Consider the following 72,089-nt stretch of genomic DNA (forward strand, 5'->3'; position numbering starts at 1 on the left):
CGAATAGGCCGAAGGCAATACAACGCGCCAAGATCCGGATGGCACCGAGGTGGTGTCCAGCAAGTTGCAGCACTGGTGTGGCCATCCTACAATGCTGAAAGTCGGCGTGGGGCGCCCCGTTGGCCTGTGAGTTTGCGTCAGTAGCGGACCGATGTGCGAATAGGCCGAAGGCAGCACAACGCGCCAAGATCCGGATGGCACCGAGGTGGTGTCTAGTAAGTTGTCGCACTTCTGTGGCCATCCTACAATGTTGAAAGTCGGCGTGGGGCGCCCCGTTGGCCTGTGAGATGGCGTCAGTAGCGGACCGATGTGCGAATGGGGCCAAAGGCAGCGCAACAATATTTTCTGACTGACACCACAAGGCGCTGAGATGCCAAGATCCGGATGGCACCGAGGTGATGTCTAAGTTGCGGACTGATGTGCGAATGGGGCCAAAGGCAGCGTAACAATATTTTTTGTATGGAAGATACCACTAGGCGTTGAGATGCCAAGATTCGGATGGCACTGAGGTGATGTCTAGCAAGTTGGTGTGGTCATCCTACAATGCTGAAACTCGGCGTGGGTCGCCCCATTAGCCTGTGAGATGGCGTCAGTAGCGGACCGATGTGCGAATAGGCCGAAGGCAGCACAACGCGCCAAGATCCGGATGTCACCGTGGTGGTTTCATAGTTGAGAGGCACTTCATCTGCAGTGGGGCGCCGAGATCCGGATGGCACCGAGGTGATGTCTAGCAAGTTGCTGTACTGGTGTGGTTATTCTACAATGCTGAAACTCGGCGTGGGGCGCCCCATTAGCCTGTGAGATGGCGTCAGTAGCGGACCGATGTGCGAATGGGGCCAAAGGCAGCGCAACAATATTTTCTGAAGAGAAGACACCAAAAGGTGCTGACATTCCAAGATCCGGATGGCACCGAGGTGGTGTCTAGCAAGCTATGCAGTTGAGTTGTGTGCGCACTTGCGGCGAATAGGTCGAAGGCAGCATAACAATGTTTTCTGAATAGGAGACACCATAAGGCGTTGAGATTCGGTTACCACCGAGGTGATGTCTAGCAAGTTGCCGCACTGGTGTGGCCATCCTACAATACTGCTCCGAATAACGGCGTGGGGTGCCCGAAGGGGGGGGGAGCCGGCGTGAATGGGCCTTCCTAGGTGGAGGCTCGTCTGCTGTAGTGGGGCGCCCCTTTACCGTTTCAGTTGCCATTCAGCTGAGTTTCGGCTGCTCTTGATGCTACAGCGACAGGCGGCTGCAAGAGGACTCTCAAAATGGCGGCCTGTTCTTTGGATTTGGGCCTGGTCCACTAAAATGACACCTTAGAACTCGGACGCTCGATTTTTTTTTCCTTTCCTGTACATGCAAAAAAAGGTAAATGCCCGGTACGTTACACGCTTCATCTGCCACGATGAACTCTCCAGAGGAACCGAAAAAAAATATAGTTGTGGTAACTATACCATGCATCGTCATATGGAGAGGTGGCACCAATTAATTATAGTGCTGCATAAAAGAGAGATTTGGAGGAGAACCCCTGACCTGCTAGTACATTCATCAAAGAAGTGGCACTGAGAGCTTCAGAGGCAAGGGAAACGGTCCCAAATATTTAGAAGAACTTTGGAAAGATTAAAATGACATGTTTAGATTGTGGCAAATTAATTTCATGTGGACAGATGAGTGTTACTCTAATAAATACAGCATATGAACATCATCATAGTCGATGGTTGGTAGAGACATTTTGACTATATCCTGGACCTGCCCGTCCTCGCCCAAAATGGCGCCGGAATAAATGGGACTCGTAACTCCTTGTTGTGTACTGGTTGCAGAACCTTGAAATCACGAGATACGTATGCAGTTTTGAAGCACATGGCGGGCGGGGACGAGAATTGATTGAATATTTTGACATCCCTATTGATATTAAGTTCTGATGTGTTATTGATTACTGTACTATTGAAAGTTCGAATTAACATCACCCATGGTACTTGCCCGCAAATGTATATCTAGATAATTTTATTGTAACTGGCCCTGTCATATTTTAATTATAAAATGTACGTCCACTGATTCCGTAACTGTTAGACACCTTAGTTCTTGCAACCTAATGGCCCGCCCGTTACGTTCCTCTACAGTGTAAATGTCTATTCATCATATACGATTACAGTTTGCTCTGTGGCAGGCCCACGTGGTTATAGGCTCGTATTTGTATAATGAAATTTTCACAATAAAGGTTTTTAAAAGAAAACATGGTAGTAGTATATACATTGGTAAAGTTTTTAATAATAGTGACTGTTTTAGAATCATTAAAAGGCAAGTGAAATAAAGCAGACCAATTACATGAAGGGTAAAAGGTATAATACGAAGGAACGCAGTAAAGATAAATGGTCAAGGGCTGTTGTGTTTTCTATTCCTGCAACATAAAGTGATCGATAAGAATCTCATATTCAGGCGTATCGGCGACTAAGACAGCAGGTCGACCCTCTTTTGCTCAACGGCTCCGTCATGGGACGAAGAAACGCTCTTTTTCTCGAAAAAAGAATATATTTTACTTGCAGGACAGTTGTAAAATTTCCGGGAAAGTACATTAGCCTGGAACATTATAACATATATTTAAGAAAAAATAATGTTCGGAAGTAATGAAAAGCGTAATTTTTAGGTCATATGACCAAGCCTTTCATCATTACAATAAGAAAAGTAAAATGAACCAATGAAAAGTTTTATTAACAAGTCACATGACTTGTTATGCTTACGTTACGCGCTGCGCGCCCCGGATGACTTCCGGATGCGCTAACGCGGCGCGTCATATGACGCATTACGCGACAACGCAGGTACAGAATATAGTCAAAATGTCTCCACCAACCAGCGGTCGGAACACAACCCCTTTCAGCAGGCTAAATAGTTCTGTTAAATGACAACAGAAGGGACAGGCAACAAGAACCATCAGTCAAAGAGGGGAGGGCTAGTTCTTCTCTACCGGGTTACATTGGGGCGCTACCGGAACTGATCGAATTGGTAGTCTACAGTGTTTCTGGATGTTTCAGACTGAAGCTGGGGTTAGCATGAGAGCAGCACCATTTCGTAGCTCCGTCGTGGTCATTCCGCAACCAATCATGGCAGCCGTTCTTTATCGTTATTTTGGGCGGGGTGGGTGGCGGAGCCGAGCTGTTTTGCAGCCATCATTGTGTGGAGTTCAGTTCATCTCACTAGTTTTGTATTTGTCATGAGGGGTTGTTCCTAATGTTTCTATTTTAGCGAGGTCAAAAAGAGATCCCATTAGTGGCCTACTGATTTTGCTCGATTCCTTTTCTTTTTTTTTTACACGATTTTTCGTTATCTGCAAAGACTAAACAGAGTATTGCGACTCTGTGTTTGTTTGTAAATAGAGAATGAACCAAAGAGAACTAATTCTAAAACAGTAAATACTTGGATAACAATCAATCAAATGGAGAGAGAAGCAGGCACGACGGATTACAATGGGGGCAAAGGCCTGCGTTAACTACCTTTCACTATCTGCAAAGAGAGAGTACTCCTAATAGAAATGAGGGGGGGGGCACCATTCAAAGCAGATCAGTGTGCATAAACACGAAAATGTTTTCACTTACCACGTACTTGACATTCGACAGCTTATGATATTTGCTATTAAAAAACATTGAAATTCACTGAAAAAACCATAGGTTATAGACCATATATAGTTAGGAATTAGCATTTACAAAACCTTGAAAATTCACTGAAAAAACCATAGGTTATAGACCATATATAGTTAGGAATTAGCATTTAAAAAACCTTATTTTACTCACACAAAACCATTGAAATTCCATATATAGTTAGTTGCACTAACTATATATCGCGCACCCGCAATCCACTGCTGATCATGTCACATATTACATCATTCATGACATGGTCAGTGACATCACTGATGACATCACTGATGACATCTCAAATGACATCACTGATGACATCACTGATGACATCTCATTTGACATCATTCTTGTGCTAATACGATAAACCTCTTCAGACTCTAATATAACCTTAGATACACTCAGTGTATACAGACACTCACACACTGCCACTCATCCATGGAGTTACTCACACACCCAGTCAGTCATGCAAAGAAACAATCTCACCTCCATTTCTTCAACTATACAGTTAAACACACCTTACTTATTGAAACATATACTAACACATATTTACTCTCTTATACAATCCCTGATACAAGTTCACAATGATCGATACAACTACTCACTCATTCAGTGGCTCTCATGCACAGTTATTTATATATGCCAACTCTCACATTTACTGTGTTTTACATATGTACTTACTATGACATGTAGCATTGAGATATCCATTCACTCATCAATACACTCATGCACACAGTCAACTGCCCATGTAGCTGTTTCCACATGCACTCTTGAACTCATACACCTAGTGAATAAACTGCTCACACATCTATGCATAGAGTCACACACCTTCCAGCGACCCCTACACAAACTCAATCTCCCATAGAAATACTTGGGCAACCAATTAATAACACATATAGCCTCTCGTATAGCTAATGATCAACACATGCAGCAGTTTACAGAACAACAGACATAATGATGCACAAATTAAGACAGTTTAGTCACTAACCCATGCATTCAGTGAGACACATTTAATCACTCACTCATACAGTCAGTCACGCACCTACTAAATCCTTCATCCAGACACTTATACATCCACTCATTCTTCAATATGTAAAACATATTTAAACTTTACAAAAACACACAGACACTAGATGATGTCATCAGTGATGTCATTTGAGATTTCATCAGTGATGTCATTTGAGATGTCATCAGTGATGTCATCAGTGATGTCACTGACCATGTCATGAATGATGTAATATGTGACATGATCAGCAGTGGATTGCGGGTGCGCGATATATAGTTAGTGCAACTAACTATATATGGAATTTCAATGGTTTTGTGTGAGTAAAATAAGGTTTTTTAAATGCTAATTCCTAACTATATATGGTCTATAACCTATGGTTTTTTCAGTGAATATATATATATATATATATATATTTTTATATATATATATATATATATATATATATTGCTTACTCTCCGCAGCTCGTTTCAGGGGGAACCGCCCGTAGTCTGGTGGTGCGTCGTGCTGGCAGAGCCCCGCCAGATATTCAATTTTCAATAGCATCCAAGTTATAACGCACTCTCAGAAGCCAGGATTGTACACAGTGTTGCTTTATTGCTGTTACGCGTTTCGGAAGTCTTTGCTCCCTTGCTCACACAATAATACCTCTGCTCTCCACCAGTTACATACACAATTCGTGCTGGCTATAGAAACAGGACTGCACATTTCATTATGGCTGACATCTTAGAGTGTGTCCATTTCACATGATTTCTTTTCTCATGATGTCTTACTTTTCTTACAAGAAAATCCTAATCCTTCTCTAAGTTAAGTACACTTTTCATTTATCGCTCTCATTCCTTCGCCACAGTGGCTGAATGCGCTAGTATGTTTCATTACCCCTATTCTTCCGCCCAGTGGCTTTATAAGGGTCCAATGTCTCTGGGGAGTGCTGATAAAAACATTAAGTGAAACAAACGTGAACTATAGTGAATAAATCATTACATTACTGGGTGACATGATCTTATATTCTATCTTGTCATAAGTTCTTCCAGGTGACAGGTTCAATTGCTCGTGAAGTGCACGTGATATCTACTCTGAGCTCCTTGATTTCTACCTGTTAGAATAAAACAAACGTATAATTACAATTGCGCTACCATCACAGTTAAAAAACATATATACATGTTCAAGCATTTCTTATTACCATTAGATGAGAAAACTCTTAAACATGATAGCCCTAAGTCATTTCAAATACCGATGAGTCACACATTCATAGTACTTTTCAATTGATACAGTATTTCACACTTGAAGAAATATTATTATTTTCGGCTTCAGGAATCATACAGGTGTACTGCTAACTCTTCGTGGTCATTATGCCCATTAGGCTGTCTCGTTTCTAATTCTAGGATCCATTTGGATTCCTTCTTTCTCAGCTGTAGCTCTCTGTTGCCCCCTCTCGGGTTCAAGTTCACTTGTTCTATTGCAAAGTATCTTAATAAGTTGCAATTGGATTTGTGATATTGGGCAAAGTGTCTCGCAACAGGGTATTGGGAGTCCCTGTTCGTGATTGCCCTCAGGTGCTGCATAACTCTATTTTTCGCCATTACTGTTGTGCTGCCCACATACCTCTTTTGACAGGGACACTGAAATTGACCAATAGTCTTTCTCTTATTCGTTCCATGAGGGATCTCAAAATCTTTTCGCATCGAACTGTATCTGCAGGCTCTACAGTGCCCGCACGGGAAAAATCCCACAAGGTTATGTTGGTTCCTATCCTTGTAATCTGTGATATCTCCCTTCGTAATTATGTCCCTCAAGCTCCAACTTTTTCTGTATGTGATTGCTGGTCTTGCACTCAGTTTAGGGCCAACAATGGGGTCGCTTTTCAAAATATTCCAATTCCTTGAAATTATTTTCTTCACATTTTGGGACCCCCTGTTATAAGTAAGGATTACTCTGGTGGTATCATTCTCCTTATCCTCACATTCCTTTGGTGTCAGAGTACTCTCTCTTGTTATACTTTCCATTTTAGATAAGGCCCTATTCAGGACCCATTTAGGGTAGCCCCTTTCCCTAAATCTCTGTATCATGTTGTTACTCTCTTGTCTGTACTCCTCGGTATTGGAGCAGTTTCTCCTTGCTCTTAGAAGCTCCCCATATGGAATGTTCCATTTTAGGGTATCAGGGTGGCTACTAAGAGCATGGAGGACACTGTTGCCCGCAGTTTCCTTCCTGAACAATTTAGTTGCCAATCGGTCTCCTTCCGCCCTGACCTCAACATCTAAATATTCAACCTTATGTCTGTCCTTACAGTGAGTCAACTTTATGTTATAGTTGTTAGCATTAAGTTGTTCCACAAAGTTTTCAGCTTCCACATCACTCCCACTCCATACCACAAACAGGTCATCTATGTACCTATGCCATACTTTGACTTTTTTAAATGCCTGCATGTATTGGGGGTCTGTTTGGATTTCCTCTTCCCATCTTCCTAGGAACAAGTTCGCGAAACTCGGCGCGAAGCTCGTACCCATACAAGTACCCGTGGTCTGCTTGTATAGCTCACCATTGAACATAAACACATTGTTCTCTAGGCATATTCTTATCATGTCCCCTATCATTCTCCTGTGCTCCAGGTACATTATATTACGCTCATTTAAATAGTGCATGCATGCATCAATGCCGTGTTTGTGTTCAATTATGGTGTACAATGCGTTAACATCCATTGTCATCAATAGATATTCTGGTTTCCAGTCTATGTTGTTAACTTTTTTCAGGAAATCTTGAGTGTCCTTTACATACGACGGGAGCTTTCCTACATATTCCTGCAGAAAATGTTCGACATATTTGGAGACATTTTCGTAGACACTTCCTATAGATGACACTATAGGTCTCCCTGGCGGTGCTAGTGGGTTCTTATGGATCTTCGGGAGAAAGTAGATTATCGGAAGTTTTGGATAATCTTTCTTTAGGAACACATATTCCTCCCATGATAAGAGGCCCTCCTCCTGCCATTTGGCTAGGTTTGACCACATCGTCAAGATGTTGTTTCTATACACTCCACCATTACTCATACAGTAGAATGTTTCATTTTCCAACTGCCTCATGGCCTCTTCAATGTACATATCTCTGTCTTGTATGACCACATTTCCCCCCTTGTCTGCTGGTCGTATTACAATAGAGCCACTGTGGCGAAGGAATGAGTGCGATAAATGAAAAGTGTACTTAACTTAGAGAAGGATTAGGATTTTCTTGTAAGAAAAGTAAGACATCATGAGAAAAGAAATCATGTGAACTGGACACACTCTAAGATGTCAGCCATAATGAAATGTGCAGTCCTGTTTCTATAGCCAGCACGAATTGTGTATGTAACTGGTGGAGAGCAGAGGTATTGTTGTGTGAGCAAGGGAGCAAAGACTTCCGAAACGCGTAACAGCAATAAAGCAACACTGTGTACAATCCTGGCTTCTGAGAGTGCGTTATAACTTGGATGCTATTGAAAATATATATATATCTGGTGAGCAAGGAGACAGGATCGCCGAAACGCGTCGGATCGCGGCACCCTTGACACTGCATTTATGAAAAAATAAAAAATAAAATCTGCTGCAGAACCTACCGGAGTTGTGTCCGTTTTTTCTGCCTGGTAGTGCTGTTTTGCTATGGTGCATCTGGGGAGCGTCATACGCATATATATATATATATATATTTATATATATATATATATATAGTTCCCCCTCCCAGCACATAAACAATCATTTAAAAAATGCATTATAATGCACTATGGTGCAAGGGTGCCTGCTTTAACACTAGGCTGCTTAGTTTAACGCCAGCGCTGGGGGAAATGCAGGGCTTTACCATATTCTTTTAAATATGGTGCAGCCCTGCATTTCTGAAGTGGCGGAGTGAGGCATTAGGTCAGGAAGGCTAACACTTCACTCTGCCACTTCCCTTGTAAAAATGCCCCTATATGTCTATATGAAAGACAAACAGGAAAAATTAACAACTTAAGTGCGGACGATCCCATAGCATCTTTTGTCACCAAGGGAGGCATCCCAGATAGAGAAGAGAGACCAGTTTTCTTCTGAGTCTTGAGGATTCTGCCTTTGTTATTCAATATCTCTGTCATGAGCTTCAATTTCATTGTGCATGTAAAATTGAAATGACTGCACATAGACCTCTATACTTCCAATATAATTTTAGGTAGCTCTATAACTTTCTGTTCTTGTGGCAAAGATGGAAGACGCTAGCACATGTACAGGAGAACTGCTTCATGTTTGATCTTGCTGAGAAAGATCTCAGCAACCCTTTCAACATTACTCAAAAATCCATACCTTAAACTAGATTTGGGGAAGCTCTAAGTTCATTTTGAATTTCTCTTAGAACATATGCTTATACCACAGTCAAGGAAGCCCCATGTGCAGTGACTTCAATGTGAGCAAATACTCTTCCCCACATAGTACATTCTTAGGCATCAGTGATCGTGCATGTCGGAAGCATATGGTCAATAATCTAAGCTTCTACTAAGGCGTGATCTGAGGATATATTGTAAAAAATGAATGAATATTGAAGATGATCTGGAAGGGAAATCTATTATGCTTTGTTGGACATTTTCCTACTCTGCCTTAATACTCAGCAGATTAAAAGTGGGTGTAGGTGCACCTTGTGAAACAATGTTCTTGCTAAGGCAGACAAGATGTAGCTATTGTAGCAAATATGTCGTGTTATGTTAATTTTTATAGCGCAGCGTATATCCGAGGGTGTCTTGGCACTAATCTGGGTTTGAGCAGATATGACAAAGGAGGAATTACCTGGTAAAGAGGTTTTAAGGAGCTGTCTAAACCTTTGAAGAGAGTATATAACCATCTTTTGCATAGTGAGCCACTAGGATTTTTTGCCCTATCTGTATGTGCTGACTGTCGAACTCTGTGCACTTTACCTTTGCTCACCAATAGTAAAGTGCTGTGCTCCCCCTTTCAAAATGATCGATTTCACATAACTTACCTATAAATACCTAGGGGCAGATTTACAAGCCCGTTGCGCCACTTTTGCATCACTTTTCCCATGTTAAAAGTGACGCAAAAGTGGTGCATGGGGCTTGTAAATCTGCCCCCTAGTATATTGTACAATGTGTACACATGTCCTGTAAGTTAAATGACACTAGTAGACTGCAACACTTACTGTGCCACCGACTACTGTGGCAGATTCAAAATGAAGTCATCCCTACCATTGTATCCTGACTGGAGCAGTCTTGAAAATGCAATTTGCCCTGGTGAATTAAACCCTTTTGAAAGGTCTTAAACTTCATTTTAGATATTAATAAGTCACCCCTAAATAGGTATTGTAGTTAAATGTATGACATGTAGAAAGTTAATATTCAAAATGTGCTTACACAATAATGCTATCGTAAGCTAAGAAACACATCAAATCATCATTGCAGAACTCTTTGTCATATTTATTAAAAAGTCTAATTCATGGTTGAAGTTGGATTTTAGAAAGTTACTATAAGAATGTAAATTAGTAGTATTAAGGCATGTGAGTCCTCACCAATTACTAATGTCACAATTCTGTACGAGATCCTGTTAGGTCTCAATAATGTTAACCTGAGCCCAACCCGTGGTATATGTAGCACTGAGCATACAGGCTTAGCATAGGACAAATGTTTAAAGCATTTTTCAGTATAAAAATTGTTAAAAAGTTGAAAAACAACACAATAAAAATACTAGTCCATTTGATAAAAATTAAGAAATTTATAATGAAGTAATAGACACCAAAACAACAGAAATTCAATAAGGGAAGCAGAGATCATAAATTGTTAAAGTTTAATTGAAGTTTTAGCGCCAAAAGTCACCAAGTACTCATCATAGGCAACTGTTTGCACTAGCCTAAATCTAAGTCAAAGCTTAAGATTGACCACATTGGACTGCAAGCCATATAATGAGACCAGGTTTGCCCTAGTAAGAAGTTTACCTTCTGAGTTAGTCAAAAATCCTCAGCATGGCCCGCTGGTAGGCTGTGGCTGAGACGGGTTCGACAAGGTCGTACATCCATCGGGCGAAGTCCTGGTAATGCCATTGACTTTTGGCAGTAAAGCTCACAGTGGTAGGAATTCATGCCCAAGGAAGGTCCCTCGCCAGTCAAATACTTTTGACTCCTTCGCCCAGTAAAGATTTCTACCTTTAGACTAGGTCACTTTTCTGGACCTTGGATTCCTTTAGCGGGGCATGGCTACAAGCTATAGTCGAACAGGGAATCATGAGATGGATATGTTCTCCGTGACATTCTCTTGGAATTAATTTTCTGCTTGTGAAATGATCCGAACTGGAGCAACCTGAATTCTCCAGCTCATTGGCAACATACCTTTATAAAATGGACTTGGCAGGTTGATCCTGATCTTCGTCTGTTCTCCAAGCAAGGATCCCTGAAAACGTTTCTACATTCCTGTTTTTAGGGTTAGGCAGGAAGAGTACACTCTGGCATTTATCCAAGGGCCCCAGAACATCAGGAACTCCGCTTAGAGGTCAGGACTCACTCAAGGGAAAGCCACCTGCAGGGTCCAGAACAGGTCCAGCTGGAGCTGGTCACTTGGGTTCTTCAAGAAAGTGGGTTTCATGTAGCTTTTGTGTTCCTGAAGCTTACTGAGAAGTCAGCTAACTGACCCAGGGAGTCTACATTTCTGTCCTGGGTACAAGTGGGATCAAATCCAGCCCTTGGAGCTTCTCTCCATAGGTTTCACAATAGGAGCAGTCCTTCTTCTGTCTACCACAGGTCCAAATGTGTTCTGAAGAGTCTACTGAGGGTGAAGTAAATCCTGGCCACTCCCTAACCAAAGGGTTAACAGTTCTCAGGGGTGCTCCTACTCACTTTCAAAGCACTTTCTATCCCACAACAACACTCCTCAGCACACGTCAAGTATTGGTAATATTATTCAATTAAGTAATGTACCTAGTTAATAAAGACTTTTATGTGTAATAAACACGCTTCTTTTCTCTTTCTTCTTCGTTGTTTTTAATTTCGTAGGTCTTCAAATAGCTGCCAACACGTGCTGTGTCGGAAACAGGGAGGATATCCCACAGCTTTCCCAAGGCTGTATAAGTACAAACGCATAAGAAACCATTGTATTTACTGGGGAACACACTCCCACTGGTTATCAAACTAAAACAGTAAAATTCCAAGAGAAAAGCTACATACACAAGGTGAGAATGCAAATAAAAAGCAACTTAATACTTGCATCAAAAATGAAATAACATGAGGAAATCTCAGTTTGTCTATAACCCAAGGCAGATGGCAGGACAGATCTAATAACAGTGCGAAAAACCTCTGTGCGACACCCCTCACCAGAATGTAGGATCAGATAACGGTGAATATTTGGAAGTGAGTGGGTGTGGCAAAATTAAACGTTACACCCCAATCAATTGAGCAAGATTAGGCCATGCGGCCAAATAGGTATTAGGTAAGGGAAATGAAAGTGAAAACCAACGATGTATCAACCCTAATATCAGGGTGCCATCAAACGCCATAAATACCTATGTCTCCTCTGTAAAGTCCTCTGTAAATCAAGAGAAATATACATCACATACCGTGTGCAATCAAAATCTACCGACTCGATTTGTGGTGATACTTCCAACCCACAAAGGGTTCCTGTTCAGGCCACGTCAAATCAATATCTCTCTCAATATCTCAGGTTTTCAATATATCCAGTCTTCAAACCGCTGTAATATGTCATATGTACACAGTCTGAGTCACTAGTGTCAACCTCACCGTTATCTAGCAAGCAGCCTGGGTATCACATCATTAATTAAAGAACTTACAGATGACAACTCATTATTAGGTATAGCGCGCACTTCAACCTCAACCACATCTTAATATCTAGACGCTATCATCGCAAATCACTAATGTGTGCCGAGTTTAATTCATACTCAACTTGGTGCCCGGTACGAGCACCAATGACCCTTTCCTTGCATCGACATAGAACCATTCTAGTACTTAAATTCCTCTGTTTGAAATCTATTGCCATGCGTTCTAACGCTTCTAATCAAATGGTGATAAAATTACATCTCTGCCCCCCTTTAAACCAGACTTCAAGCCTACGTATTGAGCAGGGGTGAAAGGCATCTATAGTCGCACTAAGCTGTCTCAGAAAGAGAGTACCGATCTCATGCCGTTTAAGTGAGGCGCACTCATACTATGAAAAACTAACACTACTGGTCAAAACAAACCATACTTCCCTTTAACCTAGATTGTTAACCACGCGCTTGTCGTGTCTTATTAGAGTTTAGGTTCCTTTTTGTACATGCGACGCCGCCAACTCCATGTGTAGCCGAGTACACTAACACCAAGCGTCCCCTAAACTGGCTGTATATGTACAGGAAACGTCATTCATTCAAACGCCTTCCATTCAGCCAATCACGCCCCCACAGTGACATGTAAACAATGTAGAGGCACTACATATTAGCCTTTAAAACAGCAGCCATCTTAAAAAGTGGAAAACACTGCTCGAGTCCGAATAAAAAGATAATATAGTGTTCGTGATATTGAAGTCATATGTTAAAACGCCATCATGAATCTCAATAAAGCCTGTGATTTTTAAAATGACAAAATATCATTACCGGTGCTCTCACAAGCCGGAGTCAAATGTTAATATTCAAATAAAAAAATACTCATTAAGTGTAGTTCAAGGGCCCTTGACGTGAGGCTATTTAACAATTCTCTCCATCCATTTAGGTTAGTACACAATAATTCAATGATAATTCTAAAGGCAAACAAACTTGCGCTGAAAACTGTGAATCGTGTAAACACATGTAATTGGAAGGTAATACAAGGTAATACATTTAGCAATCTGGCTCATTAAAAAAAAAAATAAAGAGGAAAATCTTGTTGAGAATAGATTTACTGAGGTACAGTTTAACAATAGTAACCATCTAGTCTTTCTCATACATGCCCATTTGCATGTGCTACAATCTCCACAGCTAAAGAAACCCAATGTGTGTCTGCTCATCCAATTTTCTTTAACCTCCACTTTAGGGTAACTAGGACTCAATACATTGCTAAGAGACACCCCCGTCTGTATGTGATGTTGGGTTTGTCTGTGATGAAATCTTTGAGGGACTTGACAGCTATAAGTAAGTGCCAATATTTATTTAGACTCTGTCTCAATACTTTTGAACAGTTATTATACCCTGTGATCATTCATATTTTGTCATCAGTCTTGGTTGGTTTAGTTTGTTCCCTCAGTGTGTCCACCCGCTTGATTTTGTCAATTTTTAGTTCTGCTTTTGTCCGTGTCTTCTTGTTGTCCCCTCGGTTCTTAAACCTCGTCAAAACACCTTTCTTGCATTCTTCAAATTCAGGTCAAAGCTGCAGTTGCGTCTCACTCTGATGAATTCACCATAGGGGATTGTGTTGAAATTTTTTATTAAAAAGTTTTAGATGAAAATACAAATACACATACTAATGCAAGGAGAGAGCATAATAAGATATTGATAAATGAAACATAGTACAAATGAGAGGGAGCAAAGATAGCAAATATTCTGTAATCCATAAAGCAATGACAATAGGAAGATACGAGGAGAAGTGTAATAGAAGAGAGGAAAATAGAGAAAAGAAAAGAAAAAACAAGATATAAAAGAAAGAAATGAAAAAAGAGAACGAAAAAGAAAAAGAAAGAAAGAAAAAGAAAAAGAAAAGAAAGAAGAACCCCAGAGTAACAAAAACAAATAGTAAGGGAGATGGGACCAAGAAAGATGAGAAGAGTTGAAGAGCAGAGTAACAGGAAAAGGGGACCATAAAAAGAATAGAATGAAGAAGGGATAGCAGTCGGAGGAGAGGAAGGAGTGGAGACAGAATCACTATCCACCGTGGTTGCCAGGAATGGGGACCATGATTGGAGAAAAATGGAAGCCTGATCCTGTAAATTATAGATTATACGTTCATGAGAAGCTGTTTTGTACCATTGCCACCAGCCATTCTTCCTGAGAAGGAGACGAGGAAGATTTCCAATGACGTAATATACAAATTTTGGCCGTAGCCAAAGCAGTATGGAGAAGACAAGTCTTTGGTTTAGAAAGCTTCAGAAGGCCACGAAAATCATGTAAAATAATATTTGCAGGAGTAAAGGGTAGAGGTAATGACATGGTATTAGCCAAAGTCGTTCTTATATATAGCCAAAATGATCTAGTACGGGGACATTCACAAATAATGTGCGTAATATCACAACCGGGAGCAGAACATCTCCAATACAAAGTATGTGATAGCAACTTAGCATGATGCAATTTAACTGGAGACCGGTGTCATTCATGGATAATTTTAAAAATGCAAAATTTGAGGCGAGCTTCTCGTACACCCTTATGCAATCCTTCCAGAAATTGATCCCATTGAGTATTGGAATATGTAATTGATAAGCACGATTGCCATTTCAGTCGAAGAGCTTTTGAGAGGGGTTGCGAAAATAGAGGATGCAAGAAAGTCTTATAAAGACCAGAGGTTATACCTTTAAGATTTCCCCACAAATGCAGATAAGACAAAATGGGAGATACAGATAACAATTCAGGTGGGGAACCTAAATGTTTTGTGATAGCTTGTTGAAGTTGAATAAATTTACAGGATTGTGTGGGTGGTAAGTGGAATTCCTCACTAAGGGGTCCATTACGATGTCGGGCGGATTGCCCTGAGAGACGCGGCAGCCAATAACCGGCCAGCCTTTTCCCCCTGTTCATAGTGATGACCTTTCAGCTTTTGTAAGGCATATTCAGCCTTAGAAGTAAAAATACTATTTAGAGACATGCGCGCCTGCTCCAATAATTTACGGTTTTGGTGGGTTGGTTTCGAAATATATAGTTGAGAAAGCCGGCGAATGTCTTTCTCCAGATGAACTTGTTTGGCAACATTTTTCTTGTTATAAAGAGCGGCGTCTCGCATAAGTTGACCTCTTATGGTTGCCTTAGCAGCTGCCCAGACCATTCTCTTAGAGGAGATTGAGTCCTTATTATTTATAAGATAATCACGCAGGTGTGACTGTAAAAGAAGTTTACCTGTTGGTGTTTTATATTTGTTTATGTTTAAACGCCATGACTTGCGCCCCGGATCTGAAAGACCCAAATCGAGAGATAAGAAAACAGGAGAGTGATCAGATATGGCCGCTTCTAAAATCTTCGACTCTGTAACCAACCGGACTGTGTGTTGCGAAAGAAGAAAGTAGTCGAGACGTGAAAATGTACCGTGAGTAGAGGAAAAGAACGTGTATTCTTTATCGAGTGGGTGACTAAGTCTCCAATGATCAACAAGCTCAGTGTCAGTAAGAATGTCACGTAAACTGGCTCTATCTGAGGCATTGACGATATCAAGGCAACCTGTTCTGTCAAGGGCAGGGTCTGGAGCCAAATTCCAAACACCTCCAATGAGAAATTGAGAAGCATTTATTTCTGTGAAAATGCGATTTAGTCGAAGGGAAAATTGTTTTTGGGACCTAGCGGAGCGTATACAGAACCAAGACAAATGAAAGAGTTCCCAAGTTTCAGCTTAACAAATACATACCGACCTTCCGGGTCAGACCATGTCTTGGAAATTGTAAAAGGGAGTGACTTCCGAAAAAGGATGGCTACCCCACATTTACTAACAGGGTTAGGGTTGGTGGGATCAGGCTTACAAACACTACTATGAATGACTTTACCAAACCAATCTCTGCTGAGTTTACTAGATTCAAAAACAACAATTGATGGACAGAATGCAGAACAATGTCATACATTCACCCCAGGACAGAGATCTGGGCCTAAATCCATCGTTTTTTTACACTCCACACCACCCCAGTTCAGACATGGCCATATGCAAATCAGCCTTGACCCTGTGCCTCATGGGAACAGTCCAGCCCGAACTGCCAAGCCATGTCTTCCCTGGACCGGAATTAAGCATCCAAGGACCGGTTTCTGGCTATCAGCCGTCTTCAGCCAGGATAGCTTGACTCCAGTGGTGTGGAGAGCACGGGACTCACGTCTGAGCATACCCGTCCCACTCGGGGTGACAAATGCAAAAACAATTGATGGACAGAATGCAGAACAATGTCATACATTCACCCCAGTACAGAGATCTGGGCCTAAATCCATCGTTTTTTTGTACTCCACACCACCCCAGTTCAGACATGGCCATATGCAAATCAGCCTTGACCCTGTGCCTCATGGGAACAGTCCAGCCCGAACTGCCAAGCCATGTCTTCCCTGGACTGGAATCAAGCATCCAAGGACCGGTTTCTGGCTATCAGCCGTCTTCAGCCAGGATAGCTTGCCTCCAGTAGTGTGGAGAGCACGGGACTCACATCTGAGCATACCCGTCCCACTCGAGGTGACAATGCAAAAACAACAATTGATGGACAGAATGCAGAACAATGTCATACATTCACCCCAGTACAGAGATCTGGGCCTAAATCCATAGTTTTTTTGCACTCCACACCACCCCAGTTCAGACATGGCCATATGCAAATCAGCCTTGACCCTGTGCCTCATGGGAACAGTCCAGCCCGAACTGCCAAGCCATGTCTTCCCTGGACCGGAATCAAGCATCCAAGGACCGGTTTCTGGCTATCAGCCGTCTTCAGCCAGGATATCTTGACTCCAGTGGTGTGGAGAGCACAGAACTCACGTCTGAGCATACCTGTCCCACTCTAGTTTACTAGATTCAACATCGTCCAAATAAGTTTCCTGCAATAAAGCAACGTCTACATTTTTAGAGTGCAAATAGGAAAGAACTTTCTTGCGTTTTATATAATGGGTGAGGCCATGAACATTCCAGGAAATCACCGATAACGGATGCGTAGAAGACATGACAATAGGATTCAACAAAAAAATAAAAAGGAAAAAAAAAGAAATAAATAGAGAGAAAAGAAGAAATATGTTACTCTGGGAAGCAGAAGAGAAAGTGTGTATTGTAGTTGGGGAGAAAAAAAAGAAGAGGGAAAAGGAAAGAGGAAAAGAAAAAGAAATGTAGGTTAGAAAAGCAGAGTGAAGATCTGGAATAGACAAAGTAAGTAGTAATAGAAGGAAAGAAGTATTAGAGATGGAGATAAGGGAGAAAGATAAAAGAAAAGAAAACTAGACTGTTAACTACGGGTCTGGGCGCACTGAAAGCAGCGCCAAGGGAGGCCGGACCCCCTCCGAGTAAAGAAGAATGGGGATCTAGGGAACAAAGGATAACATGGAATATGTGAAACGCAATGGAATAAAATTACATCATCAAAATCGTAATAAACCATAAGATATTTTCGCAAAATATAGTCAGGAAAATAGAAAAAATCATTAAAAACGTGATATGAGAACCATACGATAAGAGAATAACATGAGGAGAAGAAATGAAAGCAAGGGAAGTAAAATAAAAGAGAAACATGGTACATAACAGAAGAGGTGTGAAAGATAAAGTTAAAGAAATATGAAAGATAAAAGCGGAAGAAATAAATCTAATATCGCCATAAAAAGGAGGGAAAGAAATAGAAAGTAGAAAAAGAAGGGAGAGGAAGCACATATGATAATGCGTGGGAGGAGAAATATAGGAAAATATCAGAACCTATTTTAAAATATATGAAACAACGAAATAAATATATATCATACAAGAGCGGAATATCCAGTGAAGTAAATATATAGTGTCAAGCTTAACAGTAACATCACCATAGGGAGAGGTTTGAATAGGAAAAAGAACACCCATGTGAGAGGTAACATCAATTTAGAGCAAGACCTGAAAATGGATAAATACTCTTAGGAGGCTGAAAATAGTGCCCAGTTTAAAAATATAAAATAACAATAAGACATAGACCACAATATGAAACAGGAAACAAAAGTGACCATATCACAAAAACGCGACATGATAACAATACGAGACGAGAATAACAGGACAAGAAGAAAAGAATGCAAAGGAGGTGGAATAAAAGAAAAACATGATACATAACAGAAGAGGTGTGAAAAATAGAGTTAAGGAAATATGAAAGATAGAGCACGAAAAGAAACAAATCCAAAAATGCCATATAAAAGGAAGAAAAGAAATAGAAAATAGAAGAAGAAGGGGAAACACATAAAGTGATGCAGGAGAAGAGAAACAAAAGAAAGTGACAGAGCTTAATCTAAACACATGAAACAATGAAACAAATAGACATCATACAAGAGCGGAATAGCTAATGAATGAAATATATAACGACAAGATTAACAACAATAAAATCACCATAGGAAGGGGATTGAACAGGAAGAAAAAAAAAACATGAAAGAGGCAATATCTAAGTAGTATATAATAAGCAGAACCTGAAAGTGGATAAATATCTTCAAAACTGAAAACAGTGTACAATTAGAAAATATAAAATAACAGTAAAGCATAGAGCACAATATAAAACATGAAGTAGAAGTGACCATATTATACAATGCATTGAATTCTCAGCTGGCGAATCAAGCAGCAAAAGCATTACCAACAACAAGGACTACTATAAGCTTATAAAATATGAAAAAGAAAACATTAGAGCATAAAAAAGGATTCAGTCAGCATCAGAAGGCTTCTTGAGAGGCGATCCAGACTTGTCTCTTTGCTGTGTGTTAGTGAGGGAGGAGACGGAATGTAGAGCTGAATCTCTATCATCTTGAGAGCGAGGCAGACGGGTAAGATCCCTACTACGTTGCCTGGAATCAGTAGAGGCGTTCAAATGAGACGTTGGCAGATTTGTAGTGGAGGTCTTGGATTGAGGAGGTTGAGCATAGGAAGAAGATTGAGTTTCCATATCATCGGACTTGATATCATCCAGAAACTGCTGGAGAAGTGCAGGATCGTAAAAGTCTTTTGATTCTCCATTTCTGGTAATACGAAAATGTGCAGGCTCAAATAATCCATATTTGATGTCCATTTGACGTAGCTGGGGCCGTGGGGAAAGAAACGCCTTCCGCCGTTCATTTGTTTCTTTAGAGAAGTCTGCAGCCATATGGATGGTATGACCTTGAAATGGAAAGGAGCCACATGAACGAGCCATTGCTAAGATCTGCCGGGTTTGCTCATGCCGAAGAAAACAGGCAATAATTGGTCTGGGTCTTGCAGAGGCACCAGAACGCGGAGGACCCAGTCTATGAGCACGTTGGATCTCAAGCAAAAGTTACACCAGTCAAGATGGGAAGGGCATCACAGAGAAAGGTCTTCATGTCTTGCTTTTCAATATTTTCCGGAAATCCAAAAAAACGGATATTGTCTCTACGACTGCGATCTTCCAAATCGACGATCTTACTGTGCAGAAAGAGTAGGTCTTGATCTGAACCCTGAACAGAATCCAGTCGACTTTCCATATCCATTATTTTAAAGTCAATGACGTCAATCCTTGTATTAAAAGTAGTGAGTTCTGCCCTAATAGACTTAGTCTCTGCAGCCAATGACGTCATGGTAATATCGAGAGCCTCCAGTCAACGGTTAACCCCAGAAAGTTCTTGCAAAATGCGTTGCATAGTATCAGACAAGGACTTGTCGCTCTGAGGTGATGCAGCTTGTGATGAAGGAGGCGACGCAGAGCCATTACCTTTAATTGTCGAAGTAGAGGGTTGTTTTACAACTTCAGTGAAAAGTGACTGCTTAGGTCCACGACCACCATTTCTATTATTAGACATTTCAGTGCACCGTTATAGTGGTGTCTACAATAGCGAATTGATGTAATATTGGAATATGAGGCAATGATGAAACCAATGGCGCATCAAATAACAAAGAGGTAATGAAACATGTGCAGCAAGTTAGTGACCAATACAAACAGCATAAAGTTAATGCTTGAAGTTGGAAAAACACTACAGTATTGCCACAAAACAACAAGTATTGTTTCACCAAACCAGTGCAATACTGGAGTAATAAATCTTGCGTGCCAAAACTACCTCAGAAACAAAGCATGTGAGTGCAGTGAATGAGAGCGACAACAGACCAGCAATGCTGTGGGAATAATTGGTAAAAAGGCATTAAGGTCTGTATACATTGAGAAAATGCATCTCTAAATATAAAGGCAGTACATGAGAGAGCAAAATCACGGTCCACTCACAAAAAAGCAGTTAGAATACAACATGAGCTTAGAGCACTGGTATGGAAAGCAGTGATGGTGAATGAATTCTAAACATTCTCCAAAGTGGTATGCGTTATAAGGCCATAATCAAAGGACAGCCTGAAATAATAAAAGTGAAGGAAAAGTCAGGGCTTTGATGGAGGTAAGTAGTTCTGCAACAAATGTCTCGTAAAACAGCAAAAATAAAGTGTCAAAATCCAATTGAGGGGCTAATTAATTGTTCACCAACTGTCATTTAAGGCAGCATAATGAAGTATGTAAAGCTCATTTGAAGAGGTTCAAAAAGCAAAATGAGGCAGAGCAGAAATTCCTGTGTGAAATACTTCAAATGGCCTCCAAATAGTGAGAGTTGTCGTCTAAAATTAATTCTCATAGGACTCCACCACTGAATTTCGAAGAAATCCTCTGATAAATGCATTGAAAGAGGGCGCCGTGTGTTAGGAATACACACAATGTTATTCACAACGAATTCACTGTCATCAAAGGAGCGCGGCCTCGTCGTCTGAGGAGGTGCGGCCTAAGGCATGAAAAAGCCCGACCCTGAAGCTGCGAGAGGCACAGCTTACCCTGAGAGGAGGCGCGGCGCAGATCTCGATGCGCGCCCCAGAGTAGTCAGTCACGTCGTCATCACGCCGGAAAGTAGAGGGAGTCAACGCTGCCCTACGAAGAAGACCGTCGCTGCGCTCTATACAGTCCCCTGCTGACAGTGGAGCACGAAAAGCAGGATCCAGGCTACCAGGTAAGAGAGGGAAGCTCGTTAGGGGTTCGTCCCTCGGTGGAGCTTGTCCCTCAGGCGGCCATCTTCCTGCGTGGCCAGACCACGCCCCCCACCATAGGGGATTGAGCGAATCTGGTGAGAGGGATGTGCACTCAAAGCATGAAACAGTCTACTATGTATGCGAGTGTCCTTCACATAGAATTTTACATCCAGGAAAGAGTTTCTGTTCTTGCTTTGTTCAAGCGTGAACTGAATATTGTAATCGTTGTCATTCAAATATTCAAACAAACCCATTCAGCTTTGTCTGGGTACCCATCCAAATCATGATGCAATAGTCTGTATACCTGCCCCAAAAGATCTGGAGTCATTCCATTTAGAGCCCAATGTGCCCCAGATTCTCATTTCCTGGAACCAACCCATAAACAGGTTGGCAAATGAGGGAAAAAACCAGAAGCCCATTGCAACTCCCTGTCTCTGCCTGTACCATTTCTCCTTGAAAATGAACACATTGTTATCCAATATTAATTCTACCATCTCAATCAACATCTCTGTGTGACTCCAAGCACTTGCTGACCTGCAGTTAAGCATCTTCCTAACTGCCCCAAGACCGATGTCTCTCCTGATGCTGGTGTACAGATCTGTTACATCAAGAGTAACCATAAACATATTTATCCTCCCAGTTAAGATCTGCCAAAGTCCCTAAGATATGTTTTGTGTCTCGAATGTGCGATGGCAGATTGGTAACCATTGGTTTTAAAATAATGTCAACATATTCCGAGATACTCTCGGTCGACACATCAATACCAGAAATGATGGGCCTATGGAAATGGAAGAACTTTGTGTACCTTAGGTAACGTGTAGATACACAGGTATCTTGGTCTGTCTACTCTTAAATAAGTCAATTCATTGTCGTCAAGTAGCCCCTGTCCGTGTCACCATCTTAGTTGTTTACTGATATGGTCTGTAAGTGCCCAGATAGGATTGCCATGTAGTAGCTCACAGCAGTCCTCATTGCTAAGTCTTGTGAGTGTATCATTCTCATTATCTGAACTGTGCATGATCACCATATTGCCCCCTTTGGCTGCCTCACGGATTGTTATGTCCTTATTGTTGCTCAATTCTTTTAGTGCCATACGTTCATTATTCGATAGATTGTCCCTCCTAATCCTGGACACAGTATTCCTGTCCTCATGTTTATCGAAGTCTGCAATCACTTGTTTGTGGAACAGATACATGTTATTACCTGAGAAAAGTGTTGGAGTCCATTTAGATTTGTCTCTGAGATTGCTAGTTATGCTATAATCTGTTGTTATATTCAAATCTCTCATGATCTTGTCAGATGTAATGACTTTGTCCTCACAGGCTGTCAATGACATCAATAATCTATTATCTAATACATCCTGTATAGAATGTTCATTGGATATCAACAAACCATGTTTTTATTTCCAGCATTCATCAACTCAAAATGTTTTTTCAATTTTAAACGCCTTATAAATTTGAAAAGATATATTTAAACATCGCAAACATCTCCAATACTGTTTGGGCAGAAGCTCATGCCCTTAGTAAGCACAGACAAAACATCTTTGGAAAGGCAATTATCAGTTAAATTCACAACAGTCACATTGTTCATTCCCTCAGGTTCCAAGACCTGGTCCTCACACCTGGACGCTCTTCTGCCTGCACCCCCTCTCTTTCCCCTCCTTGTTTTTCTACCAGTACAGGTCGCCGATTCTCTCTGTTCCCTATCTTGATTCTCCTGACCTTTAATAAAAAACAGCCCTCAATATTAGGGGCATTGATACTTCCCTGTCCTCTGTCAGACTCGATACCACTGGTATGGGCTGTATCTAAAGATGCAGAGCTTGAACTTATTGATTTACCATCACTAACGCCCTGCCACTGGAATAGTCACGTTCGTCCCTCTTAAGTTTTCTGGTCTTGCATTGCTTTATATCAGAAACATGGTGTTGTATAATATAATTTAAAATCAGCTAATTTTCCCCGTGACTTCTGATAAACTCAAATCCTTGATCTCAGATTCTAACTGTTCTGTATCCTTTTGTAGTTGTACAACCTTCCTCTCACAATTCTCTATAAGAATTCCCATAAGCCTATTTGAGTTACTGGTGAGTTCTTTCAACCAATCGGCTAATAAATCTGCTTCAAGAACTTCATAAGTTGGAATAATTTGGGATCTCAAGCCCCCGGGGATCCGTTTGCCCCTTGTGTATTGTTTCAAGGCGACAGCGTCCCACCACCTTGCCATCTCACTTTTTCTGAGCCTCTCTAACCTGATACATTTTCCCCTCAAACCTTCCTGTCTGGTGGATTGACCACCTTGTGCAAGTGAAGTAGTGGTCATGTGCCCATCGATATCACCAAAAAGGTCCTCTGCCTCTCTATCTCTATTGAATTTGTCATTTGAAAAAGTAGTCATTGTGCCTTCTGGACAGCCACCTAGATGTGATAGTCGAAACCTCGGATGGTGGTATTGAGTTTGGGTATACAGTGCCACTGAGAAGAATCACACACAATATCAGGATATGCCAGGTTCATGTAATGGTGCTGAAAGGTGAGGAGAACCACCAAACTCCCAGGACAAGCATAGGCAAATATGAACAATACACTCCTCAGCACACGTCAAGTATAATTAAAATTATTCAATTAAGTAATGTACATAGTCAATAAACACTTTTATGTGTAATAAAAACACTTCTTTTCTCTTTCTTCTTGGTTGTTTTTAGTTTCATAGGTCTTCAAATAGCTCCCAACAGCAAACACATTTTTCGTCTCAAACAGGGAGGTCATCATGCGACTTTCTGAAGGCTGTATAAGTACAAACACATAAGAAACCATTGTATTTACTGGGGAACACACTCCCACTGGTTATAATAAAGTAAAACAGTAAAATTCCATGAGAAATGCTACGTGCACAAGGTGAGAATGCAAATAAAAACCAACTAAATACTCATGTCAAAAATGAAGTACCATGAGAAAATCTCAGTTTGTCTATAACCCATCACAGATGGAGAGACAGAACCAAAAACACAGTGAAAAACCTCTGTGCATCACCCCTCACCAGAATGAAGGATCAGATGCCGTTGAATATTTGGAAGTGATTGGGTATGGCAAAATTAAACGTTACACCCCAATCCTTTGAGCAAGATTAGGCCATGCTGCCAAATAGGTATTAGCTAAGTGAAATGAAAGTGAAAACTGACGATGTGTCAACCCTAACATCAGGGTGCAATCAAGCGCCATAAGTACATATGTCTCCTCTGTAAAGTCCTCTGTAAATCAAGAGAAATATACATCACATATAGGTAAGACCATCATCCACCAAAGCATCCTTAATCCATTTACTGTGTGCAATCAAAATCTACCTACTCGATTTGGGGTAATACTTCCACCCACAAAGGGTTCCTATTCAGGCGATGTCAAATCAATATCTTGCTCAATATCTCAGGTTTTCAATATATCCAGTCTTCCAACCGTTGTAAAATATAATATGTACACAGTTTGAGTCACTAGTGTCAAGCCTCATGTTTGCTAGCAAGCAGCGTGGTTATCACATCATGAATTAAAGAACTTACAGATGACAACTCATTATTAAGTATAGCGCGCACTTCAACCTCAACCGCATCTTAATATCTAGGCGCTATCATCGCAAATCACTAATGTGTGCCGAGTTTAATTCATACTCAACTTGGTGCCAGGTACGAGCACCAATGCTCTTTTCCTTGTATCCACATAGAACAATTTTAGTACCTAAATTCCTCTGTTTGAAATCCATTGCCATGCATTCTAACGCTTCTAATCAAATGGTGATACAATTATATCTCTGCCCCCCCTTTAAACCGGACTTCAAGCCTAAGTATTGAGCAGGGGTGAAAGGCATCTGTAGTTGCACTAAGCCTTTTCAGAAAGAGAGTGCCAATCTCATGCCGTTTAAGTGAGGCGCACTCATAATGTGACAAAATAACACTACTGGCCAAAACAAACTGTACGTCCCTTTAACATAGATAGTTGACCATGCATTCATCATCCCTTACCAGAGTTTAGGTTCCTTTTTGTATATGCGCCGCCGCCCACTTCATGTGTAGCCGAGTACGCTAACACCAAGCGTCCCCATAACCGGCTGTATATGTACAGGAAACGTCATTCATTCAAACGTCTTCCATTCAGCCAATCACGCCCCCACAGTGACGTGTAAACAATGTAGAGTCACTACATATTAGCCTTTAAAACAGCAGCCATATTACAAAGTGGAAAACACTGCTCGAGTCCGAAGAAAAGTAAAATATAGTATTCGTGATATTGAAGTCATGTGTGAAAACGCCGTCACGAATCTCAGTAAAGCCTGTGATTTTTTAAATGACAAAATATCGTTACCGGTCCTCTTCCAAACCGGAGTCAAATGATAATATTCCAATAAATAAATACTCATGAAGTGTAGTTCAAGTGCCCTTGTCGTGAGACTATATAACAATTCTCTCCATCTATTTAGGTTAGTACACAATAATTCAATGATAATTCTAAAGGCAAACAAACTTGTGGCGAAAATTCTGAACCGTGTAAACACATGTAATTGGAATGTTAATACAAGGTAATACATTTAGTAATCTGGCTCATTTATTTAAAAATAAAGAGGAAACTCTTTTTGAGGATAGAGTTACTGAGGTACAGTTTAACAGTAGTAACTGTCAAGTACATTTAGTGAATAAGAATCACGTCACCATCATATCAGTATACCATGTAGGTAACTTAAAGGTGAAAGTATACCAGCTGGATATCATATGCAAACCAAACTTCACAATTCCTTCTACATTCTCTAAATAATAACTGATCCAAAATCCAATCTTTGGAATTATCGGTTTTCATCTGCCCAGGAAATAATGCAACTCCTGGTCGATGTTCAAGCCTAGCTCTGCACTGCGCAATTTCAGTATCCAATGGGCCTCCCTCCTACGTATGGTCAGTTCCCTGTTGCCACCCCTAGGATGTCTGGGTACATGATTGATCTCATAAAATTCAAAGCATCTGTTTGTGGTTTGAGAAGAACATATTGACATATGAGCAGCTAGATGGTATCTCATGTCTCCCTGTTTGACTGCTCTTATGTGCTCGCTAATTCTCTCTCATAGTGTCCTAATTGTACTGCCAATGTATCTTTTTTTACATTTACATTCTATGGCATAGACGACATATTTGGTGAGGCAGATAATGTTAGTTTTGATTTAGTAAATTCTACCAAGTCCAGGTAAGTCTGTCTTTCTCATACATGCCCATTTGCATGTGCTACAAAGTCCACAGCTAAAGAAACCTAATGTGTGTCTGCTCATCTGTCCCACGGCACCCTATCACACATTGCCCATCTCTACCAAAATCCAACCAGGTAGAATTTTTCTTCTCTTGTGCAGCGCCACCTGTATCCACAAAGAGGTGTGGCTCTGATAATAGTGGGCAACCCCTCCCTTGTGGTCACTCTAAACAGGTTTGGGGTTAATACTCCTCCCAGTGTGAACAGTGCCTGGCTGGCTAGCTGGACAATGATGGGAGCAGGCCTAGGTGTGAGCTACATTTGCCCGTGAATGGGTAGGTAATTTTTTAAGTTTGATTAAGTTCCTTGACACAGCCCAGATGATTAGCCCAGACACACCCAAGCTTGTTGTGCACTGCCTGGGTGCAATACACATCTCACCACAGGAGAGCAATTAGCAGTCAAGTAACATTGAGCATTGCAGAAAGGCACATTTGACATAGGCTGGAAAATGAGACCGTTCTAAAAGTGTCATTTTTAAACAGTCCTTCTTCTGTCTACCACAGGTCCAAATGTGTTCTGACAGGTCTACTAAGGGTGCCACATGTATTCCTAGTGTAAGCAAATATCCTGTGAAGGGATAGATGATCATATTATTTATCTTCTTCATTTTCCTTTTGTAGTAGTCAGGGGCAGGGCAGGGTGAAAGTTAAATTAATTAAGCAGTAGCCCTTGTTACAGAGTATGGCCAGTGCCGCCTGTAATAGAAAAGTAAGAGCTTCATCACCTGCATGTACTGGACTGGTAACAGTAACGGAAGTTTGTGTCATCATGGCTTGCGTCTGTTTTGCTGGGGTGCAAGTTGACTGCGCTGGCATTATGCCGGCTTCCACAAGTTTACAACCAATTTCGCTAAACAAGAGAGAAGAAGAAGACTGGTGTACTGTCTGAGTCTAATGTAGTGAGTCCATATAGTGCTAGTAGAATTCCTGAAACTCACACTAATGTTAGAGCAGAGGCTGACGAAGTAGGAGGTTGGATAGATACATGCCACAAATGTTATGTACTGTACTTGCAAATTGCTAGTGCTACTGTGACACAACTTTCTGCTGAATTATTTTGTGTTAATCTCAAAGAGCATTGGTTACAGTATGTTTTTCTTTCTTCATATAGATACTCCTTCTAAACTAACAAGGAAGGAGTTGGCTAGACAGGCCCGGCAACGGAAGCTGGAGGTGATTGCCGCCGAAGATCAGCGGCTGGTGGCGCAGGAGGAGGAGGATGACTCGCAGTCACAGTCAACAACATCCACGACAGCTGCATCCTCCTCCGCTGCCCCTGGGTCATACAGTCAGCGCAAACCTCCAGCAGTACGAAGCCATGGTCAGGCAGCCACCCGCCACCGCCGAGCAGCAAAAAAAAGTGCAGGGCTTGTGTGCACCGATTGACCCTGCGAGTGTCCAACCTTGAGCAGGAGGTGGCGAGGCGGAAAGCCCTGTTCGAGGACCTCCAGAGAGAGCAGCGTGACCACCTGGCCAAAGGACACCGCCGGCGGAAGTAGAGACACTGTCCCTTGCCCCTTTTTTAAAGACTTTTTGGGGCGGGGTGGGAATTGGGCGTTGGGGTTTTTGGACTTTTGAGGACTGATTTCATGGACATTGGTTGGGGTTAGGGAGGGGCATGGGTCGGGTCTACTTGTGGGATAGTTTAGTTTTGTTAGGGCTCAAATAATTATTTATTTCAACTTAAACATAGCATACGTGTTTTTTACTGTTTTGTGGGGGAGGCGGGGGGGTTAACTGTACGTTTGTTTTCCTGAAACTTAACTGGATGGTTGATTCAAATTGTCTAATCGCCCAAATTTGTACAAAAGTGCCACTCACAGAGTTAGTGAAGTCAATTGTCCTACTACTTTACTAGTACTATCGTCTGTCTCTCCTCTCCTTCTACTCCATTATTCTTCCACCCCCAAAATGCTTATCTTACCTGTGATTCGTGTTTGAGACTAGGGCTAGGCACAGGGCTGGCTGCATGGAAAATGGCGATTAAGGTTGGCTATGGAATCCTGGACGGATGAAATGTCATTGTTGTGGTGGTAGTAGTAGTGGTACACACTGACAGTAGCAGCATATGAAAAAAAAAGGAAATGAAACATTGAGGGGCCTGAGCGGAGCATTAGAACAGTATGATAGATAGTACGGTACACAAGAACAGTGCCATAAATTGTAGCCTAAGCAATGCTAAAGTATTCAAAATATAACTACTAGTTGCGTGGAGTATGGCTACTACAAGAAATAGTACTGAAGGTGAAGGACACAGCAGTTGTCACGTGTGGGAGGAGGATGTTGTTGATGATGAATCCACTCGATGGCGCACGTGAAATTCTGATTTGATTGGCAAATACTTATAGGTGTGTATCAAGCAGAATAAGAATAAGAATATATCCTCGGATTCCTTTACCAGCCTTGAAATTGATTTTCTGTTGCTTTGACCTTATCCTTCCCAGCAAGTGTCTGGAATTATTGTTGTCATTTAGTCTGTCACACCTCAATGAAAACCACATAGCCCGGGGGAAGAGGGTTAGGGTTGGAAAATTGGATGGGAATGGGGGTTTTTGGGAACGTTTTGTGGAGAGAGGAAAATAACACAGCATGGACAAACAACAAATGAAGAAAAACAAATCTTTGGATATGAAGATATCTATAAATCTTTTAAGGGACATAATGGAAATGCACTGCATGCATGAAGTTTTTTGCTAAATGGATGGTTAGGTTACTGAAAAGTAGTAGTTACTACAACTTACTAACTATGAATAAACAATTTCACAGTACAGGGCTGTAGTAATTATGCAATTTCACTTGCCAATCTGCCCTCAGAGAGAATAAACACGTCTTAGTACATTAAAAAATTTGTTTTAAAAAAAGCAAAGAAACTTATCAAATAGCTGTAGGGATGAATTTGAAGCGGAGAGCAAACGCACAGAGTCGCACTCATAGAAGTTCACAACAATAACATTATTTAAAAGATAAGGAGAAGTGAAGAGGATACTGTAACTGTATGTTGTAGTTGTCCTGTTCAATTTGGGAAGTTGCATGCATCCAGCCATTCCTCTTATTCGCGGTACTCCTCCATTCCATCTGACGCTCTGTCGATCAATCTTGGTGATCAGACACACTGTCCACTGCCTGCCTGGCGGATGCGGAATTGCGGATTGCTATGGTAAGCCTGAGTTAATGTTTTTCCCATCGCACAGGGTAAAAGGAAAGCCGGCCTGTAATTGTCAATGGAAAAACAGGAAAGGATATTAAAACACCACAGAGAAAAAATATAAGGTACGGTGTGTAGTTCAAAAATAACACTTTCACTTTCAGAGGTGACAGTATTACATACAAACATAATTTCTAAAATGCGTACTCTGAGTCTCCTTTTCAAGGATAGTAATTAGCCCACAGCAGGCCAGGGCCTTGCAGACTGTCAAGGCAGGCACCACTGAGTGAACCAACCTCCATGTAGCATACCTCTTTGACACAGACAGACAAAGCAGATCTAATTTTATGCAGCAAGCCACATAGCCGCAATTTTACATGAACTGCTGTCTGGACTCTGGCATAACAAGACTACACTGGCTCGACCACTCCATATCACGACTAGACAGACATGTAGTTCTGCTGTGGTTGTTTACCTGTTTGCCACTCACGAAATGGCCATAGTCTTTCCGTAAACCGACGATGATGATCCATCCATCCATCCCAGTGAGTGACTGTAAAGAAAGATATTAACTTTGATCATCAAAACTCATCATCATCATGGTATTGGCAAACTCAATGTTGTTCATGCAGTCACAGTCTACACACAGTGAGTCCAAGGACATTTTCCATATTAAAAAATGTAAGGTCGTGGCCCCTGTAGTAGAAGTACAATTTGAATTAAACAAGGTAAAAACAGAGTAGACTTGAGTTACATTTAGTGTGTAAAAGATTACATAACAACAGAACACATAGGATTCATTTCATGCACAACAAAAACACAGCAATTGCTTTCATCAGAGCCAGACAGCCAGTGTTGTCCACTGCATGCCATCTCATTATTCATTACTTGTTCCACTTTTTGTCCGCAGCTTATTCTTCAAGTGAAGGCCCACAAGGCAGCCTCTCGTGTCAATTTTAGAAGTAACAGTCAGCAGCATATAGTCAGTAATTCCAGTCCCACTTCTTTTGAGGGGACTCGTCTACGAAGCGACAGTTTCTTGATTCTGCATAAACCAGCCATCTGCCTTGAGGGAAATGGATGGGGGGAGTCTGGAGGAGGAGGATAGAGGAGCATGACTGAGTAGTGAACTTGTGAACTTCAGGAATGCAGACAGCGGCACCTTCAATAAGGAAATAAGACGAAGACAGTGCTGCTGATGGATTTGTTGTGATTAGAGTTTTGTTGTGCTAAAAGTTTCAAAAGAAAGAAAGACACACAGGAATAAAAGTGAATAAGGACCATAAAAAAAACTGTCTGTATTTCAGGCCTAGGTGTCAGGGAAGTAGAGCTCGTCCTCAAACTCTGTGAATTGAAACGGGAGTAGGTCAGCTAACAGAGAAGAACTTCCGTCACCTAAGTCGGTGTCCTCTTCTTCCTGCGTGGATTCACGTATTTTGTAATCTGGTGGTATGAAGTGCTGATTCATCTTGAGCATTTTTAACCTCTCCACGTTTTTGGGCGAGAGGCGTGTCCTTTTTGAAGTTACAATGGCACCAGCAGCACTGAAAACCCGTTCAGAAGACACGCTTGTGAGTGGGCAAGACAAATAATTTAGAGCCAGCATGGTGATCAGTGGCCATTGACCCCTTTTCCCATACCAATACAGCAATGGGTTCTGATCAATGAAGACCTCTGTTGGGTCATCCAGATAGGCCTGCACCATCCACTCAAGGTCATCCAGGGGTGCTCCATTTTACGTACCATCTGTGGCCTTTGCATCAACACTGGAACAAGCAAACCCTTGATGAGTTATCCAATCCGCTTCCGACAATATTATGGCAGGGCCTGGTGCAGGTGATGATTATATGGTTGCTGGTGTCGGTAACGGTTCTGAGGGTAAGTGACTGCCTTCGGCCACAAAAGTGGACCTTGACGCTGGATTGCCTGCTGATTCAGTAGTACTTGTGGCGGATCCTTCAATTTCCTGCCGCTCTTTTTCGAACCGAGTGGCTGACAGAGCTAGCCAATGTTGGTTCTTTGAAACATCTGCCTCATTAAAAAAAATTAATGTATTGCTGGCCAGTGCCTTTTTGTACCGTGGATCCAGAATAGAGGCACAAATGTAATGTTGTTCACAATGTATTCCTTTAAGCCTTGCATTGTCAAGTAGGCGGGTTAAAAAGCTCTCCGCCAACTGAAACTTGGAACTTTGAAGATACCGCCTTCAGTTGGTGCTCTAGCATGCGCAACAATGGGATAGCTTTCCCCAAAGTACAGTCCTCCCTGCTGACTTCACACGTGAAGACCTCAAAAGGACGAAGCATGTCTGTCAGGCTTTTAACTAGGTCCCATTCCTCCACCTCTAGCCTCATGTCTTTCATAGAAGCACCCCGTGTGTTAAAGACATACTCATTGAATACCAAGTACTGCTCAAACAGACGCTCAAACATGTAGAAGGTTGAGTTCCAGCGTGTTACCACCTCCTGGGTGAGTCCTCTGAATGGCACTCTACGGACACGTTGAATGATCCTCAGCTCCTTCCGGGCCTTAAAAGAATGACTGTAGTGTGTGCAAATTCTTCAGCAGGTGGTCAGTAACTTGCTGACTGTGTTTTCTTTTTTCAAGAAATCTTGAACAACTATGTTAATACTGTGTGCCAAACACGGCACTCTGAAATAGCTACCATTAGACATGGCCCTAACTATATTACTGCCATTATCCGTGGAAACATAACCAATCATGCGCTTTCTTGGATGCAGCCATTCAAATACCTTACTGTTAAACTCCTCCAAAACGTTTACTGCAGTATGAGATTTCTCCATGGCAAACATGGCTACTGTTGCATGTTTGCGAGTAGCTTGAAAAATTGTGGCACTGTGATCACCTGCAGCTATCTTGTCTCTAACCCCCGCAAAAGAGACCCAGTGTGCAGTGATGCACATGTAATCAATGGCTTGGCAACTGGTCCACATGTCTGTTGTCAGGTGGATTGTGTGAAAAGCACTCTTCTGCAAAGCTGCCCCAATCACCTCCAGCACATCTTGATGTAGTGCTGGAACCGCAACTCTGGCAAAATAGGACGGGCTAGGAACCTTCCATTTAGGGCAGACTGTTGCCACAAATTCTAGAAAACCCACCCCTTCCACGAAAGATAAAGGGAGAAGGTCCCGCGCTAACATTTTAGCCAGCATTGCATTATAAAGACGTGCCGTTGGGCGGTTGCGTTCCAATGGCGCCTCCGACCAAAACATGCTTTTAATGGTGGTCTGGACCGTTTTCATATGTGATGAGGATCCAGACCTCTTCAACCCAGTTAGGCTCATTGATGTACTTTTTCGCATTGGTGTCTCTACCAGTCTACTAAGCCTCCTTGATGTTGCTGGGGTAGAGGAGGGTGTGGGCGCTACCACTGCAGTGCTTCTGCCAGGGGTACTGTGTGTACCAGAAAAAACTGTCTCTCGGTTGTTCACCTCCCCCCTGCACAATCAGCTCCTCCTCGTCATCAGATGCAATATCAATGTCTACATTTGGATTAGTACTTTTGGCTTTCCTGATGTTACATAGGTGCGCCTCCCACCGGATAATGTGATGTTTTTGGAGACGACCTCTCTGGCCTCCGGTACCATAGTTGGTACCAAGCTTACCCCGACTAACTACTTGTTTACAAATCGAACAAATGACTAGGTTTTCCGCCTTTTTGCTAATACTAAAAAAGTTCCAAACTGGGGAGTTGAGATTTCTGGTGGTGGTGTAGGTGCTACTTTCAATGCCAGATGAAGTGGGGGATGGTCGTGGCTGAATTTGACTCTGTTGTGTACTTACAGCACCACTACTTGAGGTAATGGAGGTTGAGCTGGATGGAGGTCCCTGCCGGCCCTTCTGACGAGAAAATATGGAAGCTGTAGATCGTGTTAGTGTAGTAGTTACCTGTGTTGGTGGTGGTACCACCAGTGATGCCTCGCCACACACATCTTGCAGAGCAGCATTTTTGGATAGGGTAAAAATGTCTGTCTGCTGCATGCTGGCTGGGGCTGGAGTGACGACTGTGATGACTGGGTCGTCATCATCAGACTGTTCATCAGCAGCAGAATACACCACTTCAACTTCTTCTTCGTCATCACCCATAAGTGAAAGCCTTGCGGGAACCTTCCTTTTAGCTAGCTTTGTCGGCTCATGGCTTGCCTCCCTCTCAGACTGCATTGGTGGGTGATAATGAAGATCTAGATCATCAGAAGGAAGGGGGCTTGAAGAAGAACTTGTGCTAGCCCTCCTTGACCTTTTTCTTGCTGGGGATCTGGAAGACAATGGATAATCAGGAGGAATGGCTTGCTCGGATGATACCTCCGCTTGAATCTCGATTTCCTGATGTGCCCCTACTTCTGGAGGAACAAGCATTGTGGGCAGTTTTGCCTCTCCATGCGCCTCTACTTGCGCCTCTTCTTGCGCCTCTACTTGCGCCTCTACTTGCGCCACTCCTTGCACCACTCCTTGCGTCATTCCTTGCGTCATTCCTTGCGCCACTCCTTGCGCCACTCGTAGTGCCACTCCTAGTGCCACTCCTTGCGCCTCCCCTTGTGCCTCCCCTTGCGCCTCTCCTTGCGCCTCTCCTTGCGCCTCTCCTTGTTGCACCTGTGGTTGTCGTTGTGGCTGTGGTTGAAGACTTGTCAGATGAGTTACACCCTGCGTTGATTGGATGCTACTTTGCGATGAGTCAACGCCAACATCACTAGTCGATGGTGAAAGAGCAATTAGAGAGGCTGCCTCTGCGGCACTTATGGACTTGGGCCTAACTTGGCATGGTGGCACTGAGACCAATGAAGCAGAGGTGCTGCTCCCTGCTTGGTCCCCCGCGGACACCGCTGCTGCAGGCGTAGCTTTTTTTTTCCCCAAAAAAGTGTCTGTTGGCACACCAGTCTCCTTGGTAAGTGGCGCCACTTGCTTCTTCTGCTCCTTCTTACTGGCAGTGGCACTGGCAACTTTCTTGGTAGGGGAGCTACGGCCACCTTTCTTTGGGCCCATATTCTTCAGATGTCAGAACAGCAGGACGCAGTTGCACGAGTTGCAGAGTTGTCTGTGGCCACCACACGTGACGTTGTGCACACACCACAGCAGGACTTCTTCCTGGCACTACAACAAGTGATGATGATGAGGATGATTCCTGGTTGTCAGTCTTTGTGCACCTAAAGCAAAGGAAGCCAGAGGAACATCAGTTAAATAAATGTTGCATATGTCATGCTTCAATTAATATTTGCAACTAGGCATTTATTATTATTAACACAACACACCCAAAAACGGAAAGACCCAAAATAAAAATTGCAATTCTAATCCAAAATGGATGTTTAAATTAATAGAAGAAAGAGAGACCACACAGAGAGAGTTGTTTCCTGCACCACTGAGTACTCCTGGGCATAATGGATGAAAGCAAGGCCTATGGCACAAAGCACATTGCCTGGCTTCAAAATGGCCCCTAGACCCCCACCCACATGGCCAGGCCCTGGACCAGGCCCCAACAACACCCACAAAATCAAAATACACACACAAAATCACCCCAATCCAATGGCATCCATGCCCTAAATGATGTTTAAAATCAAGAGAACACACAGAAAGACTTGCCCCATGCACCACTGACTACCCCTGGGCATAATGGATGAAAGCAAGGCAGACTGGTTGCAGGCCTATGGCACAAAGCACACTGCCTGGCTTAAAAATGGCCCCTGGACCCCCACCCACATGGCCAGGCCCTGGACCAGGCCCCAACAACACCCAAAAAATCAAAATACACACAAAAATCACCCCAATCTAATGCCATCCAAACCCTAAATGATGTTTAAATTTAAGAGACTCCACAGAAAGACATGGCCCATGCACCCCTGACTTCCCCTGGGCCTACTGGCTAGTGGGTCTTTAACACGCATCCCAAAATTGCAAAAAACATCCACATAGATATAGTAACAGTGAGCTATTCAATTTCATGCCATCCATGCCGTAAATGATATTTAAGTTCAACAAAACTCATAGAATCAGTTGTATCATGCACCCATGACTAACTCTGGGCCTACTAGATATTGTGGCTACCCACAATACATTTTAATTGTTTTTTAAAAAGTTGTGAAAAGGTTTATAAATTGTAGTTGCATAAACTGCAATGCCCCAAACAAACAACACCAACTTACTTGTAAAATCTCAACTCCAAAAGTGATCCAAACAAAAAGTCCTCAAATACAAATATCCAGCAGCAGCCACATAGAGTAATCCTTCCAGCTCCAGATACAAATGAAAAGTGACCAGGACATGGACAAAGCACTGGGGGGAGCCTGCTGGGCAGGAACAGGAAGTTGGAGACTCTGGGGTACTTTTTTCCTCCCAACCCCCCAAAAATGTACTCCTTGCACAAGAAAGTGCAGCCAAATGTCAATCTGAGGAGTTATTGTGATCCAAATCATCAATTTCAGAAGGTTTATGCTGCCAGATATAGATTTCTTGTGCAGAATTGCAATTTTTGGTATTTCGGGAAAGCGAGAAGTACAAATCTCCCGCCGGAAGTCAGTTGCGCGGCGCATCTCGTGTTGGGGCTGTGTTTACGTGAATTTTTCCATAAGGATGCCTCTTACTTCCAATTTGAAGGCTGAGGTGGAGGGGTTCAGCCTTGTTTCCGGTGGAAGGGCATTCCATATCCTGGGTGCCATTCCTGAGAAGGATCGTTTATACGTTTTTTTCTTGTTGAATTTTTGTGGTTTCGAAAGGAGGTTTTCCGCATTTCTTGTTGATCTTATCCCACTGGATACTGTGGGTTTTTGTGTGAGATAGCTGGATGCATTATGATGTAAGGCCTTATGTGTCATGCATGCTATTTTCAGGTGGATTCTGGCTTAAAATGGCAGCCAGTTTAGAGATTTGAGGTCAGGGGAGATGTGGGCCCCTTCTATTCGAGCCAGTGATGAGTCTCGCTGCCGTGTTGGTAGAGGCTCTTAGGGGAGCTGTGGTGGCTTTGGGGAGACCTCATAGCGAGACACTTCCATAGTCCAGCCGCGGTAGAACTAGAGCTTGAACCGCCATCTTGAAGTCATTCGGAGGTAGGAAGGGCTTCAGCTTCCTTAGTGTATTAATCTGAAAGTTTGCTCCCTTTGTTGCGTTACTAATGTGTTTCTGCATATTGAGGTTGCAGTCCAGAGTTATACCCAATGATTTCACTGACTCCACAATGGTTGGTTGACCTTGAGTGCTGTAAGGTGTTTGATCCAGTTGTGCATTGTGAGGACTTTGGCGGGTGGGGCAATAAGGAGGAATTCAGTTTTTGAAGCATTCAGTTTGAGGTGATTCTCTGCCAGCCATGTCTGGGTGGTGTTAAGCGTAGTGTTAAGCAAATTAATGTCGTCCAGGGTGTTGATCTTGAGGTACAGTTCGGTATCTTCAGCGTACATGTGGAAGTGCATGTTGGATGCTTGTAGCAGATCGGTGAGTGGTTCCATGAATAGGTTAAAGAGTGTAGGGGATAGTGAGGAACCTTGTGGGACTCCTAGCGTACTTGGAACGGGTTTGGACAGGGTGTTGTTGACCTTGATTTTTTGAGTCCGGTTTTGCAGAAGAAATCGGTTTTTAATGGGGTGCCTGGAGCATTTGGTCCCGATGGCACTGCACCAGTTGCACTATTAAAATCATGACCAAAGCGCCTGTTAGATAACTGCACTTGTGACTGCCTGTTTAATTGTGAAAGAAAGTAATATTAGATGCTTAGAGCAGTTCTGATAACTATTGAGCCCGGTGCCATTGCGCCTGCTGCAACATTCAAATAATGATCCTGTTGACTGCATGATAACTGCACTTGTCACTGTTTGTTTAGCAGCAAAATATAGCAATATTTGGTGTGTTGTGGAGTTATGACAACTTTTGGCCCTGGTGCCAGTGCACCTGCTGCAAGGTGACTGCATTGTGGCTGCTTGAATAGTAGTAAAATATAGCAATATCAGGTGTTTAGAGGGGTTCTGACAACTTGTGGGCCTTGTGCCACTTCAACTGCAGCCGCATTCTAATCATGACCCTGCTATCATCATGGTAACTGAACTGTTTATTTAGTAGTATAATATAGCAATTTTAGGTGTTTGGTGGGGTGCCTAGAACTTTTGGTCTTGGTGTCACTGCACCTGCTGCACCTTTGACATCCTGACCCTGTTATCTAAAAGGTAGCTGCAGTTGTGACTGCCTATTTAGTTTAGAATGTTAGCAATAATGTGGGTTTAGTGGGGTCCCTAGAGATTTTTCCCCAGTGCCACTTCACCTGCTGCACCATTCGAATCATGACCCTATGTCATGGTAACTGCACTTGTGGCTGCCTGTTTAGTGGAACATGTATAGAATAGCTCTTGTATATTAACTTTTAACATGCAATGTTTATTACATTTATGTGTATTACATTTAGAATTTGATCATAATGACCACATAGATTAAGCTGAAAAAAAAAGATAATGCTTACAAAGTGCAAAATAAAGTACTGAGTCATGAATAGGAAATATCACAAACGTTCTAAGGCAAAAGCATCTGCTTTACAAAACTAAGTAAAAAGAAAAAACAGCCATTCCAGCATACTGTTAGAAGCTGTCTGATTTCTGTATGAAGAGATCTTATCTTGACAGTGAATGGAACTTAAACAGCGTGAACAGCTTTTGTAGCAGTATCATAAGGACGTGTAGCCTCTGGAAGTTAACAAAAAAAAGTTCCACACAAAAGTAAGTGAATAAAGTAATTCTGCTATGGAAACTGATAATGGCCCCCTTTTAAGATGTATTCAATACAAGCTGAAGCGCTGTGCAGCCGAAACCTAAACAGGAGGGTTTAGGCTTAGCAAAAAGGTTATTTTGACAAGTCAAATTGGCAGTTTTGGAACTGCAGACTCTGTGACATGTCTAGGTTTATGTTGTATATGGACATTTTAGTAGGGGCGCAATAAGTGCTCAGTCCACTAGTGACATTAAATTTGCAGATCCTGGGTACACATGGTAACATGTACTAGTTCAGTGCTCCCAAACGTTTAAGAGGCATTACCCATTTTTTAGAATGACAAACTTTTGCGACCCTCCTATCATTAGTAGATATGAGGCGGGTAATTTTTTAATATATTAACAGCAATTGTTTGTTAACATCACAACCTTGAGCACACCCTTCAGTATGGGACTGTGGCTAAGATATTGATCTGCCCATAAAAGTGGCAGATGGTGACATGCACTGGAGTCTGGTGTTGGAATACTTTTAAGAGAGAGGTGCAGGCCTATGGCATTAGTTCAATAAAATTACACAGCTTCTGGAAAATCTAGGTGTTAATGCCAGTGATTTCAGCAAATTTGAGGTGCCCCTTCTGTAACAGAGTAATATCTCGAACACTTTCCAAGGACATTGGAGTGCTTTACACACACAGATTACATTACACATGGTCAGATTAATTTTATTGTAAGCAGAGGAGATTAAGTTATTTGACCGGAAGAAAGGTTTTTAGGCGAACTCCGAAATTTGAACTTGGTTCTTCAGATGCAGATTCAGCAACTCTGGCCATGAAGCTACGTACATCTCACTCAACCTATATGTGAAAGTCATATATTAGTAGTATGGTTTGTTTTGCTCATGGATAGTGAACACATTTTCTGTTTAAGCGGCTTTGTGAAGCAAATATAAACGGCAAACAAATCCTGGGCGGTTGACATGGAGCCCTGGTTGTAAATACTTGCAAAAATTAGTTTTAAATCTAAACAGAGGGTCATTGATCAAAAGCTTTACCCGCTTCGCTGTGGCCGGAATTCCCCCCACCCTGTGCGGGAGAATTCCACACGTGAGCGGTTCGGATGGCCCACGGCCGTCTTCCACACACGCCCACCGTGTCAGATGGCCAGGGTCCGTCTGACGCATCGAAGCGGTTATACTGTAACCCTGGGCGAAGCACTACGCTACACTCGCGGAGTTTTCGAAGTTTTTGCAACTTCGCACTACGCGAGCGGCACGTAGCACAGTGCGAACATGCGTAGTGCAGCGTAGCATAGTGCAGCGCTAATTTTTTGCTTGTTCGCGGTCCTGAACGTCATGTTCGCGACCGCGAGCAAGCAAAATGACATCCCGGCGAGATTCTCAACGCGAGGAGGTCAGGTTTCTCATTGTGAGTGGTTGCGCATGCTCGCGACCGCTCTCAATGAGAAACTACCTGCTCGCGTTGAGAAAGCTGCCGCTCGAGTAATAATCTACTCGAGCAGCAGAAAACTACATCTCGCACTGTGCAAGATGCCGTTTTCAATGCTTGCACAGTGCCGGATGCTTGTCCGCACTGTGCAATCATTGAAAACGCATCTTGCACAGTGCGAACATGCTACTACGCAGCTCGCGTAGTGCTACGTGAAGTTTGCGTAGTGCGAAGTGCACTTCGCGTAGCTTCGCGTAGCGCTACTTCGCGAACTACGCCCACCCTTATTATACTGTCATACTTACAGGGCTAATCTTTTTTAGTATTACTTTCATATAGACCAGGACTTTCTCAACCCACCAACAATCGGCTCACAACTCACCAGAGGTTCCTGACCCACAGTTTGGGAAACACTGTAGTGGAGACTTCTAGACAATGTGACAAATAAGATTTTTAACCAATTCATCAAGGTTTTAGGGTTTAGAGCACATCCACTGGGGCCCATTTAACAGGGTCCCAGTGTACAGAGTCCAAACACCAACAGCATCTGTGTGGACGTGGGTGAAGGGACGACCGTGACACTAGCTGTAGGGTTTAAGGATGGTTTTATTTTTAAAGCTCTCAATGGTTTGGTGACAAACGTCTTTCGAGTTCTGAAGGTTAGTCTCTCCCGGGCGAATGTACTGGGGTCCGTGGCGCTGCTCGTCTAAGGTTCCTGCTCAGGTAGCTGATTCTTCTCCTCGGGCACCAGGGGTCTCACCACATGAAACAAAGAAGACCAACAGGGTGGAAGGCCGTTAGGACACAATCCTCAACTGGGTTTGCACCAGGGGGCCCAGGGAGTGATAGGAAACACCGAGTGAATCTAGTTTACAAATGGTCGTGCTCAGTGTAGTTGGAGTTCGGAAGGTAGGGAAAGGAGGATAGGGGAGAAGGAAAGGCGGGACAAAAGGTAGGATGCAGCGGGAGTGGTACACGCAGTGACTCTCTAAGCGCTAGTGTTACGCTTGCCTATCCAAGTCGCCAAACGCCGCCGTACCTGTGTCAGCCACACTCCTCCCTCGGGAGTGTGGCACGGCGGTCCGCAGGGTCGTTGGCCTCCTGGCTCTCCTCGTGGTTCTGCTTCGCCTTGGGCTTCTCCGTCTTCGATACTCCGGGTTCCGTCTGCTCTCACGTTCCGATTCTCCGTCTCCGCTGGTTCCGCCTCCTTCCTTGGGGTGTCTCCACACACGGTATACCGGACTTCCTCTCTTTTGACCAATGCGGTCTCCGTGACGTCACGAAGAGCCGGGGCTTCCCCCTTGTATGGTGACGCCCACTTAAAGGGCCCTTCGTCCTCGCACTCGCCGTCAGAGTCATTTCCGTGTTCCCACTCGGGGCTCTGTGGAGAAGCCGGAAACGATACGTCAGTATGGGTCGGGCTCCACCATTCCCGTCGGGTAAGGACGCCGACTTTACAATCTGTTAAAAGAATAGGGGTGATCTGTTGTGTAGTTTCCACTAATCAGTAGAATCTGCCCATTTGTTTGAACAACATAACATTTGGGTAGGGTACCTAGACTTCAACTTCCACATACCCAAAGGAAACCTCAGATCCTCCAACCTTGCATTGGCCGAAACCCTGTACATTCATAGAGCCGGAGCAGGCGAGAGATCCTTCTCTCAAATTGCAGCCAAGACCTGGAACAAGCTACTGGCAGACATCAGACCTTCAGGAAGATCCTCAAGATCTGGCTCTTTGGCTAAACAGACCTGTGAACCCCCCCCCCCCCCCCGCAGCACCTTGAGACCCTCACGGGTGAGTAGCGCTCTTACAATTCCCCCGATTGATTGATTGATTTAATAGACTGATTATGGAAACCCCAGAGGATATGTTGGCCTAGGGACCAGCTAGCTCACAGTACCAACATAAGACACCCTAACCTTACCAGGGAGCAAATAGTTTCTGGCAACCACCTAACTTGACAACCCTGACCCCTCAGGGATTGTAGAAACAGATCAGGACCTTTCAGTTACAGGTGCCTACTTGTGCTCAGAGAGATATACAACATACAAGGTGGGCCATTTTAATATATTTATTGAACCAACATTATTCTTATATAGAATACGTGTTACGATAATCAGTAGACAGAAGCAGATTAAAGTGATTACAAGCAACTAAAGTGTAAATAGTAGTTACAGTTCTACCACAGTGCTTAAACCGTGTATATATGCAGGCATATAAACAAGGCTGTAATCAGGCATACTTCTACTATGCAAACCTTACTCTAAGTGTACCTAGAGTGTGTATTGGTGTGAAGCCAGGAATCCTCCCAAGGGACGATCCAACCTCATAACCTGGCAGAAGACAATGTAAGAGCCCGTCTCAGTAACAAACTTGACAGCCCTCAAGGAGATGTCAGACCGCTGCATGGTGAAGTCTCAGCATTTAGAGGCCCTCGATGTCACCTGAGGTGCCTTCTCTATTAATGTTTAGGGATGCTCTTCATTTATAATAGAAAGCACCTTTGTGATGTGCGTATAGATTAGTGATGATATGGATATGTAGATAGCCCTTTCGTCCCTTGGATAAAGATAGAATAACATTTGTAGATAGTGCATAAAAGGGCCTTGTACATGATGTCTGAGGCATCATGGTAATGTTGTGCACAGATGGATGTAATGCAAAGTAATGCAAGGTGCGCGGAGAAGGGAACTCAGGCCTGCAGCGTAGGGCCTGCCCGCAGTTTGCTAAGTTAGCATGTTGTCCTGACAAGTGCAACCAATTGTCAAACCTTACTTTCCCTTTTGCGTACACAGTGGCCACCTCTGTGGTAGGTCTTGGGTAACCCCAGGGCAGGGTGCAGTGTAAGTAAAAGGCAGGACATATACTGAGGTGTGTTCTAAGTCCTGACAGTGAAAAACACTCCTTTTCATTTTTCACTGATGAAAGGCCATCCTGCCCATAGGACAGAATGGGGGAGGCTGGGTATTGTGTTTTGTTAGCCTAGTTTCCTATAAGTTTAAAATGGAGAGGTGAAGTTTAGTATGTATGAAATCACAGTGTCATAACACATCTTTCTAGGAAAGTGATTTTGTCACTGTGTGTTCAGAAACCACTCTTTTAGAAAGTAGCTGAGTTTTGTGCTTTAGGCATTGCTGTGTGTCTCTGCTGAATGTGTATTGACTGTCTGGATCTGAGAGGTAAGAGGAGCTGGGCGAGTTCTTGACCCAACGAGGGGTTGAGATGGCACCAGGCTGACCTGCACCTGGGGAGTAGGGGGAGGAGAAGCCCGGGAGGTGAAGAGCGCCTGGATATCAGGGCACCAGATTTAGAGTAAGTCTCTGTGAAGCAGTGAGCATGCTTTGGTGCTACTTGGGACTGTGGAGGTTATCGGCGGATAATCGTGTGCACTGGAAGAAAGTGGGTCTCTGCAGCGCGGTGTGTGTGTCTTGGTGCCAACTGAGACCCCAGGAAGGAGTGCCTGGTAAACGTGCACTCGGAGTCGACGTGGAGTCCCATCAGCATTGTGTCTGTGGCTTTGTGCCAGAGGAGATCTGGAGGGTGCTGTGGTGAATGTACATCCGGAGTAACTTAATCTCAGGGGTGTGAGGTATGTGTGCCCAGCGGCCGTCTGATACCTTCCTAACTGTCACGGCCCGGACTAGCAGCCCCGGAGAATCTGAGCTGCCAGGCCGAGCCGCTGAGGCCCATTGAGAAAGTTCTGTGCGGAAGGCCCAGTTCGCTGAAGGAGGAGAGGAGAGTGGGGTCACGCCCTCAGGTAACGTGGATCACTACCTGTGCTTGGTGCGGGCTCGGAGGGACACTCTCTTGGCCTCTCAGTCCTTCTGGCGATGTGAGACTTTGCTTCGGGTCAGATTGGGGCCCGTACTGACCAAAGGAGAGCAGCACTGGGGCCAGAGTGAGAAGCTATACTTCATGTCATCATTAATACGTGTGGGGGGGGCAACTGTTATTGAGGAGGCTGATTGTCGTAATACACATTGCCAATATTGCTGCTAACGAACTGCCGGACTGTCTTATGATGCCTGACATTATTTCTGCATAACGAAGTACACAATTATAGTGCTACGCATTGCATTATTTCTTCATCGCAAAGTACATGATTTTAGCTACGCATTGCAAAGTATTTGATTGGGGTGTGACGCATTGCATTATTCCTTCATTGCGCAGGACATGATTGTAGTGGTACGCATTGCATTATTTCTCCCATTGCAATGTACTGGGGTGTATCCTTACACATTGTATTATTTCTCCTTTGCCCAGCACAGGATTGTATCGTTACTCAGTGCACTATTGTTTGTCCATTGCAATGTGTGTGATTCTAGCATTGCGACCAGCATAGCAGATTGAAAGCTGTGGTTGGGATTTGAACCTACCATCCAGCTGGAAGGAATGTTACCCATTCTTATATGTTGGCTTTTGGTACTGTGTGGTCTGATTGTATATCTTTTTTATATAAAGTTTATACTCGTTTTATCAAACTCGTGTGGATTCCGTTTGTGGTGTCCCTAGTGGGTTGCTGTGGGTGTGGTTGCACATACTGTGTACTCGTGCCTTGGAGATAGGCTTGGCTGCTCTTGCCAAACTAATAATTGAGTGAGCATGTCTATCTCAAATGGTGTCCTTACTTGGCCTAACGTTGAGTGTGGAGTCCCGGGTATTGCATTTGGTGACAGTGGTGCAGGACGGGGACTCTGGCTTCCAACAAGGGGCCTCCCCATCACAGACATATGTCAAATGATACCTGGAGAGACCCCTTATTTTGTTCCTCAGTCAGGCCGACACTGATCTCAGTGCAGAGGGTTTTGTCCCCAGAACTGGTTCAGGCTGACCACAGAGGAGGGCTTGCTCATTTACCAGGGTGCACCTCTGGGGGTGGCTCTGCAAAAGGGGGAAAGGGTTTTACCACCTTTGATTAAGACAGAGAGGGACACAGTGAGATTGTTTGTAGTAGAGCATAGAGGAAATGCTGCAGAAATTATTAGATTAATTTCAGGAGACCGACAGCTCATTGGTTAAGGAGGAGCCAGGAGCCGCATCCACCTACAAGCTGCTTCTAGGCATACATTTTTCATCCCTACTACCATCCTCAGAACAATACCAAACCTGAGCAAGAACAGAAGAGGACTAACCCTGCTGTCTGAAGTACTAGACTTTCTCTCTCTTGTACCCCAAAACAAAGAAGGTGACTCCAAGGGTTATAAGATGTCCTTCTATTAGTGCTACAGGGACACAACTAGCAACAAGAGGACTGTCTTGAAAATACCCAGTTGACCTGTTCCAACTGTTCCTGGCCTGGAACCAGAGGGTGTCCTGTGCTGGGCTGAATCGTGTACACCAAAAGCTGTTCCTGAGCTTCTGCAATATTTGGCTGTTAATAGCTGGCCTTTTCCTACGACCCCTGAAAACCTGGGTCTTAGGAATGTTTTGACTCTAAAGACGTTCCCAGGACAAGGACAATCCTGTCTAGCCAATCTGACCAAGGTTGTTGAAAATGTAGGTTTCTCCTGCTCAATGCGTTTTGTGTCATGGAAAATCATCTGCAGTAGAACCTCGCTGAGATAGTATGGGCCCTCTTTGGCTACAACTTGCTAACTTGCCCTGCTGAAGAAGCCCAAGCTCCAAAAAAGTGACTAAATGAGATTGAAGACAACTTTGTTGGGTGATGGCAGCAAAGGTATACGGCCAGCATGGTACCTTTCCCGGGTACGAAATTCAATCTTCTCCCATTCTAACCAATCCTGCCAAACACCAGTGGCTTCACCACACCTGCGTCAAATTGTTATCTGGCCTTTTGGAACCCTTCTTAGCTACAACCTTATGCCTTGCTCCATTGGAGGTTTTGACTTCCATTTTTGAGACCCAAAGTACATCATCTGACCGGGTCAAACCTAGTCCCTGTATCCAAACCACCTCATTGTGGTGAAATTCAAATCAAACTTAAGTCCCTGTCTACCACAACCAGTTGATTGTGGCTGGATTTTAATGTTTTGGGCACTAATTTAATTTAAAACGACATCTCTCTGGTTCCATGTATTGGATTTGTGTCATTCTGGTGTCATTGTTGTGTCATTTTTTAAATAAACATATTCTCTGTATTTCCAATTGAGTTTGGGTTTTTTATTGTGCAGTTTTGACTTAATTACTGTTTTGGCATGCATTAAATACTTTTCATATAATTTTAAGTCACGCCTGTCTGATCTGTGTCATAACTAACAGGGATTTAAGCTCAAGTTGGTGTAGTGACTTAAATGGTTCACCCTGACAAGGGGTGTATTTATTTCTTCACTTATTAGTCACTCCATCATCCAACAACCCATTTTAACAAGTGCTGCAGGCAACATCTCCTTTTCTGTGTGAGGAGTATAATCCACCAGAATTGGCAAAGATGCCCTGATAATATTAACATCCCATGGGCCCCATTACGTGGGGGCAATAGCCCTATTAACCACAGAATAAAAACGTAAAAATGTTGTTTATGTTGCTTGTATGGAGCATATATTTGGTTGTACATTTTACAAAGGTCTTAATCTTCACATCGGAAGAAAGCAATAGCATGAGAAATGTACCAAAGAGATTATGTCAAATTGCATTTGATGCTGCCTACCCCAACTCTGGTGAGGTAGCATGTGAACACAGGATCGGGGTTCCCAAACTGTATGCAACAAACATCACTCTTCAGTAGTGAAAGTCATGCACTCTACTATGCCTTAAAAAGAGTGAAAAATTGTCAAAGAGCCTATGCATATCAGCATGAACAATGAGCGTATTCACTGTCCCCATTTTAGTTATTTGTTCATTTAAATCCAAGTGATCTTAGAACATGAAGGAAGACTTTCGCATTCAGTATAGTTTTCTTTGTTAAGCATCAAAAAATTCATCATGAAGCATTTTTTTGTAGTGGGGGTAGATGGTGCAAGTGAATATTCCTCAAATATACAGTCAAATTTGGGTTATTAATTGAAGGAGGATGAAATCCCTACTCAAACCACAATCACAATCCTTGTCAGGTTGGACCACAAAAGTTAGTAAATTAACCTGTGCTTAACCCTCTTGTAGCTGGTCACAAAAGCAGTCAGGCGTAACTTACAGGCACTGTGTAAAGTATTTATGCAAAACAAAAACAGTAATATTGTGAACACACAACACAAGAAAATTGAAAAACCAATTTATAAGAAATAAAGAACATTTGAATAAATAATATGAGACTAAGACAACAAAAACCCAATAAAAGTTTTATGTAGATCTAGCGCCTCAAAGCACAAAGCACCGCTAGCAAGCATGTGGTCATGTTAGACCAGGGGAAAGTCACAAGTTAAGGCCACCTGTGATGAAGTGCAGCCCAGATACAGGGACGAGGTTAGACCAGCTGGAAAAGTTACCTACTCAAAGTTCGGCGTGAAGAGTTGAAAACTTCAGGATTCCTCTTTTTCCTGTAGTGGAGCGTGCTCTGATGCCAGTCAAGGGTCTAGGTCCTGGGAAGCCACCTTTTGAGGCTCAGCAACTCCCTCTATCATAGGCCAGTAGGACTCAGGCAGGTTTAGTTGCAGCAGATCAGATGGGCAGGTACAGGAAAGCCTCTGGAGCTTGGTGAATCCCTATAACTATGAACAGGAGGTCAGCCAACTGACCCTTGGAGTCACTTAGGAAGCCTGTGATGAAAGGAACAGGTTAAACCATCCATCGCAGTGAGCAGAACAGGACCTCAAGTAGCAGAGCAGTCCTTTGTGGAACAAGGCAGGCCCCAAGAAGCAGGCACTAATCCTTTTGCTTCCCTAGAAAATCTGGATGATCAGGACTGACTTCATATAGATACCAAGCATGGGTTTTCCTGCCCCAGCACCAGGATACAATCACTTGGATTAATAATAATAGCTGCACCGTACAATAGCAACGACAAAACCATCCCTGTCTGACTAATGTAAATTATTCTCAGATTAAGATATTGTAAACAGCCCATTGATACTGAAGAAAGGGCTACTTTGTATAAGAGAACCAATGAACCATCCTCTGGATACAATCAATTGAGTAATAATGAAACTGTCCCTGCCGAGGATATAGTGGTTAATGAAATTCTTCTAATTCAAGTAGTAACCCTTTATCTTCAGCAGTAGTTCTACAGGGAGATGACTTATGCGTCCCTAATAGTTTTGCTTTGATTAGGTGGAATGCGGCTAGGCTCAGAAGGAAGATCTTTATCCCGGATTGGCTTACTTATAAAAATCAATTTGATCTTATTGTGTTCCAAGAGACCTGGGCCTCAGAACCTGTAAAAAGCAATGCTTTCTCATGTGATTCTTGCCCTGCTGTTGCCTTCTCTCATGGAAGAGCACAAGAAGGCCGTGCCATTTGGGTAAAGCTTAACTTATATCTTAAAATATCTATTATAAATACGGGTAACCCGGCTTATCAGGTCCTGCTAATTAAAGATATCAGAAGTTTTTTTAGTTTTTATTTGGTTAATTTTTATAATAATTATTATTCAATGTCTTATCCCATATACCAAGAGCCTGTAAACTAAATGCTACTAGTGGGCTTGCAGTGCTGCTTATGCCACCCACAGAAGTAGCCTTTCAATCCTGTCTCAAGCCTCTGCAGGGCCTCGACGTGCAGTTTACCTACACAGTGACATGGCATGTAAAGTGGTTGCCCTGTCTGACACTCCCCTTTTACTACATAAAAGTCACCCCTAAGGTAGGCCCTAGCTATCCCTATATGCCGGGTACTGTGTAGGTATAAGGTAGGAGATGTGCCTTAACTGTGTAGCATGTCCTGTTAGAGACAAACTGTCACTGGTTGGCTGGCCCAGCCAATGTAGGAAACGTCAACAGAGGGAGGGCAAAGTACTATGGATGCCGCATTCGAAAGAAGTGCCATTCAGTGCTGCAGCCCAAAAGGAGCCTGTATGGCTCAATGCTTGGTGGTGGGTGATGCCCTGCAATTGTTTTCCTGGCCTGCAGAGGCTGGTGTGGGGTTACTAATTATTGCTGCATTGGCTTTGGTATCTGCCTCACTTGTCTGGAGCAGCCTCCGCTGGTGATTTCCCATGCAGGGTGGACAAGTGACGTCTTCCTGCAGAGGTGGGAAGTGAGTGTGCCACACCTCTTCCTCTTGTGACATACCTTTTGAGGGGGGCACACTTCCTTTTGTGGGCCTTATGGTGGAGCCCTCAATTGAGGCCTCTGCTTCCTTGTAAAACCCCAAGGAATTACCAAACTCACTGTTGTAGGTGGTCAGGTGGCCAGGTAGCCTACGTATGGGTACAGGAATTACCATATAGTGCCTGATAGGAGCGCAAGGGTATTGGCATCCTATAAATAAGTTGGTGACTTTCCTTTTCCTGGCAGAACTTACCTGGCAGCAACTTCTTGCTTCGTGACACCGACGGCTCCCTGGTCTCCCTGGTCTTCCACAGCGGGCTCCTGACATCGGCCCCGGTCCCCCTCCGCCGCCAGTGACGCCATTACACCTAGCGTCACGGCCGCCGAGTGAGGGGGGACTACAATACCCAGGAGCCTTTGCGGCCGACGCCGCACACCTCTAGTCGGCGCCCGGAGGCGCATAAAAACAACGCCCTACTTACCGCGACGCGGGACGCGCGCGGGCGGTCGCCGGGCTGAGCCCGGGCAGAGGGCGGGCCGTCTGTGGCCGTCCGGGGCCGGTCAAGGCTGGGCTGGGCCACCCCTTTTCATTTTTGTAGCCTGAGGTCCGTAAGCACTATTAACTTTATTAGTTTCATTGTTCTATCTTTATTCCATTATTGCAATCAGTGTAATATATATGTTTTTAGTGTGTTAATATAGTGCACTCTGGTTGTGTGCTATTTTTTAAACTCATTGGATCAACTGCTCAGTAAATATGGTAAAAAACGTTAAGGATAAAACTGTTGCTAACCCTCCCCTACCTACTTTGACAGCTATAGATTGAATGCTGCAGCAGACGATTGGGGTGGTTGCTTCAGCTATTGAAAGCACTGAAAGGCGTCTTTCCCTGCCATCAGATTCTCTTCCCCCCTTAGCCAATTCAAATATGACAACGATGACTATTAATTCCCAGGACTCCTTATTAGCTCCCTCCTTCGCAGCTTTGCCTAGAAGAACTAGCATAACCCCAATAATAGAGAGGTCTAGCAGGGATTCCACGGATGTTAACGATTTATTAACTTCAACCGTAAGGCTATCCGTGACTCCCTTCTTATCTCCTAGTAATGAGATTGGTGATTCCACTCCCCCAATCGAGGATGCCCCAGACAATGAGGGTCAAGATACTTTAGGAAGCCCAATCCCTACTTTAAATATTAGTGACAGCCCCTGTATCAGAACTAGAGGGCAGAAGGCTAGAGCTAAACAAAAACATATTGCCAGAGAAAGGCAATCTAGCAAGTTAAATAAAAATAACAAAAGGAATACTAAACTTAAAAGAATTAAAAGTATAGAACATTTAAATAGGAGTATAGAGAGTGAGAGGAATGATCACCCAGCGACAACCCCTCTTCATACTACTAACAGGGACTTAAATGATGAATCTTTTTGGGAGAGAATGGAGACTCTAATAATGACCCTCTTTGAGCCTATAAACTTAAAAGTTAAGAACATAGAATCTAGGCTAATTAATATCGAGGGTAAACTTGATAAACAATTGACCCCAAGTGAGGTTAAATCTTTACCTCAACCAAATGCATCAAGTTCCAAAACTGGCCCTTTGGCTTCTGTTAAAGTGCCAGTTTTAGCTAAAATACCAGCTAAAACATCAGCTCCAACCAAAGCATTAGCAAAGTCTAAACATCTGACTTCAAAGTCTATTGACCGGCTTGACCAAAATGGTACAAGGGGGGACACTTTAATTCAGGATAAAGGGTTTGTCGATTCAATCGCGGCAACCCCGAATGTGTCTTCGCTTATACCACCACTACAAAATAGAACTGTAGGGCTTCAACATGGGGAAGGAGAAACACCGAATGTCTTAAATTTAAATCTTCCTCCAGAAGCTACACCTTACACTGTGGTCTTAACAAATGTACCCCCAATCCCCTTTAACACCACTGAAAACTGGTCAACCCTGAGAAATAAATCCCTCCATGTCTTGTCATCTAGGGTAGGACTAAAAAGCCACCTTTTCTCAGAGTTCAAAATGGCCAGACGAGCTAGATGGGTGTGTAGTCCTATCTTTTCGATCCCCTGAACTGGTTCATACAATACTGGAAAGAGCTGCTATGGGGCCTTACGATTCGCATTCTGTTAACATCTTTCCCCTTGGTTACTTTTACCCTCCTCTTCCACCTATTAGGCGTATACCCCATGATTGTTACCCTACTATGAACTGTGAACAACCATGGGACAGAAGATATGGAATTCCTACCTTTAATTACTATGACACTCTTAGTGGGCTCGAAAATATAGACTGACTGTGCTCTATTTCAACAACTCCCACAGTGTCAGGTTTAAACGAGGTAACACAATCTGATCCCTGCATGGATGAATATGCAGATGAACTTGGGGGGAAACACTCATCAGCTATGTTAACCACGTGTGATGTTGTGGAGCACGGTGGGGATGCTTGGGCAGCAGTAGATAACTTGGAGCAGGGGGGTAATCACCTGACCCCTCCCCTGTATGTCAACTCCACCCTGACATCCTCTGCAGCCCAGCCTATTTCATCAAAGAGCTTAACGGAGCTTAACATTTCTTCCTGGAATATAGCCGGTATTAGATCCAAAGTTGATCATTCTATTTTTATGGACTTTGTTCACTCTCAGGACTTGCTTTGCTTTCAAGAAACATGGAGTGTTGAACCTCTGCATTTGATAGGCTACAGAACTTTTTATTCTCCGGCTGTAGCGGTTCCTCATGTGAGGCCGAAAGGTGGTCTGAGTGTTTATCTATCAAATAGATTGGTCTTTGAGAAAATTACTGAACCTGTCAAAGACACTTACTTTCAAATGTTGGTTCTCCATCAGACCAGGGACATCCCAATTGTCGTTGTTAATATATATAAGAACATTCCTTGTGAAGATGTCACAAATGTTATAAGGAAATTGACTAAAGTGCTGTTTACCCAGGGGACATTTTTTAATCACAAACTGATGTTGATTATACTGGGAGATTTTAACTGCAAAATGTGTGAACTGATTAAGGACAACAGGTGCGGTGTAGCACGAGATGATGGTGTGGGACGTTTCCATTTTAAACATAATCTCTTAGGGGAACAAATTAATATTTTGCTATCTAATTTCGATTTAGGATTTGCAAATGAATTGTGTAACTCTGCCCCCACATTAGCCCCAACATTCAATGGTAGAGGTCGCTCCTCAACTATAGACTATATCACAGTTTCCAATACTTATGGGAACAGAATACTATCCTTTAATGTTCATGATATAGCACTGAGTGACCATTTTCCACTTTGTGTGTCTGTCCTGTTGCCCACCCCATCACTATTGTCTAGTGCTGGGGTCGGTAACAGCTTAGTCGCTGATTTAATTATCGGTAAGACTAATGGTTATACTCTGAAATGGGCTATGATAAACGAGGCAGAGACAACAAAAAAGGTGGTTGAAAAATGTCTCTCAGAAATAGCTATATGTTTAGAGACAGACTTACCACCTGAAACTTATCTTGCATCCTTTTTAGTTATTTCGAATGAAATTAAAAACTCCTTGACTAGGCAATTGAAGAACCAGAAGAAGGAGAGAGGTTGGTTTGATTCCAGATGCACTAGGGCTTATACAGCCCTAAAAAAGGCGCTGCATAAAAAACCTAAATCTGCAAAGGACATCCGCAGACTCAGGAAAGATTATAAAATGGCCATTAGAGACAGGAAAAATACCCTGAGGTCAGAAGCTTGGGAGGCTCTTTATTCAGCTTCCAAACGAAATGACAGCGCAAGCTTTTGGAAAACAGTGAGAACCCCCTTTCTTGGTGAGGAGGTGGGGCCAAAAATAGATATAGCAATACCTGAAACAGACTGGGTTAGTCACTTCTCGAGAGTATACCAGGGAGGCGAGCATGAAGGTGAAGAATACATGGGGTCTTTGACCCCTTCCCCTGACTATCCCCCGAGTAGTGACCTCTTCTTTACTCTCGAGGAAGTTGAAAAGGCCCTGAGTAGAAGTAAGGGCGCTAAGGCGCCTTGCCCAGATGGGGTTCCCATAGATCTATTTAAAAGTATTCCATCTCTGTGGGCGCCCCTTCTGGTCCAGGTGCTCAATGCCAGTTGGGCTACTGACTTCCTCGCCACCTGGGTGGAATCTGTCATTGTCCCGATTTATAAAAAAGGAAATAGACAGGACTCAGCCTGATATAGGCCCATTTCTTTACTGGACTCCTTTACTAAAATAGCGGGCAGAGTCATTTTGGACCGACTTTTGGACTGGGCGGAGGCAAACTCCGTTCTATCCGACCTTCAGTATGGTTTTCGTTCCGGCTTGGGGACCGTAGAACAGGGACTGAATCTGATGATGCTGGTCGGGAAATACACGAGGGCTAAACAAGGTAACTTGTTTCTGGCCTTCGTGGATCTCATGGCCGCGTTTGATTGCGTGGTGCACTCTAAACTGTGGATGATATTGGAAAAATTAGGGGTTGATTTAAATATTATTTATTATCTTAAACGTTTTTATAGCAACGCGTCGGCCCGCGTTCGTTATGGCCTTAAGGGAGAGTGCACAGACCAAATACCAATCAGGAGTGGGGTCAGACAGGGTTGTGTCCTGGCCCCCTTCCTTTTTAATTTGTACATAAATGGATTGGAAGAAGCCTTGTGCAAAGACAGTTCAGATCCCCCATTTGTAGGTGGTCGCCCAATACCAGCACTTTTGTACGCTGACGACGCTGTACTCATGTCACGTACTCAAGTGGGTCTACAGCGGGTGGTTGACAGCTTTTCCCGCTTTATGAATGAGTTAGGCCAGAAAGTCAATACTTCAAAGACTTTCACTATGGATTGTGGCAGACAAATTAAATCTAAGAGGCCAATTTTTATAGCGGGACAGAAGCTCGAATTCGCTAACCATTTTTCTTACTTGGGGATACTTTTTGCCCAAAATGAGACATGGTCCCAAGCTGTCTCTGTGAAAAAACTTGAGCTTACTAGATCAACCGCTGCACTTAAAATCTTTTCTAGAAAATTAGGGACCAGACCCCCTGTAGAATTGATAAAAATATACAAAGCTAAATGTGTAGCAGGTGCTACCTACGGTAGTGGGGTCTGGGGTTTTGCAAACTCACTACCCATTCAGGTTTCTAAAAATACCTTTTAAAAATTTATATTGGCACTTCCCAAAAGCTCCTCTAACTTTAACTGTCACTCTGAACTGGGCCTCTGTTACATTTCAGACCTGATCAAAGTAGAGCCAGTGCAGTTATGGCACAGACTCTGGACTCAAGAGGCAACACATTTAAATAGAGCTGTTCTAACAGATATTTTGAAGCTGGAGGGTGCTACTAAAATACCTTGGGTGAAGTATGTTTTTAATTTTTTGAAAGATATTGGGAGAGAGGAATATTTCTCGGACCCTTTGGATATTTCAGAAATCTCACGAAAAGATTTAAAAAAGGAGTGTTTAGCCCTCTTAGAATCTCACCGGGTTGCTGTGGAGGTCTTAAAACCTTCTGTCCAGCATCACCAATTGGTTTTAGCAACTTTTAAGATTCAGCCCTATTTAATTCATGTAAATAACAATTATGAGCGTTTTTTACTTTCACGCTTCAGATTCAATATCTTCGACAGACTAGTTAGTTTTCCTACGATTAACAATTGGACGCATGATCTACCATGTTGTCCCTGTGATAATGTCTCCCCCCAGAGTACCATTCATGTATTTTTATTTTGTAAACTGTATCATGAATTGAGGAAAATTGTCCTATTGCCATTCTTAAGAGTTTTAGGATTTCGTCATTGCCGTGCGGCGATGATTAGCATGCAAGCGCTAGATAATCATGTATCTGTAGCGACAACAGTTTTATACCTAAGGAACGTGATGATTATCAGGAAACGTACGACCACATAACTGCACTTTACAAATGTTTTTATAATTGTAACTGCACTTTAAAATGTAATTGTTCTGCTTATGAATCCAATGAATTATTGTATTTTTATATTTTCTTTTTAAATTGTATATTTGTAATCTATTTGTACTTTTATGATTGCACACAACAATCGAATAAAGATATTTTGAATTGAATTGATTTATCTTTTAGCGATGTATGTTGATACAAGTTTTCACTCCATAAGCTAACTGCTCCATACCTATGCCCCTAATGTAATGATGTATTACATGTATACCTTGCCGTTATCAGGATAACAGGCATTATCTCAGACGTTGCATTATGTACACAGTGATGGGGTTATGTATAATGTTGGCATGATGTGTTATGATGTGTGCACCCTATAAGGATTTACTGGAGTGCACTACCTGTGATTGCATGACAATTGGCTGGATGCCAAAGTGATTTATGTTATTATGGTCTAAAGTGTTTTATGAACAATTCAAAGGATATTTTAATATAACCTTGTGTGGAGTCTCGATTTGTGGTGTGCCTAGTGTGTCACAAGTGTGTGTGTTGCGCAAACACTTTACACAAAGCCTCTGGGATAAGTGTGACTACTCTGCCAAGCTACCAATGGGATGAGTAGGGGTTACCTTTTGTGTGTAATTCCTTCCCCTGACTAGATTGGTGGATTCTGACAGCCATAGGTGTACACCCTAGCCAACCAGAAACCCCATTTCTAACAGTGCAATACCAGGGGGCAGGTACTGCTGGATTTAGCTGCCCAAATGGATTTAGAAGATGTGAATGCCTATTTTCAGGGGAGCAATCATACTAAATCAACATATAGAGGAAAAAGGCTGTATCTACTATTGATTATGTATTTGCATCCAAATACCTCTTGCAGTGGTGTAGGCATGGCACTATAATTGAAACACTGTGGAGCGATCATAATGCCCTTCTTCTTGAAGGAGTTTTTCTAAATCTAGGGATAAAAGATCTTCAATGAACAATGGTGTAAAGAAATATTCTAAAGATGACCTGAGATTAGTCTGGCAAATAAAGCATCCCTTGGCAATCTCAGTAGATCTATTGAAGAATAATCTTCCACTTTTTCTAATTTTGTCGGATCCTGGGCTGAGTTATCCCATCGTTATTATCGACTATGTTTTCTACTATTTAGAATCATCACTGAAACCTCCTGTACCCGTGTCTGAAAATCCCCAGTAGTTTGATGGGAAATGTTCCGCCGCCATTTGTAATCTGAGAAAAGTATTAGCTGATTCCCCTAGGAATATGGTGGCATTTCAGGAGGTCAGTAAGTCCTAGTAATCTACTATCAAAGAAAATAAACACCTTTTGTTTCTTAAAGATTGGGAGATGCTAGAATTGGCAGCGACGCAAAAGTGCAGTAAACGTTTTTGGGAAACCATAAATATTGTCTCTTTGAGGAATGCTCCTTCAAACTCTCTTTTTATCCGTAATATAACAGGCCAGGATTGGGTCTAACATTTTTCTTGTATTTACTAGTGTGAAAGGGACGTTGAACAAAAGGCTTTATTAAAACAGCTTTTTATCTATTCCTCTGAGCCTATTTTATTACAGTGTACCCCTGGTGAAGTTGAAGATGCTATACGAGCAAGTTCGAGCAACAAGTTACCGGGTTCTGACAGGATCCCTATGGACTTGTCTAAATGCAATACTGAACTCTGGGGCTCCTTACTCCCAAATCTTTTTAATAACTCCTTAAGTTGTATTATCATCGAATCATGGTTCTTATCTACAATAGAGCCTAATTTTTAAAAATGTCATAGGGATCACTTAAATGCTATAGACCGATCTCATTGGTGGATAGTTTTATAAATGTACTGGAAAGAGGTATATTTAACTGGCTGCAGACTTGGAACATAGATAATAGTATTTTAACTAACAGCCAATATGGTTTTCATCCGAGGTTGGGCACAGTGGATCAGTGCCTGAATTTACATCTGATAGTAAGTAAACATACTATCACCAGGAGCTGTCCACTGTACCTAGCCTTCATGGATCTTCCCGCATTTGAATGTGTAAATAGAACTAAACGTTGGATGATGGTAATTAAATTAGCGGTTGATATTGCAATGGTAAATTTCTTACACGGCCTTCATAAAAACTTAGGTGCAAGTGTACAGTACAGCCACTCAAGTGAACCTTCCGATACTTTCACTCTGTCTACTGCAGTGCGCCAGGGGTGTGTACTGGCACTGCTACTTTTTATTCGATACATTAACAACTTGAGAGCCTCCTAATTAGGCTCCACCAAGGATATGTCCATAATTTCCAATCCAGCCATGCTGGCCTGATTATATGCCGAAAATGCTGTGCTGCTGGCTAGAACCCCCCGATTCCGCTAAAATTTGGTGGATTCTTTTGTCCTTTTCACAAAAAATCTAGACATGAAAACCAACTATGCAAAGTCACACATTATGACCACCGGTCAGTTAAGAAATTTGTGGCAGTATTAAATCTGGGTGACAAGCAGCTAAGCGAAGTGAATAATTTCTGATATTTAGTGCTGTCCTTTGATACAAGCAACTCCTGGCAGCTGAAAGTAAATACCACATTCAGGAAACTTAGGAGGGCATTGAGTTTCCTTTTTAATCTCACTATGAGGGATGGAAGGGCTACTAGCTCTCCCTTATTCACTATCTACCAAACGCAATACATACCCACTGCCACATATGGAGCAGGAGTTTGGGGGTTTCATAATGCTGCCCCTATCCAGGTAGAAGAGAAAAGAATTTGTAGGAAATTGTTAAATCTCCCATAATCAAGCACTAGTCTTATTGTACATTATGAATCAAAACTAGAGTATGTAATAGACCGCATTAAACTAGCTCCTCTTCTGTTATGGGTTAGTGTTTGGAGCAACAAGGAGGCGTGCCTGAATAGGACAGCTATTGAAGACTGCCTGAAATTGGATATGGGCCCTACCATACCTTGACTGAGTTACATATGCAAACCTTTGAGTGTTATTGGCTTGCCAAAAGTATTTACCGCCCCTGATTTGATTACCAACTCTACCAAAAAAATGGTAAAACAGATTTCTGGAGTTTTTCACTGCACTGAGGTTCCAGAAGGCTGGCAGTAAACATAATATCTGGTATCATTATACTATGTTTGCAACACATGATACTTCGGTGGGAAAGATCTCTTTTATTTAGATTTATGTTGGTGTGGTTTGCCGTTTAGTTTGTTTTTTTATGGAACTGAAGATATGTGGATTACAGCACTCCCCCCTTGTCCCTGTTATTCCAAGTAGTAACAGTCTTTAATGCATTTTCAGTTTTTCTGTGGTTTTTACTATTCATATTTTTAATTCTGTCTCAAACCCCTATTGAGTAGGTCTGCTCTCCGACAATGTAGAACAGCACTAATTTATCTCTAATTGATAAATAGTCCACAAATCTGTTTTAATGTCTGTTGTTTTCTTAAAATGGCCATTCGATCCAGAACATCTGTGAAGATAATATGACATCAAATAAGCTGTTTTTAAGATCATGATTTTGTAATGTATAAAATTACATATTGTCAGTTGAATTTTGGATGCATATTTTTATTGTATTAAAATAATTATCTCTGAACTTTTATGATCTTTTTCTAAGATCGAAGACAGGAGTTTTGATTAATTGATTGACTACTTTAGTGGCTTGCATAATGATTACTGCAGGCCACTAATAGCATTTCACTTATAGACATTGGGTACATGTAGTACCAGATACTAGGGATTTCTAATGGATTTCTAAGTAAATTATATGTGCCAATCAGGTATAGGAGAATGTTACCATCTTTTAGGGGGAGAGCACGAACTCTTTAGCAGTGGACATCAGGGGTATATTGTACAGAGTATCAATGCCAACAAAAATGAAATTCAGAAAACAGGAGGGGTGAAGGAAAAATCTAATGGTTTGGGGATGACTCTGCGTGGAGAGCCAAGTCCAGCATATACATATTGAATATTATGTCAGGGATTTCCCAGCCCACTCCCCTTGATCAGGTAAAACTGTCATGTATTCCTACAAACCAAACTAACACCGATAAAACTTCTCCTCTTCATGTGTCAGTGAGCTCAACATCGCGCATCATCATTTAGAATTATTCAGTCTTACAATTGTGCTGTGGTGGACTATCATTTTACAATTTAAAATACATTGCCGAGGCTTCTCACATGCTCTATTGTGCTTGTATATATTTATGGTATTAGATCAAATATAGGTGAATCATGTAGCTGTTCATAATAAGACTTTTGAATAACATGGTGTAACACGAATGCCAATATTCAAAGCAAGCGTTACACTTTAGAGGTTTGGAACCATACATCATATCTCTCACAGACTTGACAAAATAAAAATAACTGTGTTCACTCAAATATGAATAAAACACTGTTCATGGTTTCCCATATATAAGACAAGCATAGGCGATACCAACAGGTGTAGCTTTAATTGAGTTATATGGGAATGGGAAGCCTTACCAGTAAATAGCTTGGGAACTGACAGTATTTCTGTGGAAACAAAGAACTGTAGAACCATATTGGTGAAAGTTAAAAGGTCAGGTGACAGTGTCACTGCTGTACCAGACCTACACACCCATGTAGGCTAATGACTATATTCCTCCCATCTGTGCTGCTATCAGAGAAAACACCGTAAAATATACAGTTACCTAAGACACTTTAATAGCATTGCAATCTAATGTGTGTCCTTGAACATTCCGCTCAGTCAGCAGGTTAAATAAACAAAATGATCACAGTTATATGGAGCACTTTTTTGTGGAATCGCAGAACTGCCCAATCAAAACATGTACTCCTGGCTCCCAACATGTGAGTGGATCCAAAGCCAGACCATCACCAAAGTGCATTTCTGTATGATTTAATGCAGTGTTAAATATGGCTTGATGCATCTCGGACAAATATTACTACAACATGTTTAAAAAGTATGCAAACAAGTTGTACTAACTTCAAGTTAAAATGTAAGTAGAAGATAGAACATCTCTCATGCTAAAAATAGACATGCACAAAGATACACACTCAGCCTTTCTCGGCTTCGCTAGATATACTTGAATAAAACAAAGTAGCGCGCTAGAAAACAGCGAGTCTTTTAGTCGTCTCAGCGTCTCAATAAAACTCGTCAGATGCAACATATCATTTGCAAGCCATTATACACTGCAGAAAGTAACAAAACAAAGTAGAGCTTGGAACTCTTATGCAGGTTTAGTGACTCTTGAAATTGCTTATGTCTGCAGCATACTGTAGAAGTGGAGATAATAGCTATAATTATAGGTTTTACAACTCTCTAATTAAAGAGTACATCCATCATCTTTATTGCCTGCTTCACTGTGAACATTATAAATCAGGCAGAAGGAAATGCAGACAACGAGTCGGCTTTGTCTTCCTTCCCACCTTCGCATATCCGTCACCCTGCTAGCCACACGCTTTCTCCATTATCACTTTTAACAACCGAGAGCTCCAGCATACCATTTACATTTTAGATCAGAGATTTATTACCCAATGTAACTCCTACAAAGCAAAAAACATCGATTCCTTGCTGGACAAAAATGTTCACCTCGCTATCACGAAAGGAAGAATGGAAGTCCACAGTTACACATTTGTCTCAGATAGAACAGAAAGCATTTACTTGGAGACTTTACTGGCTGATCCACTCACCAGGCCTATTTACTGCAACATAGCAATACAAATAATATTTGTGATTGTATTTGTGCTTGAAGGAAGTAAACGGAGGGTCGGTCAAGGGTATTTTTGTTGGAAAAGAGTGGTGTGTGAGATGGTTGCAAGGGGCTGACCGGTACATGGAAGGGAAGGCTGGCTAGGATAAGGGGACAGCAAGGAGGGCAACTGACCATGGAAGTGAGGTTTATTGCAACAGGCCAAGGGGTGAAAAAGGCATGAGAAGGAGAGTCCAAAGGAAACTCCATGAGCGTCGATACTCGCTGGCGAAACGCCGAGCAGAGGGATCATGAGTTTAAATGACTGTAGGGAGAACAGGAATTGCATACCAGGTGGAAAAATACAGATGACGTTCTAGTGTAGGTTTATCCCTTACACTGTTTAAGCTTTTGTAGTTTGTTACTCATTTTGTCTGAGTGTTGGAGATTTTCAATGATGGAACTGATGAGGTAGTTCAAACAATGTACATATGTGCATTTCTGTTTCATAGCATCCTGCCTGACAAAGAAGGTTGTATATCTGTGGAATTAAAACGCCACAACAAAAGTGAAAGATAGAGGGCGTCTTATTTGACACTTTCAGCTGTTATTATAGGCAACCTTATTGCAGGAGTACACCATGCAAGTCGATCAGTGCACCAAGTGCACAAAAACAGTATTTGTTTTCTTTTTTTTTTTTTTTAAAGTGTAGTCTTACTTAAGTACCACTTTTGCAGCACTATAATTACCAAGGCAGTAAATACAAAGGAAAGAGGTATGCATTAAAAAGATATTTAATAGCACAAACGATATAGTGTGTCCCGTTTTCAGTGGTTTTTTTTGTGAATTCAAGTGTTCTTTTTCAGTCTTTTTCCAACTTTTAAAAATCAGCTGATATCATTGTTTTTACATTTCGATGCCCCAAACATTTACTGTAAATGGGGAGTTCACTAGTTGTTACAAAATCCAATGCACAGGACTTGAGTGAGAGACTCTGTTTTATTTCAATTTCTAATCAACATGAAATACTAGCTCTGCCAATCATATGGCACGGATTTTCACTACCATTATTGCATGAATATTTAGAATTTTATCAAGAAGGGCAATAAAAAAGTCAAGATTGAGCAGCCACTATTATGCAAGAGGCTGCCACAGTGAATGATGTCAAGTATGGCCACTATAAACGTAGGACAGACCTCTATTGGCCAGAATCATGATGCTAAACAACTCACAATGTTTCATGGATATTCCATGAGTCAACTACTCTTACCTCAAACCCATATCAGTTTCACTCACAAACACTCTCTCTAGGCAGTCTCTCACTCTAAGGTCAGTCACTCTTTTCCTCTGCCTCTTTCACTATCTGTGGTGTCTCTCACATGCCAGACTTGTTCTCGCTCTTCCTCTCTCTTGGGCCAAGCCTTCTCTCTCAGGGTAAACTCGCTTTCACTCTCTGTCTTGTTTTTTGTGTGTCTCTCTGTTTTTGGGGCTGATCCAAAAAGAGCTCCGCACTTGTAGTGAAGGCACTGCAGTCCTGGGGGAGTCTCCGCACTTGTGGCGGAGGCGCTGCATTCATGGCAGAGCCTCCACACTTGTGGCAGAGGCACTGCAGTCGTGGGGGAGTCAGAGCACTCGTGACAGAGCCACTGCAGTCCTGGGGGAATCTCTGCACTCGTAACCGAGGCATTGCAGTCGTGGGAGAGCTTCCACACTCATGGTAGAGGTGCTGCAGTCCTGGGGGAGTCCCTGCAGTCGTGAAAGAGGCACTGCAGTCCTGGGGGAGTAGCTGCACTCAAGCAGAATCTCAGCAATGAGAATTCTCATTGTGGATATTCTGCCTCGAATGCGGGGACTCCTTCACGACTGTAAGGCCTCTGCCACGAGTGCAGAAACCTGTTGTAAATCTTTTCTGTACCCCAAGCTTCATCAAAAAAATTCAATTTAATGTGCTACAGCAGCAGGGAAACAACCTTTACAATGCAACTTTTAGAACGCACTACCATTACAACGAAACTTTTACAACGCAACATCCATTACAACGCATGCATTTACAACGCAACAATTACAACGCATGACACTACAACGCACACCACTACAACGCATGTCATTACAACGCAGTCTTTACAAAGCATACCATTACAACGCATAGCATTACAACACATAGTACCCCTACACTATCCAACACTTACCCTACTGTTGCACCCCCTGGAGTTAGAATAGTAATTTTTACCTCTACACTATCCAACACTTACCCTACTGTTGCACCCCCTGGAGTTAGAATAGTAATTTTTACCCCTACACTATCCAACACTTACCCTACTGTTGCACCCCCTGGAGTTAGAATAGTAATTTTTACCCCTACGCTATCCAACACTTACCCTACTGTTGCACCCCCTGGAGTTAGAATAGTAATTATTACCCCTACACTATCCAATACTTACCTTACATGCAAAGTAATGTTATGCGTTGTAACGGTATGCGTTGTAAAGGTAGTATGCGATGTAAGGGAATGCGTTGTAAAGGTAGTTTTTAAAAGTTCGTTGTAAATGCATGCGTTGTAAAGGAATGCGTTGTAAAGGATGTTGCGCTGTAAAAATGCGTTGTAAAGGTAGGCGTTGTAAAAGTATGCGATGTAACGTCATACATCCACAGCAGCAATTTACTTGGAAACCTTCATTACCCTCCTCACATGTAGACTAATATAAATCTCATCATCTCCTTGATTTATTTCCACACCAAAACAACATTTTATTCACAAGATACATTGCCTGGGTGAGCCTTTTGCTCCCTTGGTTCGGGTCTTCTGAGGTCGTGCCCAGCTCTGTGGTGCTTAAAATACCTTGGGTTGTGTTGGACTTGGCCCTTTTTCAAGGGTCATCCCTAAACTTTTTTGCTTTCCTCCTAGCCTTTTTGCTGACATGGTGTTGGTGGTTTTAGGACTCTGGGCACTTTAGAACTGGTTAGCAGTGCAGAGTGCGTGCGCTCTCTGCTGTCCATGGGCTAACATTATGGGATAATTCCTAAATAAAACAAAATGAGTATGGCATGTTTGGTATGTGTGGAATGGAAATGATAAATGCTGGGCAATAGTGTGTGCAGATTTACTTTTACTATTTTAGGAATGCCACTTTTAAAAGTTGGCACTTCTGTGTGCTGTGAGCCTGCCTGCATGTCTGTTTGTAGAAGTGACCGGGGCTGGTGAGGAGTGGGTGGCTCCAGGGAGGCAGGGTCATGCTCAGTGGGAAGTCTGCAATTGGAGATAGTGGGTGGAGAAATCCCCTGTGCCTGATCAGGTCAGGGCCTGCTCTGTACAAGGCTAGCTCCATCCCCTACTAACACCCCTCCCAGTGCCAGTGTGGACTGGAACTTCCAGGACCCTACCGGAAAACCCTAACCCAGGACCCTTCCAGAAACTTCTACCTCCATCCAGACACAGGGCAGGGAGGTGTATAAATACAGGGGCTGTGAGCCCATGTGGGTGGTTGTGCTTGTGCTGAGGTAGAGGGGACACTCTGCCAGGAGGAACCGCCGTGGGAACCTGCGTGCTGACCCCTGTGCCCCATCTTTCTCCTCTGCATTTCTACCGGACATGAAAGAGACTTTTGCTGGAGAAAAGACTGCTGCGCCAGGAGGATTGTCACCAGACTGAGTTTGACTGCTCCTCGGAACTACTACTCTGTCTTGGTTGTGCTGCCCTACTGCCTGCTAATCCTTGCCCAACCTGAGCCCTTGACATTTGCTCCAGGAGAAGAGAAGCACTAACTTTTCATCCCTAGTGCTCTGGAGCCCTAGCACTTTGTGAGCGCTATGACTGGATTCTTCATCCTCCATTTCTGCTCTATAGTCTAGCTGTGCTGCGTCGTGTCCCCTGGAGGAAACCCCCCGGCGTGGGGATTCCCTCGTGGGATTTCAAGGAGCGGGTACCCACCCTGCATGTGGACCTTCTTCCACTAAAACTGTGAGCCTACCCCACCTCTATATTTTTTAGAATACAGTGGGAGTCCACCCCGAGTGTGTGCTGCACTTTTATGTTTTTATAAAACATGTTGCCTGCCCGTCTAACCAGCGGGAGCCCAACCTGCTTTATACTTTTAATTGCACCAGTGCCTAACCCGTATCTCTGCAGCTCAAATCACTGCCGTAGCCCGAGCAGCGAGAAGGGCAGCGAGGGCTTCCCCATGACGTCAGGGGAGCCACGCTGTGATAGGCCCAGAGACAGGAGCATCGGAAGTGAGAAAAGGGGCTCCCATGGTGCAGAGGGAGCCCCGTAGCTGCAAAGAAGCCAAGCCGGAACCTACCCCATGCTGGCACATTGTCCCCAGAAGCACCACCGCGGCCCGAGAACACCGGGGACAAAATTCGGCACCCACGCCTGGTTGTGGGTGGGGCCCCCTGAGATGGAACCACGTGGGCTCCATTTCTGCCTCCCCCTGCCTTGGGGGAAGCTGTCCCGAGCCGCGCGGGTTCCCAATTGACGTCCCAGGTCCCAGGAGGGGCCCAGGTCAAGAAAGGGGAAGCCTGGAGGCGGCCTGTTGGTGTGCGGGGCTACGGTGATCTAGAGAGAGCCCCAGTGGAGAGCGGGTCCGGCTGCGACGTCCCCTGCCCAGCCCTCAAGGAGTGGGGCTGGGATCTGGCTGTGGTCCCAGGTCCCAGGAGGGGCCCAGGTGAAGAAAGGGGAAGCCTGGAGGCGGCCGTTGGTGTGCGGGGCTACGGTGATCTGGAGAGAGCCCCAGTGGAGAGCGGGTCCGGCTGCGACGTCCCCTGCCCAACCCTCAAGGAGTGGGGCTGGGATCTGGCTGTGGTGAGGTGGGGGCCACCTTCCCAAGTGTTGGGGTGTAAATACCGGGTCACACTCCACAGCGGCACGGCAGGAACGGGCTGCTGCCACGGTTAGGGCACTTTTGTACTTTCGAGCCCCAGAGGGGGACACCAACTTGGGCATTGCTTTGTGGATACACAGCGGCACCGCAGTTGCAGGCCGCTGCAACTTTTGGGCATTTTCTTTACTTTCAGAGTCCCGGAGGGGGCTCCAACGGACCAGTGCTGACTTCCTTTCACACAACTGCCCGCCGGACAGTGCGCAGTTGCAACGTGGGCTATTCTGTACTGTGGAGTCCCAGAGTGGGGCTCCAATCTGCACATTGTGAGGGCCAGTGCTTATTCCTACAGCTGCACCACGAGAGTGTGGGCAGCTGCAACGAGGTACATGAGGTGTCATGAGGTTGCCCTGCCTTCCTTCCAATCATACTTTTGCGTCCCATAGCCAGTACTGCTCCTGGTTGTAGTGCCTGGGTTGAAAGGCACATTTGGTGATCCCCTTTTTCTAGCAGTGATCTTACAATACCATGTGCCCACGGCTAGTAATCCCTAAGGTGCCCTAATAAGGTTTAGGCATAATGTGTTGTGCCAGGAGCAGCCCTAGTTGATAGTCACTGGCTACCCTTATTATAAAGATCATGATTTATGCCTAATGTGATGTGCTGTATGCCTGATCTAAATGTGATTTATGCCCCATGCCCCTATGATTATGTCTCGTGTTTTAACAATGATGATGATGCCTAAGGTGATCCTATGATGCGTAGATGATGCCTAGAGAAGATGTTTATGCCTAATGAGATTCCCCATATTATGCCTTGTTGAACGAGGGGTTTTTACGACTAAGGAGGTGCATAATGTTTCTATGCCTAATGTCATGCTAGGATGTTTTAGGATGATGCCACATGCAAATGTGATTTATGTCCTATGGTTATTGCATGATGTATTTGCGTATGCCTGACAATCAGGTCATTAGGTTCATGCATGATCTAATGTTGCTTATGCTCATTACAAGGATGCTAAGTTCATTATTATTATTAAATCAGGAGTGTTATAGAAAGATCAACTCCGATCCAACTTTGATGATTCAAGGTCAGATTGAACAACTGATCAAAGAGGGATTTGATCAAGGGATGCTGGGCCCTCGAGAATTTGATTTTCTATCTAAAAAATATCCCAGGGTGCCAATGATATATTTTCTCCCAAAAATTCATAAACGACTGGAAGAGCCACCAGGACGCCCCATTGTCTCGGGGTGCGATTCTATTTTAGAGCCAATATCTAAGTATGTGGACGTGTTTTTGAAACCGTTCCTGCCTGAAGTGGAATCGTACCTAAGAGATACTACAGAATTCATAAAGAAAGTTGAGGGATGTGATTTCAACAGTGCTGAACAGTGGATGGTCACCTTTGATGTGACATCCCTATATACCCAAATCCCCCAGGATGAGGCCCTGGAGGTGATTGAGCTTTATTTGGAAAAGAGACCAAGGCCACATAGGGTATCAACTGAGTTTATCCTGAAGTTAGCCGAGATTTCCCTACGAAAGAATTTTTTCACATTTGACAATGATTTTTACCTCCAAACGAAGGGGACCGCCATGGGATGTCCTTTTGCTCCCGAGATGGCGGTCCTCTTCATGGCGCAGTTTGAAGCCCGATTCATCTTCAATACCAACCCTTTCTCGATTAATGTGAAGCAGTGGCTCCGTTACATAGATGATGTCTGGTGCCTGTGGTCGGGCACCGAGGAGACATTAAATTGTTTCTTCGGTTGGCTCAACTGCAGGCATCCGGACATCAAATTCAGTTGCACAAAAAGCAAAACTAGACTGACCTTCCTGGATGTGGAGGTGGTCCCTAAAGATGAAGCCCTCACAGTAGTCTTACATAGGAAAGAGACTGACAAAAATTCCATACTCCACTACCGAAGTGCCCATCCTAAAAGCTTAAAAGACAATTTGCCCTACGGACAGCTACTACGTATCCGTAGGAATTGTACAGATAAGGCAGATTTCGAGAGTCACGCTACAAATTTTTGTGAACAGATGGCCGAAAGAGGCTATGCTAGGAAAATGCTAAAGCACGCTAAAAAGCGTGCTTGGTTCACCCCTCGAGAAACACTACTCACTAAAAGGAATAAACCACCTCTAGAGAGACTCGTATGTGTCTCTACCTTTGGACCCGACAGCAACAAATTTAAGCAGCTAGTGTTAAAAAACTGGAGTCTTCTTGAGAATCTGGAGGGTGGGTTTGTGAAACCGTTATTTGCCATGAGAAAGAATAGAAGCATTGGCCAAGAAATCATCAGGTCTGATATATTTCCGAAGGGACCTAAGAAGGACCTTCGGAGCCAGCTTGGGCTTAAACCAATTGAAGGGCACCATAGATGCGGAAACTGTATTGTATGTGACTATACGATGGAGGGTACAGAGTTCCAGCATAATGGTGTAAAATTGAAACATAAAAACTTCAGTAACTGCAAGACTAAAAACGTGATTTATGCAGTAATCTGCCCCTGTGCTAAACTGTATATAGGCAAAACCTGCCAGCAAATCAATCAGAGAATTACCCAACATAGATCCAGAATTAAGAAAAAGATCTTGACTGCACCTATGGTGGAACATTATGTTGATGCTGGACACACAGAGAGGGACCTAAGGTGGACTGTTCTATGGTCAATGAACACGGCAAGTAAGAACCCTAATGTAGAGACTTTTTTGCTCAAAAAAGAAGCATACTTGATCATGAAATATGATACTGTACTGACCGGGTTAAATGAAATGTCCGAAATATCGCGAATCTGTGAGGAAAACTGCCTTGATATGCCCAGAGCTCATCCTACTTGTAATCTTGGTAAAATGAAAAACGTGCTGTGTTTAGTAATGGGTGTGAGGAATAACTGACAATTCTCTAAAAAGGATTAACAGATAAGGATTATTTCACCTTGAAACAGATGCGGCCCAACACGCAGCATAGCCACAATATGCTGCTTGTTGTACCCTTTTTACATATGTTTCAGCTTAAAAACTACAATCCCCATAATGAGGCGAGGGAGAACTACTTTTCCCAGAGGCACAGGCGCTTATACGAACACAGCTTCCTGACCGCGACGTGACTCTGATTCACGTTACGCGGCTGAAAGTGAAAGAAGGACTGTTGGACCCGTCGACCGGTGAGTCGTTGATACGCAGGCTAAACTAAAATCAATATTCATATTGTGTTCGGAAGACATGATTTTGAATAATCGCCGTGCTTGGGTTGCAGGAACCGATTAAAACAAAAAGAAAAGAAAGTAGTTGAAAAACTGATCCCCACCGTTACAGGCAGGAGAGTAAACAGACGCCTTGAGGTAGGATGTGATTAACACATAGCGCTATTGTGTTTCAAGCGTTACAAATGTATTTTAAACCCAGCAATCAGGTATACATCCTCTTTCTCCTTCTCAGTATGCTGGTAGAAACCAAAGAGGTTGGAGATTAAAATAACTCTACCCATATCCACAACAATGTGAAAACACAGGTATGTTTGATTGTCTGGCCTCTTTTGTTTAGAACACAAGGAAATAGTACACAACAGTAAATCGACCTCCCCATTCTCCATAGATTATTTCTTTCATAAAATCCGGAGACAGCGCTCCAGAAAATTCAAGTTTATTAACGCCTTACCACATAGGCAGGTAGGCATTCTCACAGAGCATGTGATACAAGATGTGCAATTATTGTATATATTCAAGACGAGTGACAGGTGTTTTTTATTGTTTTGTATTTCTTAGATACACCGAAATGTGGATAAATAAGATGCCCTGATCAGAGCACACTAAAATATAAGTGTGTCTTGAAACGCGTCGGCACAGCGAGAATATCGCTGAGTTGTACTGAGTTGTACTAGTGTACTGAGTTGCACTAGAAACATTCAAATTGGGTGTAAAATTGTGTAGATTGCCAGTCCAATTGATTTAGCCTGACATATATACTTGCAGTGCAATTGATTTTCGTTTGCAGAGTTGAAAGTTGTGTAGACCTGCAGTTCAATTGAATTTGTCTGCTGTAAATGATTCTTTATTCCACATTGCATTTTTTCGTAATCGTGAAAGTTATGTTGTGATTCATAGCATTGATTTGCTAATTGTATGTCTAAAGTGCTATTTGTTTGTGTAATGTATTTGTAAATATTTGTTGACAAATTCTATGTGCGCTTCTGTGGAGAACAGTTGCCCCTTATATGCTAAATGAATGAATTTATATTCTGGGCAAAATAAATAACCCAGCCACCAACAGAAAATAGTGTGGTTCTTTCCTCAAAAATAAATAGGAGGTTAAATTGATATAGGAACCAAGGTCTTTTTCGTGGTGTAAAGTTCATTATTCAGCCAGTAGCTATGGGCAGTTATTACTGGTTGTCTTATACTTACTACATGTACTTGTGTGATGGTTCTGGCAGCGACCCGATTGGCGCTGCCCTGTACATAATCCCCTGTAAATAATGTTCTGGTGCCTGTAGGCACAGTGTATATGTCTGTGATTCTAATGTGTTTTTATAATACAAAGGCTATTTTTATATAACCTTGTGTGGAGTCTCTTTTGTACTGTGCCTAGTGTGTCACCGATGTGTGTGTGTGTTGCGCGAACGCTTTACACATTGCCTCTGGGATAGGACTGACTGCTCGTGCCAAGCTAACAAGGGGGTGAGTAGGAGTTATCCTCAGGGTGTATTTCCCTTGCCCTGACTAGACCGGGGGTTTCTGCCTGGCTCTGGCGCGTGCCCTAGCCTACCGGGAATCCCCGTTTCTAACAGGTTGTATCACTCCTTCTCCAACCTGAATAATCTTCTGTTGCAGAATCTGATCTTAAATAAAACTAAAGATGCTAGTAGTATGCCCCAGCTTTCCAAACACTCATAGATGATATATGCATGAGCAGTGATTTCCAATTTTCAAGTTAAAAATCCATCAAAGCTATCTTTCATCCTTGCAAATTTGGTTAATCAGGCAATGATAAATAATCTGTAGTTTACAGTGATTAGAGGGTATCCAAAGTTCTATATACATATAATTTCTTGAGTTTATTAATGAATTGTTTTACTTTTATACAAAAGATATCTATCTCATAAAAAAAGAGTTTGTGTCAGTTTTTAAATTGACCACTGTATAATGTGAGATTATTATTGTCTGCGTCCTCCAAAAAGGCTAGAGGTGGGGTGTGGCTTTTATGCAGAGAGCTAAGGCCACACTTCTCTAAGGCTCCGTGATACGGCTTTTGCCCCTAATTAATCTGCTGAAATAATTGCATGTCGGGTGGGACCAGAGCGCAACTATATCGCACCACCACAAAGATGTATCAGAAGTGAATTGGCAAGAACATAGGCAGAGATGGTGTGTAGCTAAGGGCGAGACCCGGAAAAAAGCTTGAAGCATCGGCCTTAATTAATGGGAACAGCCGACCGGAAACGGTAGGGTAGTGAGAGTGTGGCATGCCACGAAGAGCCCATGATCTCAGCCAGAATTGTACCTCCGGAGGTGTGAGGTGCTGTCGGTCCTGAGATCGACCGCGACTAGTGATCACAGAACAGAGGCCGGGGTCGCTGTAATAAAGCAGGTATTCTCCGTCATGGAGCCACCATGACGGAGGGATAGCTGGTGGCTGAGAAGAGGTGGGACCAGGGTGTAACTCCACCGCGCTAACATACAGAGGCGGCAGAAGTGAAGATGAAAGACCACAGGCTCCAATGGTGTGCAACGAAGGGCTAGAAAGAGTCCGAAATACCAGCCTCGATTAGTGAGAGTGGCCGGCCAGAAGGGAACGGTGAAGCGGCAAAAGAGGGGCAAGCCACATAGAAGCGGCTGACCTGGCTGGGATTGTCACTCCGGCGGTGTAGGGTGCTGCACTCCGATCTCTGTTCACTGCTCTCAGGACACTGAGAGCAGTGAGCAGAGATCAGAGTGCAGAGGCCAGGTACAAAGCAATAAAACTGGTATTTTCCACTATGGAGCCACCCAGACGTGAAGACAGTTGAAGGCGGAGAAGCAGGTGGAGTGCGGGGATAGAAAACACATGACCCTGCCTAGAAAGAATAAGAGAGTACAGGACACACGAAGAAATCTCAACTTTGTGGAAATATAAATGTAGTACCTCGCACAAAGAAGGAGACTCAGAAGTCTCAACATGGCCCTGAGTGGGTGACGAGCTGGGGGATAGACTGAGTACAAGGCAAAAAACGCATGCAGCAACGGTGCAGGGTCATTAGCGGGTGAACCAACATATAACAGAGTAGTGGAGTGGTGAAAACTATCCCATTGGTTTACGCAGCATAGGTAGTTTGTACTAAGGGAAGGAAAAGGTCGCCAAAGAATTCCCTACTAACCCCAGTTACAGTATCAAGAGGACATCAGCAATAACCTCCGTTGGGGGTCAAGTATAATTGCCTTGATCACTACCCAAAGCCAAGTGGAGACCCGGATGACAAACTGTAACACTCCCTACGAGTGTCAAGCCACAATCTACTATGCTGAGTGCAAAACTCCAACATCGCAATAGTAGAGAACTTCAAGTGAAAGGGTGCCAGGATAGAGTAGCCTCCTGAGTGGAACAAGCAACAATAACAAAGGAGTACAGAGATC

The sequence above is a fragment of the Lissotriton helveticus genome, chromosome 2_1 (genome assembly GCF_964261635.1).
Source record: "Lissotriton helveticus chromosome 2_1, aLisHel1.1, whole genome shotgun sequence".
Classification (NCBI taxonomy): domain Eukaryota; kingdom Metazoa; phylum Chordata; class Amphibia; order Caudata; family Salamandridae; genus Lissotriton; species Lissotriton helveticus.